This window comes from Centroberyx affinis, unplaced genomic scaffold (assembly GCF_046629955.1).
Source record: "Centroberyx affinis isolate AG114_WGS23_722 - 3 ecotype Tasmania unplaced genomic scaffold, CSIRO-AGI_Caff_v1 ptg000919l_1, whole genome shotgun sequence".
Classification (NCBI taxonomy): domain Eukaryota; kingdom Metazoa; phylum Chordata; class Actinopteri; order Beryciformes; family Berycidae; genus Centroberyx; species Centroberyx affinis.
In genome coordinates, this window is record NW_027279501.1 from 22015 (window position 1) to 89874 (window position 67860).

Below are 67860 nucleotides of genomic sequence, written 5' to 3' on the forward strand. Positions count from 1 at the left end.
GCTTATTTAAAATGTACTCCGACTAAAAGTTACTGAGTTACTTTTGTACAAAACAAAACATTGTTATTATCTTTCCTGAGCAATGCAAAATGGACGATAGAGAAAATTCAAACCAGATTCTTTTAATTTGAAAGACAACTTTATAAAATAAAGTGCACTAACAAAGTAAAGCCAAAGATTTTTTTTTACCTCATAATGGATGTGATTTAAAATGTAGGTACAATAAAGTACAGTACCTACATTTTAAATCACATTTTAAATAAGCTTCCATTTACTTAAGTACATTTTTACTTTTCATTTTCCTTTTTCTTAAGTAAAAGTTCAGCAAATTAAAAGTACTTCTACTTGTGTAGGATGTTTTAGTACTCTTTCCATCCCTGACCTTAGGATAGAAGATGCTGAGTGTGTGGGCTTTTGTTGTCAACATCATTAATTCTTTATTTCATCACAGGAAATATAATGTCAAAGAATTCAATTAAGATTCTCCCTTTCCCAAGCAGTCTCAATATGGTAACTACTTTTCACATCCTCCCTCTTCCACAGCCCTCCATACAGCCATATTAGCATCTATCTGCATATTCAGAGGGGCACCATGTATAAATAGACAACCAAGTACTTGGACTTTATTGTTTCCTCTCAATTGGCATGTTAATGGCGCAAGACAAAACAAGATGTCGGCTAAATACAGAGGGGTAAAAGTTCAACTTGTAATTTCTTTATAATCACAGCGGGTGTAAATAATTAAACAAATGGAAACACATTCACACAAAAGCATGTGTGCATAGATTTCTTTCATATGACAATTAAACAATCATCCAGTGCTTTCTTCACCATAATGTAGTTCACAAAATATTCCCCTCCCTCTTAAAATGAGCCAGTGGGTAAAATGAGCCAGAGGGTAAGTCCTTATTATCAGAGTCACACAGCCAAGGGATCACTTTTATAGAAGTTATATTTTCATTCTTCTTTCATTCCGCTGCATTCTTACCAGTTCATTTGAAAGTCAACATCATGAAATATGGGTGGAAGCATTTATTTTAGTTCTGTCTCATTTTTCCTTGCTAAGATAACATCTTGAGTAAAAACTGCCTCGTCTTACCCCGCTTTCCCCTAGTAGTAGCTTACTTCTAATAACAAGGGAAACACATGATGAACCCAGTAGTAACAGTACTTCTGGCTGTCATGTTTTTGTTGACATCAAAATGTACCCATATGCTGTATTAGTCTGAATTTGACAGATGGTGAAAACCAAAAGTGAAAGCAGTCAGATGTTTCCACAGTAACCGATTTAATATGGGAGAAGCCAGACATCTTAACCTGGTTTCTCATAATCAGAGTCCGAGCTTATACTGCTTATTCTAACCCTAATTATAACCAGAAACTTTACAGAGGACCGAGGAGGTCCAAGTTTCCACTTGTACCCAAAGGATGGTTCAAAAATCTGGGTAGGGGAGATGAATAACCAATAATCTCCCCTCCCCCCTCGAGTATATGCCCTTGAGCAAGGCATTGAACCCCCAACTGCTCCACCCCTGCTGAAGCTACTGGGTGGCCAACAGTAGAAGATTGTGATTGTACTGGGCAGCTTCCAGTGACTGACAATAGAAGACTGTAGTTTTACTGGGCAGCTTCAAATGGCCGACAGTATACAACTATCACTATTACTGGTGGCCAGTAAGGAAGCAGGTAAAGTTCATATACAACAGGTAGGCTATATTATCATTCCTTATTACATGGCTTTGTTGAATACTCGATTCTGATTGGTCAATTACGGCATTCTACGGTCTGTTATTTCTCAATAGCAGACCACTAACAGGCTGTTGCTATGGACGCAGTTCTGATCATAGACTCTGGAGGACCATATCCAATCCAATCATATCCGCAGAAAGAAGTCCGGTAAATTTAACGGATAATTTAAATTTAACAACGTCAGCTCATTGGCGACACCCTGTGGCAAAAAAACGTTAGCTAACCGTTACTCCATCAGAAAACACCATGGAAGACTTTTCTAATATTCATTTTAATATATTTGGAAAGCACAAAACTTTCGATTCATGGTTAATGGCTGAACTGTCCCCAGTAAAGAAGGGTAAGAAGGCTACAGAGTTTACGTTGCTATGGACACAGTTCCAACCGTAGTATCTAACAGTTTGTAGCTGCTACTTTTTACGCTCCGCCGTTTGTAGCGTTGTGTCGTCGGCTTCCATTGAAAACGAATGACTTCCTGTTGCTTTGTAGCCTACAGTCTGAATGCACCATCAGTCCTCCTAAATGTTTGAGAACTCCTTTATCCTATACTGTCTAAGGGCACATTCCCACCCAGCATGTTTGGAGCTGTTTACTAACATTTATGTTCTTCTTTCAACAAGAACAAACTATTATCATGAATACATATGAGAAATACAGAAACACTGTAACAGCAAAGAATAACGCTACTGCTGCTGCCACGGCTAGAAAATTGCAGATATTGTAAATGGATGCATCTGCCCATACTGCCCATCATTAAGGTACAGAAGGCATACTTTTCATTGTGTCACACTGAGGCTATGAAAAGATTTTCTTTTCACAAAGTTGGCCTCATGTTCCCCCAGGGCTGTGATGGAATATCGGTGCAATCTATTGCACAAATCACTCTCCTATTCTATCTATCCTATGAAAGAATTTCAGCGTACTTAATAATATACAACAGTACATTTCATGCCTTATTGATGACTATAGTCAACCAATGTACGCTACTCGCTATTTGATAGAAGTCCTCTTTTATAGCTATAGTGGGCAAATGATCTGGAAAACACTACAGACATTTATTATATCATGATCTAATACAGTGGTTCTCAACGTGGGGTCCGGGGACCACCAGGGGTCCTTGAGGGGGTTCCAGGGGTTCCCAAGCAAATTGATGAATTATTAAACTTCAGCATTATTTCATTCACAAGAAGAACACAATTAGAGAATGTACAAGAATGACTGGTTTGATCATAGTTTCACTGTCATCTCTCTACCTACAATACAGAAAGTCATGGAAATCTGGACAAAATCATATCTAACAATAAAAAATATTCTCAGATTTGGGTTTGAGAGACAAAATCTCATCAAATGGGGGTCTGTGGCTCTAATGTGGACTAAATTAGGGGTCCTTGATATGAAAAAGGTTGAGAATCACTGATCTAATAAATCATTGTGGAAAGCAAAGTGGCTCTGCTAGTCTCTAAACACTGTTGTCCTGTGAACAGCAGCAGCATCTGTTAATGCAATAGTTTCCCTCTGTACTAACCCTAACCCTAACCATAGCCCATAGGATCCTCTAGCAACATAACCTGCTCCGGAGCAGGTTACAGTACAGTACAGTACAGTGTACAGTCTTGGTGATCTACCCCACTTAAAAATAAGCCACCTTCTTGACATGGGAACCTTCATGTTAAACCTGACTTTATCTCACTAACCCAATAATCTAGCTTGTGGCTTTTGTTTACAAGCCGTGGTTTGCTTGTAAATCTGAACCTAAACAAACTACATATAAAAATACCACAAAGTAAACTTTTCCACTATGGTTCAGACCGAAGAAAACACGCTGTAGGTGTGATCGCACTCCTAGACCTCCTAAATTCATGTAGAGGGAAGAGAAAGGTCAGGATTGTTTGTTGATCACAATGTCATATTGTTGATGATGATTTGTCTTCTGCTGCTTGCATGAAACTCTACATCAACACCTTGCTGTTGTTTGTGGCGCCAGTCAGTTTTATGTTTTTATGTAATATTTTTAATACTTGCAAACCAATTACCCAAGGACAAATAAAGATGAAACTTGAACTTGAACTGTGTTCGTACTGGGCAGCTCCTGTGTGTGATTGCATGGAAAGTGAGAGTTGAGCAGAGCGTGGCTGGAAAAGAACACACACTCAGCAAACATACTGTAAAGAAATAAAGGTTTGAAAAATTCAGAGTTGAAAGGCATTTCACGTGGATGTCCACTCTAGATCTTGGTGTAAAGCAGTGGTTCTCAACGTGGGGTCCGGGGACCACCAGGGGTCCTTGAGGGGGTTCCAGGGGCCCTCCAGCAAATTGATGAATTGTTAAACTTCACCATTATTTCATTTAAAAGAAGTTAACACCATTAGAGAATGTAGAAGAATGACTGTTTTGGTCATAGTTTCTCTGTTATCTCTCTACCTACAGTACAGATAGTCATGGAATTCTGGACAAAATCATATCTGACAATAAAAATATTCTCAGACTGGATCCAAGAGACAAAATCTCATCAAATGGGGGTCTGTGGCTCTAATGTGAACTAAATTAGGGTCCTTGATATGAAAAAGGTTGAGAAACACTGGTGTAAAGGAAGGCAAGATTTTTTGAGTTGACCTAGAAAACTAAGAATGTCTCAAGTCTGATAGACTGCCTGAAAATGTCACTCATGCTAGAACATACTGTATAATTTATACAGTATGCTCCAAGTTCTAGTGATTTATCAAGCAAGACATCCACACCGCAGAGTCTTCCTCTGGCCCGGTTGACAGCAGGTTGGGAGCAGTGTGGCTGGTCAAGGCTTGGCCACAGCTGGCCCATCAGGCAGCGGGGCGGGGGGAGGAGGGCGACCGGCCAGCGGCCCTCTGTTCAAATGAATATCAATCATGCCTCCCAGGCTGAGCGCCCTCCCCTCCGATGCCCCGGAGCTGTGATTGGTTCATAGGAGACCAACCTGCCAGCGGCCGGTGAAAGCTGCTGTATCAATGTCCATTCACCGACAACAATGAGGTTGAATAACTAATGTGCGCTGTCCAGGGTGAGGTGTCTTCCTCCCACTATTCTTAGAGTGGCTTTGGACGTGACCAGCAGCCTTCCGCGGGCCAAACGCTGGACCAGGGAATTTAAAGAAGAATAACAATGTTGTAGAAATAAGAATACCAATTTTTTTAGCTTTATCACCAAAGAAGATAGATAAGAAGAAGATAGAGAGTAGGGTGCCTTTTCATTTGGAATACTTTTTTCATCTGTTTGATTTTTGAAGGGGGTCTACGGGAAAGAAGCTTTGACACCAAGGAGGTCGGATTAAAGAAGACCAAAATGAAACCAAGAATTTTACTCACCTTCTTGGCAGCTTTCATCTGTTTGAGTAAGTATGGTTTATAATATTTTGAAATCAGTAGCTGTTGATAAGTGTGGGATGAGAGGTGAACTAATGTTGAGGGGACCAGTGATGCTGCGTGTTGCACTGGAGTGCAGGATGGTTTGACTTTTACTGGATTCTACCTCAAACCTTTGGCACACAAGTTATGAATTGTTCAGTTTACACTTTGGATGCCATACTCATCATTGGAGAACAGATAGCTCACTAAAGGTCCAGTTATAGGTCCATACAACCACTGTTTCCTCATCTGATAGCCATGGGATCGCCATGGAAGCACCCACTCACGATTAAATAAGCAATTCCATTCTTATGATTATGATGATTGGAAACTTTTGTCAATATCTACAAGGATGTTAATTGGTTTTCATGGAGCTTCAGCCATATCAGCACAATATTCATAATCTAGCCCCTGTGTCTTGATGTCAACCTCCAGTAGAACTTTGGATCAGATAAATTTCATGTTTTACTGCTTAAAATGCATTGAACCATGTCTGATTCTCTCTGTTATGCTATGCAAACACCTACTAACTGAGTTAAAAATGATATTGTGAAACTACTGAAAGCAGCTGTCATATTAGCCTTGAGGCCACTATGCAGATTCACTGGCTAATGTGTCACCTTCCCCTCATAGAAACAGTGAAAGCAGTAAGCTATTGAATGGACATTTACTGGGGGTGGTGGGTGGGGGGGTGTCTCCTCAGCTCTATCAGCTAATAACTACTTAAAATAGTAATAAATATGGTAGATATGGTTTAATTAATGAGCCAGTTAATGTGCATAAACATAAGAAGGTTACAGTTGGAAGCCATTATACAATCTGTTTAATTTGATTGATCAGATTATTTAATGCATCAGAGTATCAGTTTTATTTTGGAGCTCATACAGGCCATACTGTGCAGTCAGTTTCATTTGGACCTACAAACACACTTCCTCTTATTCTGTAGCCAGTATTCATTTATGCTCATATTTCATATATACTCATATTTCGTCTTTTTTTTTTTAAAATCTCTGAAATGATCAGATTTGGAAACCTTGAGGTCAACATAAAGTTTTTGTCTAAGTTGTTTCCAGGCATAAACATCAGATGGAAATCTTCAAAAAGTTTGTTCTGAGTTTAAGAAATTCAAAATTCTCTTATTTAAAAAAATTATAATAATTTAAACCGCGCACACAGCTTTTTGCATGAGAAAAGGAACAATCCAGACGGTGTGGGAGAGCAGAGCGAGGGGGTTAGGGTTAGCAACCTTTAACCTTTCAGTGGAGGGGGGGGGGGCTCTGGGTCCTCCTGGTCATCAGAGCAGTCGGCGGAGGGGGGGGGCCAGAAAAAACAGGGGAGACAATAGTGTCCACCACACCCCCCCGTCTTCAGTGACCTGACCCTCACACCCTCATCTCCATAACACTACCCCCCTCGCTCCTGAGTCTGGCCTCAAATTGAGACCTTATTAAAGATGTGTGTGTGTGTGTGTGTGTGCAGGGTAATCCCCCCCTACAGCTGCCCATGACCGTGTCCTCAACAACCCCCTCCTGCCAGGTCTCCTTGCTTTCTCTCCCTCCCTCCCACACACACACACACACACAGTGTCCAGGGCGAGATAACCCAACAGGACACCCCCTTGGTTTAATCCATAGCGGGACACAAAGGGCCTGTGGCGGGACGGTGTTTCCTCCAGTGTGACAGAGCAGAGGCTAACATCTCTATCTGTGGAGGGTTTATGCTAATGCTGAGGGGATTTTGAACCATCTTAACGTGCAACCGCGGTGCTGATGGGACTTTTCCTGTCAAAGCTCAGATCCAAGTTCCCCTAATCCAACCAGCAGCCTATACAGGACATGCTGGACACTGACTGTGCAAGGCTTTTAGAAGCACTGCATAAAATAAACAGACATGGCAAAGCTGCATGTGTGAATATGCAGCTCATACTGCCAGCCCATACACTCACATGGGTCTTAATACTGGCCTTGGAAAGGTTGTTTTTTTTTATTTTATCAAAATTGAGGTATCCACACATTCATGATCTTTGAATGTTACTTAATTCTTGTATGGTGTTATTTCTTTTGGGGTAAAATATTTAAAAAAGATAGAAAGTAAACAACAGTTTTGTCAGCTGGGATGTTAAATCTTTGATGCTCAATATCTCAGAACTGCACTCCACCCAGATAGAACCATATAATTCCAAGCTCATATGTTTTGACTATGTAATAATACTAATAATAATAACTATATTTATATAGCACCTTTCAAAAACAACGTTACAAAGTGCTTTACAATAAAAACAGATAATAAAAGTAAATAAGATCCAGAAAATAAGATATAACAAGATAAATTAATTTAAAAGTTACAACAAAAAGCCATAAGATAAAAGTGAGTCTTAAGAAGAGATTTAAAAGTGGATACTGAGTTTGCCTGCCTGAGATCCCCAGGCAGGGAGCTCCACAGCTGAGGGGCCCGAACAGCAAAGGCCCGGTCACCTGTATTGACTCTACTTCCATTGACTACATTCATTTCCTACCCCTAACCTTAAACTAACCTTAACCTTATGAAGCCGGTTAGAGAAGTGGGCTAAGGTTGCTGGTCCGAATCCCAGGACCAGCTGTGAAAATGTGGATGGGGAATGAGAAACACTCTCCCTTACCTCATCAATTAATATCAAGATGCCTTTGAGCAAGGCACTGAGCCCCCCCCAACTGCTCCACTGGAGCTGCTCAGTGGTTGACAGGAGAAGACTGTGGTTGAACTGGGCAGCTCCCAGTGTGAACGTGCTTAATTGATTGATTGATTGACTTTATTCGATACAATCATGAAAATAACAAAAAACCACACAAGTTCCAAGAAACCAGTCCAAACTATACTAACTTACTCAGCTTCCATTTTTTCAGTTGTTTTTTAAAACTATTCAGAGAATGGGCAGATTTACACTTTATACGTTATATTTATACTTAACTGCATGAAAATAGCGTGGAGCTCAGATGAGTTTCCCTGGACAAATAAAGATTAAAATACAAAATAACAAAACACTATGTGGCTAACCTCAACCTAATCCCAATTCTAACCTTAACCCTAAACCCAAGTCCTAACCTTAAACCAGCCTCCTGAAGAAGACCAGGCAAAATGTCCTCACTTTGAAGGTCTAAAACTCAAACTGGTTCTCACTAGGATAGAAGTGCAAGAACACACACACACACACACACACACACACACATACAAACACAGAGCAGTTACTACATATTGACAGCTTGTCTGTTGACCATAATGGTTCTCATAGCAATATCTCAAGAGTGCTTTAGGGTATTGCTTTACTTGTAGTAGTTTTTATAACAACAGATATAGTTGATGTTGTCAATACACACCTACAGTGATGCACATGTTCCACACCATGCAGTCGATATCACATCCATCAAGCGCCAGTGTGGAGCATCAGTCTTAGTGTGGGAGTTTATCAATATACACCTGGTTACTTAATCCTTCATGGTAGGGCTGCTTGCCGATCAACCCCTGCTGTCAAACACCCTTTCTTTTTAATGAAGCAGCAAAAGCTCCCACAGCCCAAAAAATATGAGAAAAAATATGAAAAATATGAGTAATTCAAGGATTACCACTTTAAACCTTGCAGCTCTTCGTTAAGTCCAAACCTGTTGTGTGTGTAAAGAGGATGGACACTTGTGTGACAGAGGCTTTGCCATTACTGGAGCAGCACCAGAGTGGACCAAAATACTATTAGGCCTTATGACAAACTCTACCCTTCCAATATAGGTTGGCGGAATTCAATTCATTCAAGTGAGTTTCAATATGCACTGAGAAGTTCAGCAATCCCATCTAATAAGTTGCAATGCACAAGAGCCTATAGCTAATAGCTCTGCCTTAGTATCCTCTTCTATTATTATTATTTTCCCCTTTAGATCATACACTCTTTTGTTTCTCCCAATAGTGCTTCTACCATGTGCTTCAAGTGCAAACCACTTGCAGAGAGATCCATCTGAAAGCCCTCAGGTTCATAGCATTAACTGGTTAGAGACTAGAGACCCGACCTCTCTACTACTAATGTGTTACTACCTTGAGTCTCATGGGGGGCCGAGTGGGCCACAAGGCTTTTTGTTTTTAAAGAGATTTCCCTAATAAGAGTTGCTGTGCCCCTTCTGTAGGCCGACACCTCACTGATTAAAACTGCAGGACAAACAGGGAGGCCTCTCCTCTCCATCACATTGGAGATTATTACTTATTGATCTGCATGGCTAGTAGGGACCTTGTTTTTGGCCAAGCTCTTTTAACCAGTGTTGACCATCAGAAACCAGCCTATCTCCAAATGCAGATGGGACATCCTGGTCCCATGTCCCATGGGTCCAATATCAATCAATGCATGTAAGCCTGTTATTGATTTTGGTGATGATATTGGTTAAGACATTGAGGGCTGGCATAGTAAAAAAAACAGTTTTTCACAATGAGCCTACATTTAGTTGAGCCACAAACACCTAGAACTCAAATACAAATCATGTATTGGAAAGTTGCTCTGTCACCGATTTTGCAAGAGGCTGCTTTACTAGACTTAAAAAATTCCGGTTAAAAGCTATCTTGGAAGTTTGCTTATTAGCACTATTCAGAGTGTACAACGGAGCCACAATGTTGTGGCACATGCCTGTTTCCTGCCCAAATGCCCATGTTCCTCTCTCTCTGAAACACTAGCTGTTTAGACTTTGAACTTGGCATATGACTCCTAATAATGACAATCAATGGCTTAAACAAAAGACCAAGGCAGCCCCCTAGCAGCCACTACAATAGCATGTTTGCGTAGCGCAGCAGAAGGAACTTGCCGCCTCAGAGCAAGGAGGAGAGTTTAACTCCCATTAGGCAGACAAAGGAGGAAGCCCCGGGGCGATGGGTTTCACGCCTTCCCAGCTATTCCCATTTTCTAGCCCTCAACTGCGTAGTCAGTCCATTGTTTATACTGCCCTCCCTCCTTCTGTAATGGATATAATAGGGGACGAAGATGGGGATAAGGGGAAGAGAGGAATATTAGAGGTGCATGTTATTGGTCATGCTGCACAAAGGGCCAGCAAACAATTTTGAAAAGTATGTGTTTGTGTGCATTAATATGTAGGTCTAATGTTATGTTTATATGCCTTTCACCCAATTTGTGCAGTGAATCCATAAAATATCAAGCTTCATTACAAATTAACATTAGAACTTTCAAACTTGCTGGTTTTATTCTATATTCTTATTCTCTATATAATCTATATGATTCCTGTGAGAAAAAAAACAGTGTATGGCCAAAGTTTAGTAAAAAATACAGGGAAATGTAGAGGGTGGGAGATTGGAGAAAGGAAAAGACATTAGTGAAAGGATTTGTGTATGCTTGCCTTATCCCCGGAGCCCAGGACCCCCCCCCCCCCCCCCCTCTTCACTCTCCCTCTTCTCTATCTGTTCCTTTTTTGGGGGGTGGGGTGGGGGGGCTGTTGGGACAGCAATTACAATAGGCTGTGAAGTTTAGGGGCAGCAGTCCGGTAAACAATGGCAATGGAGGGCTGGGGGAGGACCATGGCTGGACACAAGCTGTCCCTCCTCCCCTCCTCCTCCTCTATCCATCCATCCATCCTCCTCTCCTCCAACTCTCTCATGACCCCAGAGAGGCTAGGGGTTACAACCGCAAGGTGCTGGTGTGGGGGTCGCTGGACGATCCCCCTCTCTAAAGGAAAAAAAAAAAAAACTCATTACGGTCCCCCCCCCCCACATTGAAAATGGTTTCATCCCTAGTGCTATGCACTTAATCACACCCCATGCAGTTTCGGCATATTGGAACGTATCATCTGCATAGAGGAGTACATTTTAGCTGCTCGAGTCTGGGTTTGCTTCAAAGCTTTTAATCTAGCATCCTTTAGCCTTGCAACTCTGTGTTCATCCTTCATCTGTGTTGATGCTGACAGCCTCCCCGGCTTGGAGGCCTCAGTCTTGATTCAATGCATTGGGGCACAAAAGAAGGGAATTCTTGATTGATCCCTTGTCAAAGCTAATATGTCAAGGTACAAATTTCAGTGGCTAATTAAGAACAGCTATTGAGGGATATATTGGTATGGCAGTGTTTGGCTCTAACTATGGCAAATTGTATGGACATGACATAGGATACTACATAGGATAATCTAACTCAGTGGCTCTCAACCATGGTCCATTGTGACCCAAGAGTATGCCGATTTTTATTCCAACCAAACACTATGGCAGCTGATTTCACTGATGAGTTCCTATAGTTGAAGGTGCGCTACTTGAGTTGCTGTAGTGTTTGGCTGGAAGGATAACCTGCAGACTCTTGGATGTCAATGGCACATGGTTGAGAACTACTGATATAACACAATTATGTCATTTGGGGTGGCCTTTGGTTATAGCTTAGAATTGAAATTTAAATGCTTCTGTAATAAGATAATCTGTTTATAAGAATGCTCTATCAAAAATATAGCCCCTAAAAAGCCTTAGATGTCATCTTCCCATTTGTAGCATTATGTTTATTATCAAGTAAAAACCTGGCACTGGCCTGGTTAAAGCTAGAAATTCACTCCTTATCAAGCACCTATGTTTCATGAACCAATAACCACAAAGTGTCCTTGTATGACATAACCTTGTTTGTGTATACTCCACTTACTATATCTGCCAGACCTGCTATACTGCCCCCCCCCCCCCCTCCATCACACTGATGCACACAGTATTGGCAGAGATCGACATTGGCCTCTAAGGCCTTGCAGGTTGCAACGCCATGTGTTCGATAACCGTGGCCGTAGCATGTGATGCAAGTCCCCCCTCGGGACCCCTGAATTTCATTACCAGCCCTGAGGGAAAGGAAGCTGAAGGGGGGTGCAGGATTCTATCAGTCCATCCAGGCACAGCTGACTGGAAGACCCACAATCCTCTCTGCTTGCTACATCTGCTGGGTGGGAGTCCACTCATTAGAAGGGGTGCAGATGCTCATTTCTTGATGTGACAGATGAGTAAAGCCAATGACAGGGATCACAGGGAGGGGGGAGGCTATGCTGTCTTTTCAGGTTGTGGGAAAGCTCCATGGCTGTATTTTATGAATGACATGTAAGAAACTGTAATCCAATGGGGCTATTACAGAACCTCAAACAGCCAAACACCTTGTCAACAATGTTTTTTCCATGTACACTCATGTCAAGAGGAATTGCAGTTCGACAACATAACGTCAAAGAGGCCATGTCTGTGGTATTTGTACATACATTGCCATAATACAATCAGAGAGGTCTCATTTCAATCCATACCATTTACCAGGCTTAACCTAGAGAGAATGCAGTTGTGCAGCATGTAACTGGAGTGAAGGATCATGTTTTATGCATGATTCCACTGATTTGCTCTGTTTTATTTAGAGGATACTGGTATGTATAGAAGTAGAAGAAGAAGTAGAATCTTGTAAAAATTGTAAAGTATTGGACCATGTAGTGCCTACACAGCAGCTGGTTTGGGTTATAGGACGAAACCATTGGCTATGGAACCTAAACATGGAGGAGAGTGTAGGGTAAAGTATACTGGCAAAGACAAGTGTGTACAAATCATTAGCAAACAGCATCAAATGGCCTTTAGAGTGAAGGGAATGCACTTAGTTAAGGACAGAAATACACATCACCTCAGACATGAATTCAAAGTCAAGTTCAGTTACAAGCTGCTGTGTGTGGGATGTGATGTTCTGACTGTTTGGGAATCAGTCGGCTGGACAACAATAGCTGCTGTCTTACGTCTCACATCTGAGTTGGAAGGAGTTAGGGAGGGGTAAAGTCGGGCTAACAGATGCAAAAGCCCACATTGAACTTGATCATCATGCAGGTTCAAGGCCACACTGCGATTGTTACTGCCTCACAGCTTCCCCATCCCTCACAACAGCTGGGAGGAGAAACTGTGGCTATTCCAAGGGGGTCAGGGTGGGGCTTTTTTGAATTGGGGGGATATTCACCCCAAATAAGGCTTAGAGAATATATGGGGAAGACTGGGAGTGTCACAGAGGTCAAGATGGAGAGGGGATGGATAGGGGACAGAGCGATCCGATGGCATGGGAAAGTCACCTCGGAGATGGGGACTGAAAGGAAGGCGAGGGATGGGAGGGGTGGAGGGGATGCATAAGAAGGGGCAGATGGCGCCCTTGGAGTTAGGGTGCACGGTGGCTGATGTGAGTTTTTACAGAGGTTACTGGGGGTTGGGTGGAAAATAAGCATAGTCACAACACTATTGTCACTATTCGCCGCTGGTTCAATAGAAGCTCCCCTAACTTGACCCCGGCAACCCTTGCCAGTGTTCTCTTCCCGGTCCGGGTATTGTTGTTGCCCTCTCTGGCTGGATGGCTCGCCGGCATTCAGCCTCCATTGTGGTTGGTTTACGTTAAAAGTGTTGTAGGCCGCAAAAAACATCCAAGCCATCAATCAAATGTGATGGTTTTTGGTGTCAAGTGAAGTTTTTCGGGTAAAAAGTACGGCCCCAGGCTTGGCCTTTGTTGGAGAGGTCTCCCCCTGCGCTGTTGTGTCTCAGCATTTAGTAACAAACAAATATGGGAGGCCATGCTCTGGGATCATGGGGTGTTTGTGGGTTTGAGATGGAAAATAGTTTGAACTTTCTATTATTCACTGTCCATTGCCTAGAAGGATATTTTGGAAACACTCCTGGTAAAAAGTTCTTAGGAAGTATAATCGCAAAGGTTGAGTTCCAGAAATACAACTGAAGTCTTTTAGAATCCTAAACGACAGTTCAGTAGGATTGCTTGAATCAGATTGGACTCTTAACAATCTTACTGGACTGTCTGATAGGATCCTAGAGGTTCAAAAATGTTAGTCCTATTGGGTCCTAAAAGACTTTCCTTTACTTTCCTTCCAAATGACTTTTAGACCAAAGAGATGAGCATTAGCTAATTATGCATTATTTTCTGCCATGTGCAAGAGATTCTATCATTACTATACTTCAGTTCATTCAGTTTGAAAGGGTAGTCCTCCGAGGAAACGCTCACATTACCGAGATAGCATCATCATAAATACAGGCCTATGTCAGAAAGAGAGATTACAGTCATAGAAATGCATTTGAATTTCTATGTATACTTTTTCCTTCACATGTATTGAACCTGGACTACACATGTTCACTAGATACACTTCAACTACTGTTCCCTGGTGTTCAGGAGTAATGGGTTACATTTTATGGCATTAAATAAATCTCACAACCAAAAAGTAATTTAGCACAATATCTTGAAATAAGAAAGGCTGTAGATGCTAACCAGTATCTTCCTTCTGTTTCCAGATGGCTGCCTAGCCTCAGAGCTGGCCTTCCTGCTGGAGCCCAGTGATGTGATCGCAGTGAGGGATCGCCCACTGATGCTGGACTGTCGGGTGCAAGGCGAGGAACCCATCATGGTCACATGGCGTAGAAATGGGGTGCCCGTGCCCACCAGCCCGCGGGTTAGAGTCCTGGCGAACGGTACACTCTTAATTCAGAGCTTCCAGAAACGCAGAGACGGGAACGACCCGGACGTGGGCGAGTACGACTGCGCCGCCCAGAACCGCTATGGCATGCTGGTCAGCCGCAAGGCCAAGGTCCAGATGGCATGTAAGTGTGTCACTGTGCAATACTGTACAGGACTGTTAGAAACCATGGCTGGTTGGAGTTTTAGTTCTACAAACATTACTCAGAGGCAGAGCTGCTCTGGAGGGAGAAATTATCTCATTAAGCCTTAATGGGCAGAGCCACAGTTTTTTAGAGCACAAGTTGGCTAACTGGCAAACTTGAATGATAAAGAAGGAACTCTGGTCAAAATATAAATTAAAATTATGAATAGTAATGACATTTGTTCAAGATCATGGCACTCATGAAGGTCAGCAGGATAGCTAACTAGCTTGCCCCGATAGCTAAAGGCTAATAAGGCTAGTTTGAATTTGGATAGCAGCTAGGCTAATCTTTTTTTTTTTCTTCAGTTAGTAGGCTTCATAATATTAGCTACTTCTCTTAATTGCCTTTTGAACTCTTCTTCAGTCCAATGTCACAGAAAAACCAATGAGATTATATCTGCCTTCAAGAGATGTTTCTGTAACTAAAACTCTAATCTGATGCTTTGTGAGCCCGTTATAGCTAAACATATTATGGATCTGTGCAATCACAGAGGACTATCTCATCATACTATTACGCTTCTTACATTTTCTAGCTCTTTTCCAGTTACCAATTGCAGAAGGTATTATCTATTTTATATCTCATGGTTTCCATAACGACTGGGTATTATTATACAGCAGAAGACATGCTCAAGATTCATAGGTTTGGCCCATTCTCCCTTGAGAACAAGGGTTTGCTCACAAAATAAGCACAGTGAATATGAAGACAAGAATTCTCATTTTAATGTCACACTCTTTTAAAGTCCCAGTATAAAGAAAAACAAAGTTGACAGACCTTAGTTATAGAGGAACAGTAAAAAAGTAATGTTGATGTGTTAATACAGAGATGTACTGTATATGCCAAAATTTGTTTTAGGGAAATGTTCAAAGGTTTTTTATATATACAGTACTGTGCAAAAGTCTTAGGCACCCTAGATTTTTTATATACATTTCTTAGAAGTCTTAGATGTTTGTTTGTTTTCTGTATTAGTGTGTCAGTAGACTGCTGTTTATTGTACATTTTTGATATTCAGAAACTTTTCATTTCATTAGTTTTGAAAACATCTTTGCTTTATGGATTTCTTTGATATATGCCTAAGACTTTTGCACAGTACTGTATATATATGTATTTTCATTCCCAAAGGATATGTCTATGAAAAAAGCGTAATCAGAAAATTATATCTATACCTTCGTCTCCAAAAATGTCACATTTCTGACCAATCTTTTTTTTTTTAATAGTAAGTAATGAAGTTCATGTAACATTGAGATTTTGAGAGAAGCTCTTTAGTGTGTGTAGTGGGCATTTGATGAAGCTGTGCACATGTCCTCCTAGACAGTTAAAAACACAGGGATCACATAATAGTGGTTCCCCATGAAGGTGATTTAGATGAGAAGGCTGCCGCATACTACAGCCTCATACTCCCACTCACTTGAAGATAACACTATAGTCATTTCCCAAGGCATTTTTATATCCATGTCCATGCATTACCTAGAGGTCATAAAAATAGCACAGGGACCAAAGAATAGCTTTTGGTCTTGCCCACAGATAGTCACTGCATGTTGCCTTATCTCTGTCAAAACATCCCATAGTTTCGGTTATTAATGATGCCTCACATGGTGAACACCTCTGTCTCATACCTGGCAACCAAAGACCCCCTCTGACTCTTTCATCTTTTGTGCGTTTTCAGAAGGAACAGGCGCCCCACATAGCGGGGCTGATGGCCTGTTCACACTCACTAAAACACACTAGTTTTCATTATGTAAAACCAATAAAACACATATACTGTAACTGTTACATACGACCACATTGGCCGAACACACACACACACACACACACACACACACACACACACACACACACACACACACGCATACACAACCTTCTACTCCCCTCCCCCCACCCCTTCCTTCAGCCCAATAAAACCAGGGGTTTATGGGTAATCCAGGAGAATTATGGCTATCTCTAGGTGGTCTTCCCTCAATGCAATGAGTTGCCATGGCGACCTTCTCTCATTTGCAGACCCCTCCCTTAGTATACACCCTTATTGATTATAGCCACCAGGTTATTAGGAATCCTATGTGTGTATGTGTGTAAGCATGCATATACATGAATGTGAGTGGATATCCTGGAAGTGGTATGCTATTTTATGCTATTCCAACATAGGAGTTACATCACTCTCAGTGTGTGTAATTTATGATGATGTAACAAGGGCTGACAAATAATACTGAAATGAAATGAATGGTTATCCAACCTAAAAAGATTTCCAAGTCTACACTACGCAAACTGTATCGTATTTTTCTTATCTTTCTTATTATCTTATCTTAGTTTTTAAGAAATGTTGTTAATAATTTGATAACTCAAAAGGGAATACTACTTTAAGGATTCATTCATGTATGCTGTTCCTGTCTTGGATAAAAATCAAAGATGTAAAACCAGGAGATAAATCAAGCACATAAGATGGGACCAGCAGAATGTGTGACTTTTTATACCTACAAAATGGACTTTACACTATTGCACTGTTTTCAGAAATACCCTTATCCCCAGAAAATCTCCTGGGTTGCCTTCTTGGGGTGTATTTTCTTTATTAAAGCCCAGTTTTGTAGGGTTTGTCACCTTTATGTCCACTTCAGGCTCAGCAAATTGATGACTTTATACACAGGAGTCATGATCCTCAGGTTTCTGGCTTGTAAATTGAGCGGTATTCCCCTTTAGTATCTAACCTTTATTTATGCGAGATGTGGTCTTAAAGGAATAGTTCACCCAAAAATGAAAATTCTGTCATCATCTACTCACCCTCATGCCAAATGAAACACAGGTGAAATTTGTTAGTCCATATAACACACAGGGAGGTTGCCAGCACAACTTGGTAGCAGCCTTCTCCAAAACAACTGAAGTCAATGGGGACCTGTTCTTTTCTGATTAAAAAGATACACAATATCACCTTTAAACAAAGAAAATAAGCTCATCTGGTGTCTTTTCTGTATTAAAACCCATTGTTGTGTTATTTGTTCCTCAGCACTTCCTAAGTTCCACACCCACCCAGAGTCCATGGCGGTGGATGAGGGAGGCGTGGCTCGTTTCCAGTGTCAGATCAACGGTGTGCCTGAGGCCAGCATCACCTGGGAGAGAGAGCGGGTGCCACTCAGCACCTCCAACAACAGGTAGCATCACACACATACACTATAAACACGTACCATATACATATATTGTCAAGGCACATATAAAAATCTGAATCAATTTTACTGGCCAAGTCAGTTTGCACATTTGACTCACATTAAAACAACACAACATTCTAAAAGAAGTAGTATAAAAAAATCTATTCTCGAATTTCTGCTCACGCACATAAAAGCAACTGTGCACACAAATACACACACACACACACACACATACAATTCATCCTAAAACTAACATGTTATGATTATGAAAATGTTTACATGTGCCTTGCATATTGCCACCTTTTCTGTACATAGGGATCCTCCACCTAGTAATACATATACTAAACTCTGCACATCTGGTGCTCATATTATCTACATCTGTAAAATGAAGTGAAATATATACGTACAGTGGTACAGTGGTTCTCAACATGGGGTTCGGGGACCACCAGGGGTCCTTGAGGGGGTTCCAGGGGGTCCCCAGCAAACTGATGAATTGTTAAACTTCAGCATTATTTCATTTACAAGAAGTTAACACAGTTAGAGAATGTAGAAGAATGACTGTTTTGATCATAGTGTCACTGTTATCTCTCTACCTACAACACAGATAGTCATGGGATCATATCTAACAACAAAAATATTCTCAGATTTGAGTCAGAGAGACAAAATCTCATCAATCGGGGGTCCGTGGCCCTTATGTGGACTAAATTAGGGGTCCTTGATATGAAAAAGGTTGAGAATCACTGCTTTAGTATACAGTATATATCGTATATTATGATGTGTTTTCCTTTTTAAAAAAACCCTGCCGCTATTGCTCAGTGTTGAACCCACACCCTGACATCCCGTCCTTGTCCAGGTACACGCTCCTGCCGATGGGGATTCTCCAGGTGACGGGCGTGAGGCAGGCCGATGCCGGGATTTACCGCTGCGTAGCCTCCAACATCGCCAACACCCGCTACAGCCATGAGGCCACGCTCAATGTGACTGGTAGGTGGACACAGTGTGGAGCTCAATAGGTAGAGCAAGGCACCCACACTGCCAGGGGTTAGTGGTTCTCTTCCCTCTGGGACCACATGCTTGTACATATAAAAATGGCAAAATGTGTGAAATGTACCCATGTACTTGTAGAGGTTGTGGGTTTCAGAGTTAGTAAAGTATATGTCAGTCTGATGTCAAAAAAGAGGGAACATATCAGCTATAGAATCCACTTCTTCTGTGTTCTTGCTGTTGGTTTATAAACAGGGCCGGCTCTAAACTGCTGGAGGCCCCGGGCAAAAAATGTCTGTGGAGGCCCCCTTTTGAGTCAAATCCTACTCACCATCAAGCAATAAAGAGTCAAAATGTAGTGTTTAAAGCATTGTATTTTTGTTACCTGTTATAAGATACAGCACATGAATATCAAAATAATGTGTGGACATGAGCTTAAAATGAGGACTTTCAAGGGGGCCTCAGCCAATAAGATCTATCCCTTGCTGGGGGAGGGGCCTCCCCAGAATCAGTGCTTTTGATTGGTTTTGAGCTTCCCTTTCAAAAACACTGATGTATCCAATAAGAGCAGTAACACATTTTTACAAAGGTTTATCATGGATGTGTCATACACCCTACAGCACTAGCAGATATATAACCTATTCGTCATCCCATTCTCTCCGCTTGTGTGTCCTCCTCTCTTTCCTCCTTCCTTCATCCTTCTAGGCGGAGCTCCCAGGACCTACAAGGAGCCGGTCATCCTGTCCGGACCCCAGAATCTGACCATCACTGTCCATCAAACGGCCATCTTGGAGTGCATCGCCACAGGAAACCCGAGGCCCATCGTCTCCTGGAGCAGGCTAGGTTTGTTTGTTTGTTTGCTTATTTAGATCCCCATTAGCTACTGTATTGTAACAGTAACTACTCTTCCTGGGGTCCCCATTAGCATTTTTAACAATGCTTCAATAACAGAAAAAACATCAATCCACATCCGTAACATTCATACTCACAATAAGACTCAATACATAACACAAGCAACTCATCCACTAAATCACAAATAAAAGTGGGATGGATAGCTCAAAAACAAAAAGTCATATAATATTCTACACTATTCCTTGTGTAAGCAAATACAAGCTTAACTTTTTGTTAAAACATGTTGTATTACTTTCTGAAATCAAAAAAGTTGGTAATGAATTCCATGCCACCATTGCTCGATAATGAACTACTCTCTGTATTAAACTAGTTCTACACAGAGGAAACAGAAAATGACCCTCTGATGACTGCCGAGTAGAATGACGATGTCTATCTGAAAAAAATGATAGGTTACTATAAATTATTTCTGGGGTTTTAGTTCTGATAATATTTTTAATAAAGCACACTAGAGAATAATGCAGCCTGCTTTTTACACTTAACCAAGCCAAATGATTATCCATTGTACTTACTCTTGTTCGATGTGGGCAGTGAAGAGCAATGCGAGCTGCTTTGTTCTGAGCGACCTGTAACCTGTTCAAATGACTCTCTGTTGTGTTGGACCAAATCACTGAACACTAATCTAACTGTGATAACACTAAAGCTTGCACTAATTGTTTGGTCAGATAGCTAGGCATGAATTTATATCAGCCATGCCTCTGCTCATTTTTACCACCATTTGATCAATTCGGCTGTTCCAAGACATTTTACTATCAACAGTGATCCCTAATAACTTTGCATCTGTTACTTGTTCAATATCTATATCTCCTATAGTTAAGTGTAAAATTGGTGTGACTTTTAATGAATATTTTGAACCATACATTTTGTCTTTTCTATATTAAGAACCAATTTATTTAATTATTATTAGCACGTACTATCCGAACAATTGATCTTGGTCTAACACAGTAGATACAATTGGATGATCATTAAGTACTAATTTGTGATTTAAATTACTTTAACACCTGGTTGACATCTGGATGATTCGATTTATCTTTCATGATGAGGACCAGCAGCCGGATATCACTTTTATTTCACAAGCCAGCAAAGAGCCCATTCTTATCTGCATCATCCACCCTGTCGCGAGTGTATGAGTGTGTTCATCTCTCTCTCTCTCTCTCTCTCTCTCTCTCTCTCTCTGTCTCTCTGCTACCAGACGGGCGTTCCATCGGCGTGGAGGGTATCCAGGTTCTCGGAACGGGGAACCTGATGATCTCTGATGTTTCCCTGCAGCACTCCGGTGTGTACGTGTGCGCCGCCAACAGGCCCGGCACCAGGATGAGAAGAACCGCGCTCGGCAGGCTGGTGGTACAAGGTGAGGCCATGCAGAAAGTGCTGCCAAGGTGCCCATGAGCAAGGGCTGAGCTTAACCCCCCCCCAACTGCTCCAGTGGTACTGCTCAGTGGATAAAAGTGAGGAGACTGTGGTTGTACTAGGTAGCTCTAAAGGCAAGACAATGTTCTTTGTCTTATTTAAATTTGGAAGCAAATCTACCTTATGAGACTATTCACTTTTACATTACTGAATGGACCTACAACCACACCACAGTCTTTTTCAGGTATCTCTCTTTTTCTAGCCTGGTTGTTCTAGATATTATTAAATAACAGCCAGCTCTCCAATGGACCTCCATGATGGAGCCAGACGTGGTTGCTTGTGTGTATCTGTGTGTGTGTGTGTGTGTGTGTGTGCACTTGACCATATTAACCTGCAGTGGATGTGACTTATGGTGGGGAAGGGAAGGAAAGAGTCAATAGTCAAGCTCCACCCCTTTCTCCTCACCTTTGGCCCCTGGCTGCATGGGGGTGGGGGCCCCAGCCTGGTCTTTGGTGACACTATTGGTGTGACTGAGGCCCCCCCACCTACCACTCACCACACACACACACACATACCTCCTTCGCCTCCTTTTTTATAATTAAGCATTGACACCAGTGTCCAGCTGTGTATGTGTGTGTGTGTGTGTGTGTGTGTGTGTGCGCTTTCTGTGACAAGGGCTCATCCATCACCCTGTAGATGTCCATACGCGCTGCCTGCTCATATTTCTCACTGTCATTAGCTCAGTTTTAATTGGCCGTCCTGAGGCTAGCTCATTACTACCACACCTCCCATAATGTTAGAGGGCAACACAAGGGGAAAAGACAAGCTATAAACAACCATGGGAAGTGTTACATTAAAATTTAATTACTATCTATCTGGTTTCTCTGCGGAGGCTAGTCAGTAGTGAATATGTAACTGATACTGCAATGAATTCAATTCAAATCTTCAAATTTCAATATCATGTATCATGAGCAAACCTGAGGAAGCAGATGTGAAAACCCATTGTTTGCTCCTTAATGCCTCAGCTCAGGATTGAGTTAAATATATCTGCATTTTTTTATTTATTGGTTCCTTTTAATGGGACAAGCAAAGATAACATTGATACCACAATTACAGTATCCAATGAATGTATGTATGAATGGACAGAACTCATTTACAACACTACTAATGTGTGGTTGATGTTAAGTATTGCAAACACTATAAATTGGAATGTAGAATGTGTAGCTGCCAAATATAAATTAACAAGAAAATCTGATATAAATATTTGTTCATATAATCTTTTCCTTCAACTGATTTGAACTTAATTGTTGAACTCAGCTGTTGAACTCAGGGCTTTTCCTTTATCAGTCCATCCATCCATCCATCCATCCATCTATCTATCCAAGCCTTCATCCCTGTTGTGTGCGACTCTTTGACCGGATCAATCAATACTTCCTCCTATCAGTCTTTCACAAGTGGATTGGCGATGCTTATGGCAGGGAGGGGGGGGGGGGGGAACAGGGGCTGATCTTTAATATATTCATTAATTTATTGATCTATTTCTAGCTTTTTGGGTTGGGATAGAGAAGAACAAAGAGCTTTAGGCTTTGGTTGTTCAGCAACATGGCCACCCACAATGTTGCTTAGAGAGCCTAAGTGTTTTGGCCGTTGAATGACCTAATGTTACTCACTGAGCTCAATGCCACAGTACTGCTTTAATTGCATTAATTATTGGCTACCAGCAACTTTTATTGCCCAGAATTGCAGTAGTTATAACATGCTTGTCAGTGACAATGTCCAAAAAGTAAGGTTATCAGGAGAACTGAGATTTGTTCAGATTATAATAAGATAAACTTTACTGATCCCAGTGAGGAAATGGGGTAGTTCCAGCAGCAAATAGTAATAGGATACCGCAAGAAAAGATTTATGAATGGGAAATATGGGGTAAGGGGAGTACAGAATATTAACAATATGAGAAATATACCAAAGTATGAAATATATATATACATGTAATATAATAAATATGCAGCAAAAGAATATGCATACAGTGTGAAATAGGTAAAACCATTATAAAAGTAGCAGTACTGAGGGCTTTCAGGTGATGTAACACACCCTCTGGCAGCCATATTGGAGGTCTTTAGCTCTTGGACAAAACAGTGGTTGTGAACAGCTGAATATGTTTCTAAATGTACAACTGATCATTTCATCACTGACACATCTGACTGATTTTCTATTTAGATACTGTCGGCTTGTTAGCTAGATAACCATAGTATCACTGTTTTGTTGTAAACACATCTGATTTACAAAAGCTAACGTACTAGTATAAACTAGCGTTAGCAGTGGCTAGTAGTTGCATGTTAACATTAACATTAGTTGCTTTGCTAAATGAGCCTGCTGGCTTGTTAGCTAGCTAACAGTTTGTTCAGGTTGATTAGCTGACTCTTCTCAAGCTACAACTAGTAGAGACTAGGGCTAAAGACAAGACAGACATTTGGACATAAATCATAAATCAGACCATTTACTTCCACTAATAACTTAAATGGATCTGGAGCCACAACACAACAATATTTTTTAGTTAGTGCTCTTTTTCTTGCCTGATTGTTATTTAGACATTAATAATAATTATAATAATAATAATAACCTTTATTTGTATAGCACCTTTCATGCACAACATGCAGCTCAAAGTGCTTTACATCAATAGAAGGCAGATAAAAGACAGATAAAAAGATACAATTCATATAAAAGAACAAGCAAAATGCATTGCATTAAAATAATCAAATCAAGTAAAATAGAAAGATAAAAGAACACAACAAATACTCCCACTTTTAGATGCACATTGTGAGTGAACCCATATGTTTTTCTTGAATTTTCTTTTCCCCTGTCCTTCCTGATTTTACTCTTGATCTGATATTTACGTCAGATCTCACTGCCTAAGGCAGACGAGAATCATAGATTCTCCTCTTGGTCAAAAAGATGATCTAAAAGCCAATTCTGCATTCTCTGAAATGTGTGGCAAAAATGGAAATATATACATATCTGTTTCTTTTCCCTTTCATTTTAGCTTTCCATTTTTGCCACAAATTTCAGAGTATGCAGAATGGGCTAAGTGAAAAGGAAAAGAAACAGATAGGTGAATTTACAGCAAACACACAGCATGTGCAAATGTGAAAAACTTTGAAAGTAAGAGTGCGGGTCAAGGTGAAAGTCTCACCATCCCGGTCAAGTTTACTCGGGTGGGTGTACGAAAACAAATGAAGGTCAGTGTCACTGGCTGCTGGTTGTGTTTCTATCAGGAGGGTTAGCGGAGGCCAGCAAGGTCTGAACTTTCACACAGTCTGTCTGGCTGTTTCTCTGTCTGTCTCTCTGCCTGCCTGCCAGTCTGTTGGTCCATGGTCATGGTCAGGATAAAGGGACAAAGAGGACAAGGGGGGGGAGGCCGGGGCCAGATGCGAGGAGCAGAGAGAAAGGGAAGGGAGGAGGACTAGACGGTCAATGTAGGGTGCGGGGCGGTGGAGGGTGGAAGGAGAGGATGGGGGGGGGGGGTTGAGGGACGACCTGCAACCTCTGACCTCCGACCCCTGACCTTGACCCGATGGGGCGTATCTCTCTGAAAACGGTCGAAGTCAGGGTTACAGAGGAAGGGAGGGAGGGAGGGAGGCAGCATGGGGAATGGACGGACAGATAGGGAAGTTGAGGGGAGAAAGGAGGCGTGGTTTCAGGGTTTCATTAGGAAGGGGAGGGGGGTGGGGGGGGGGTGAAGATGGATGGTGTCCCTGCGGAGGGGCGAGGGTGACCAGGGTGTCACCGCACAGAGGGAGACACAAAGGACGACCGGCCATTTGGAGATGGCTGCCTTCTCTGAATGGTGCGTTAAATATATTCACCCCCCCACCCTCCACCCCCTCTGACCCTCAGTGTTTTTTTTGTCAGGAGAATATTTTTTCCTATGAAAAACGCTGAGATGGGTCGCAAAGCTTTTATAATGCAGATCCCACCGGGGGGGGGGGGTCCTTTCTCACATTTTTATATGAACATCAGCATAAACGGCTTACATCCTGAAAAATATTTCCCACACTAGGCCACAGAACGGTATTTATGAATTGTTAAATGTATAAACTCAAAAATGTAGTTGGCAAATTATAGGATGTCAGAGTGGAGAAAACAAACTTTGTGTTCTATTTCATAACCACAGAATATGATTAAATTCACCAGGATACTTATATATTCATTCAAAACAAATGTATCCTGAATATTATGTATCATATAGTGACCCAGATAAGTTTGTACCCAAATGGGACAGCTTAAATATGCAAATATTAGCTGATACTGAGCCATATATACATTTTGTCCCATTTACTGTTGGCTTTTAGTTCAATCTGTCATTGTAATATGCTGAATCTTTTCTTAATTAATGTGTTACAACTGTAAATGTAATAACTTCCCATTAAGGTAATAAACCATTAACATAACAGTTTGCAGCTAAAAGTGTAACAATGCTGTAAACGTACAGAAAAAAACTTTATTACATTAATGCGAGGTAACTTATTCAATTCTAACAGGATTATTATACTATTTGCTGCAAATTGTTCTTATATTAACAGGAACTTATTACATTAACTGTTGCAGGGGCGGACTTAGTGTTTTGGGGGCTCTAGGCAAAGGCAAGTATGGGCCCCCCCGACTCCCAACTCTCTCCATCCTTTCTATATATAATCATGGGTAGCTTTGATACAAAAAAAATGTTTTTAACTGATGATATGAAGATTCGCATTGGGGAAAGTAACTTTTAAAAGTAATTAGTTACTTTACTTAAGACATTACTGAGTCATTTTACAAAGTTACTCTTTATTAAAAGTAACGTAGAATACTTTTATGTTCCCCGGTTCTTAAACATGCCACAGCAGTATGACTTATGCTGCTGTCATCATTGCTTTAAAATCCAATGCAAAACTACTAGTCCATTTTTAAAACAGGAAGCCAATCTCATTTATATCTAACAATAATCCAATTAAGTTGCAAAGTACCGCATTTCCCCCAACACTAATGAAGATGCACATAAACAGCAAATCCCAAGTAAAGCCAGAATACGAGCTCTTATCTGGACACACAGCAGTACATATCATACATGACTCAGAATGGGCTGGATTTAGACATAAAATAAAAATAAAAAAATATGATTTTCAACCCCATGTGGAAACCCACTCAGTCTGGATCACACAGATTGAATTGCTCTTGTGTAAATCAAGTTGTTAAATCCATAGGTGAAAATCTAAGCAGTGGACAGATGTATGTAATCCTACTTCACCCCCCCAAAAAAAGGCTTGAAAACAAAGGGACTAAACCTAATGAGGAATGACCCATGGTAAAACTCAAGGTCAAGCCTGGGACTAAAAGAATAGCTGATCAATACCCAGTATGGATCGGCTGATGAACGGTCAACTGAAGACGCCTGACACGTTAGATCTAACATGTTGGTGGGACAGTTGAACAGATGAAGGGGTGGACAGCTATTCCCCCTTGTGAGAGGTAATGACCACACACACACACACACACACACACACACACACAGCGTAACTTGATCTACTATCTGGCATGGACAAAGAAGGAGACAGGAGCCTTGAACTTGTGCTGAGACACATTGAAAAGATTTTTATTGTTCTTGAATAGTTAGTTTTAGTGTATGAATATTGGTTCAAAGGCTTTTCCACCCTGACAAGAATACAAGTCTGGAGGAAACACTAAATACTAGTAATTTGACATGAAAAACTACAATACTAAATATTGGCACAAAATATAAATATTTATGTTTATGTTTATTTTATTTGACATGGACATCACAGTAGCATTAGAATTGTAACATACATTTATCCACAAGGACCAGATGCACTGTGTTTAGTGTTTGTAGGGAAACACTAATTTACAACACCTGTCCACAGGAGGGGTTTTTTAAGAAGTTAAAATAGAAAAAAGAAAAGAAAGGAAAGAAGATAAGAAGAAAGAAAAAAGATAAGAGAAAGAAAAAAGATAAGATAAGATAAGAAGATATTACCAAAAATATTGCTACTTAGTTGGGTTTACCCTCCAAGTGAATGACTCACAAGCATCTGACTTATGAAAAAATTTGAATCATCATACTCCTGCCACAAATCCTCAAGACAGGCCTGACTCATTTTTGCAGTTTTTAAAGTCTCTCTCTCTTTTCATTTGAATTAGCAAGAAGAAGCGTTAGAAATGTTAAAGTCAATCAAGCTGGTTTAAAAGCACTGTAGAAGGAGCTGAGCACTATTTGAAGCTACTTTAGGCTGGTTTTATAAGACCCATGTTTACTTGTGGACAGACAAACAGTTAAATACATGAATTTCAGATCATAACAGCAGCAAATCTCAAAATTGGAAAGAGTCAAAGGAGTAAAGTCAGAGGGCAATTGGCTTTTTTTTCCATTCTTAAAAGTGGATAAATACAAATAAAGCTTATAAAAATTAGACACTCTTTCCACTTCTCCATCATATTGTGCTGATCTAAAAGTGACTGCATTGGCATAACCAAGTGATATAATATGTATTCTCATAAAAGAGCAATTACAGCCTGTATTTTTACAGCCTAAATCAGTTTCAGAACCCCCCAAATTTGAAGTTACCACTCCTACACCCACTCACATCCCACTCACATCTACATTTCCCCCCCCTCTGATGATACAACACACATCTACCGGTTTCTCATCCCTCCTTCTTTTCCTATATCGGTTGGTGCGAGTGAGGCTTTAGAGGAACTGAGGCCCAATTTCTAATGAAAGTAGTTTGGGGAATACAAAAAAAAAAAAAAAAAAAAAATCCATGGCTCCATTGATTTATGTCGCCGTATTGAAATGGGCGTCTCTTTGACACTTCACCCCTCCGGATTCCCTCCATCCTTCCCTTCAGCTCAGAGGTGGGAGGGGGTGGGGTGGGGTAGGGGGTGTAGGGGTTACAGCGGGTGTCGGTGTCAATAGATCAATGAGATGCTGAGGGTAGGCGGAGGGGTGGGGGGGGTGGGGGGTTGGTTGGTGGGCTTTAGGGCTTTGCAAGCTCTGCCTATATCCCTACATATATATATGCATGTCTATTGTGTGTCTAATATTGAGCCGGGTGTCAGGCGGAACGGTCAGCGCCGCATCTGTCCCGGGACGGCGGAGGGGTGGTGGGGTCAGCACGGGGTGTTTGTGTGTGTGTGTGTGTGTGTGTGTGTGTGTGTGTGTGTGTGGGTCTGGACAGTGACCTATGAAGTTCAAGATCTGAGAAGAGAGGGGAGAATGACCACAGTAATTAGTTCTCACAGAGTTGTATTGATAAATCCAGTTATTATTATGCATCCAGTTGTTGTTGTTGTTGTTGTTGTTGCTCTGTTCTGGCTGTATGGATAGATATTATTCCAATTTATACTGTTTGTACCATTCCAACTCATAATACAGTGCAATATTCTTTATATATATATATGTTGTTACTGACTGATAGAAATGATGATGATGATAGAAGTGACTAATTGTTTTTATGTACTCCATATACTTTTTATATACTACATATACTTGTATACGTTTTATATACTGTTTCTAAAAGTGGCCTAGTCCCTAAATTACTTCTTTTATTTTTTTCATAAATTGGTAACACTTTACAATAAGGGTACATTAATTAAGGGTTAGTTAATACTTAATAAGCATTAACTAACCCTTAATTAACAGTTACCTAATGTGCCTGGTAATAATAGTCATCTTTATAAACTATTAAATAATGTATAAATTAATACCTTAGTTAACATGAACACCATTAGTAAATTACACATTAGTACACATAAATCTGTGTTTACTTACTAAAACTGATTCTGATCTCCTTTCATGTTTATTCTCTGCTCCCGCGCTTTTATTACTTTATATGCACATTCATATTCTGATGCTCTTTGTTGTTTCTGTATCTTCTCTCACCTCACCTCACTCTCTTCTTCCTCAGCTCCTCCCGAGTTCCTGCAGTGGCCGCAGTCTGTCTCCAAGCCAGCAGGGGGCAGCGCCGTGTTCACCTGTGTGGCTCAGGGCGTCCCGGAGCCTCACCTGATCTGGCTGAAGAACGGCAAGGTCCTGACCCCCGGGGACAACGTCAAGCTGACCAATAACAACAGGTAGACCACAGCACTGAAAACAGCTGACAACAATAATTCAGTTTGGCTGTTATTTATCTAATAGAAATTGAGTATAAGAATGGGTGATTTGATCATAGGTGTTAATCTCTCCACTAACAATGCACAAGCTTCTTTTAAATCTCTTCTTAAAACTTTTCTTTTTGTGAAAGCCTCTGGAAATGTTTGATATATGTTTTTATTTATACTGTTTCTACTGCTCCTATTTATTTGATCTTATTCATTTTATTGTCCCTACTTCCTCAGTGCTCAAGCCCTTTGGCCTTGTCTGGTTTTATTTTCTTTTGTAAAGCACTTTGTAACATTGTTAATAAAAGTGCTATATAAATAAAGTTTATTATTATTATCATTATTATAAATGAGTAGGCTATCAAAATTCAAAAGTTTTTTTTTTTTTTTTTTACAAAATCACATTGTTGCATATGAGCAATGTTGCAGTACTAGTCATAGTAGTTGCAGTAGTAGTATTATTGTTGCTGTATAGCTGCTAAAATCCTCCATTTGTTTCAGTACCTACTGTTAATACTGTTCATACTGTATGTCTTAGCACATTCACACTACCCTTACTGCTTATTCTATTTATATATTATACATATGCACATTACATTGCACTGCACTTTTACCACTTCTTTTGCACTTCTGGTTAGATGCTAAACTACATTTTGTTGTTTTAGTACTTGTACTCTGTGCAATGGCAATAAAGTTGAATCCAATCTAATCTAATTTAATCTAAGTAGTGCCAGGTAGAGTGTGAGCAGCAGTGTTCTGATCAGACTGTGTGTTGCCCTGCAGCACCCTGGCCGTGACCCGCATCACCTCCGAGGACGAGGCCATCTACCAGTGCATCGCCGAGAACAGCGCCGGCACCAACCAGGCCAGCGCCCGCCTGGCCATGGCCCAGGCCAAAGACCTGCCGGCCTCCCCCCAGGGCCTGGCAGCCAGCGCCCTGTCCAGCAGCACCCTGCAGGTGGCGTGGACCCAGCCGCCCGCCGAGGTCACAGACGGTATCATCGGCTACGTCCTGCACATCCGCAAGATCGGCGGTGAGTCCCAGGACAGTGTTAGTCAGAAGAACGCATCTTAAAGCTCAAACATAAATGCACATTTTGTAAATAAAACTATACAATTTCAAATAATCATGAAATATATTATAGTATCTGGTGTTTACTATGCTGATGTTGAGTTGAAGGTGTATTTGTGAAGACTGGATCCAAGCACTGTATTTTCCCAAGCCCATGTTTTTTTCTGTTTAGAAAAGACCATAGGCAAGAGAAGAGAGAATTCCCGCACACTGTCCTTTTACTGGCAATAAACTTTATTACTGATGCAATGTTTCGGTCCTGAGACCTTCATCAGGTAAAACTGAGGAACAAAGAACATTCCAGACAGATATAGCCAACACCTCCTCAGTTTGAAAATCTCAGGGTAACATTATCATAATTTCACTGTTTAGGCTACCCCATAAATATACCTCTAAATAGGCAGTAGATTACCACAATACAAAATTTACATAGCCACATTCAATCATATAATAGTAGAAATAGAAAATAGGAAAAAAAAATGTAAGAAGAAATATGAATATAGAAAAATACATTGAATCTCACAATTTAAATACATTGAATCTCACAATTTAAATACACTGAATCTCACAATTTAAATACATAAACATAGGAATGATGAAGACAGTGTGCAAAAATCATCCACACAGGGCTTCAGAGCCTCTACAGTCACTGTTTAGAAAAGAACAACAAGGAGTGCTTCAGCATTTACAGTTTTTGTGAAATGCAGTATGCTTATTATCACAGAAAGTGATTATATAGTTGACTCTTTCTTAATGGGGGGTAGTTAAAAATGTTAATTTCCTTCCAACTGACTTTCCTTAACTTTCCCTAACCGATTCCTGCAATTTCACTGCAAAAACACCTAAAACACCTGCCACAAAATCAAGCATTTTTGGTCACAATAATCACAATAAGCTCTATGAAATCACTAGTATACTGGTAGCAAAGCTGTCCTAATGATATCTGTCTGTCTGTCTGTGTGTGTGTTTCAGAGCCCGACAGCCGGGAGCTGCAGGAAGCCGTCAGTAAAACCACCTTTCAACACGACCTCGCCAACCTGGATCCAGCCACCACCTACTCCATCTACCTGAAGGCCTACTCCCCTCTGGGAGCCAGCCAGCAGTCCAGCACTGTGGTGGCCACAACACTAGGGGGCGGTAAGAGCATGACACATTGCTAACCCCAACCTTAACACCAACCACAGGGGATTCATTTTCTAGAACTTATGCTCTTCCTCACTCCATCCCTATGGGTCTCTATGGTGTTTTTATGGTAATATTCAGAATAGTCTGTTTATTCACATATACTGTACAAAGATGATTCATTTGTAATATGAAGATGCATATAAACAGCTTATCCTGAGTAAGACTTTAAGAACTTTTATGCAGAATACTTTAGTTTTAAGACCTTCCGGATGGCATTGATAATACCAAATGATGATTGTATTTTTCCCTGAATACTTCCACAATTTTTTTCCAGAACAGTTAGTGATTTTCCAAACTACTTTTCTAGCCCAAATTTCCTTTTTTTTCCCTTTCAATCCAAAGCACCACCTCAGTAATATGAACCACATTATTGTGATTACTAGCAGTTTAGAATTTAAGGAATTGTTATTTTTGAGGTTTTGCAGAAACGTAATATTGGGTTTATTCAAACACACAGTACAAATATTTAATATGTATATCTATCGCAACATACTACATGTATTGTGTGTGTGGTGTGCTTGTAATCTATTTTCTTTTTTCCAGCTGAATCCTATGACTATTTGTTGCTTATCCTTGGAGCACTTTTAGCTCTGTTTTTCCTCTCAGTCTATCAGGCGCCCTTACCCCTGTTTCCATTCTGTGTCCATTTTCCATCCAGTGCCAACCCCCCCCACCTTCTTCACCAAGGTGGTGAACTCCAGTGCGGTGCAGGTCCTCTGGGAGCTTCCCAGTAAGGCTGGTAAGGCTGAAGGCTTCAGGTTGTCCTACCGCCGGGTCCCCCACGCCGACTTCCAGGGGCCAATCCAGCTGCCCTGTCACATCAACGCCCATACCATCTCTCATCTTGGTGAGTGTGTGTGTGTGTGTGTGTGTTCTTGTATTTCTGAAGATGAGAAAAAGTCTTCACTTCTTCAACAGGCTAGATAAGGTTAGGATTTGGGTTTAGGGTTAAGATTAGAATTAGGATTAATTTTAGGTTAGGGTTAGAGAATGAATGTAATCAGTGAAGATCCTCACAAGAATAGTAATACAAATGTATGTACTGTATGTATCTATGTATGTATGTATGTATGTATGTATGTATGTGTGTGTGTGTGTGTGAGAGAGAGAGAGAGTGTGTGATTATTTTTGTGTGCACACATGCATATGAAAAAGTATAGAATGCAACCCTCTATTTCTATGATACCTCTCAGTATAGTTTGTACCAGCCAATATGGGTAAACAAGCTGAAAACCTGCTGCATCCTCTGTTCCTTCCCATTCTAATCAATATGAACTGTTTGGCTGGTCAGCATTAATGCAGCACGATAAAGAAGAAGTCACAGAGGATTACTGATAGAATGAAAAGCAAATAGTCATAGCTGGCTATGAGAAAATAATGGGCTCCCTACTAAGCTAAATAAAGTCTGAATAGAACAGTAATTTAATGAGAAGTGGAGCCTAGATCTACCTGATTCATTATAGGGCTGTCTATTATCTGACATCCTTTGTTGTATAGGAGATTGAACAGATATTGATTCAAAAGAGCTGTAAGTGCTAGTCGTATTTGACGCAGCAGTGTGTCGAATGACAATTAGAGCATCAGTTCATAATCTAGTGGCGTTGGCTATATTTGCCATTGCATGTGGGTGGTCGATTGAAGCATAGCCAAACATGCAAAACTTCACTTTAGTGGTGTTTTCTTACTGACAGATATGTTCATTTTGCCATTTGTCTGTAAGAAAAGCATGCTAAGGAAGATTTCTGGAAAATTACCGGATGGGTTGATGTCAGTGACCGACTGAGTCAATTAAATTCACAGCATGAAACACCAGCACATGTATCTTCTTGTAATGGGGTTAGCAGTGATACAGAAAGCCAACAAGACAGATGGGGGGACAGGGGAGAGGAGGAGAGACAACAGAGAGGGAACATAAACTCTGGTCCAGGGAACAGCGACATCATTTGTTATAAACATAAGCCAAAGTCATGTTATATGATATAAGGCATGTTATACAGTAAGTTCCTCTGATGGCTCATGCAATATTACAACACATTATAATGCATTAAGTATTACCCCACTCTCAAATAATTTGATCAGAGGAAGGCTAGAGAAGGGTTGTTGTTGGTTTGAATCCACAAACCAGTTCAAAACTTGAGTGAGGAAAGTGAAGGAGTAACATATGTATGGGGACCTCTCTTTTAGAACCGGGGGCAGTGTACGAAGTGAAACTGGTGGCCTACAATGGAAACGGTGAGAGCGACTGCTCCAAGAGACTGGTGTCACTGGCAGAAGAAGGCACAAGTGCCCAAACCACTGGTAAGTACAATGAAAGACCACCTCTTTGAATAGTTTTTAGCAGGTTCCAGTGTTGCCTTTAGTACAGTGGTTCTCAACGTGGCGTCCGGGGACCACCAGGGGTCCGTGAGGGGGTTCCAGGGGGTCCCCAGCAAATTGGTGAATTGTTAAACTTCAGCATTATTTCATTTACAAGAAGTTACCACAATTAGAGAATGTAGAAGAATGACTGTTTTGATCATAGTTTCACTGTTATCTCTCTACCTACAATACAGACAGTCATGGAATTCTGGACAAAATCATATCTAACAATAAAAATATTCTCAGATTTGGGTCCGAGAGACAAAATCTCATCAAATGGGGGTCCGTGGCCCTAATGTGGACTAAAATAGGGGTCCTTGATATGAAAAAGGTTGAGAATTACTGCTTTAGTACGCCTGTGAAGGGTGTGGAGAGAGGAAAAGGTTCACCAAAAGGGCAAAATATGTATTTCCATATGCATATATTACATAGCCATATTTACTATTCCATGACCAATGTGCACTTTTTTATGCTTGGTAGCAGTGCCGGCAAGCATCTACCTGTTCTGATGTTGGGAAAGTGACTGCAGGCTTTTGATAAAGGTCAATGGTGAACTGTGCATGACTGAATTTACTGCTGTAGTAAGCTTTAGAGGCCAGCTGATGGCACTGTTGATCACCTTGACTCTTATGTGCTTGAACCTGTGGTGGTAACCCCTACTGGCCAGCAGATGGCGCCAATCGACTCATGAGCATTAAATACTATCAGTGAGGCAGCGCCCCACAGTGTTGCATACTTAAGGATGAACAAACGTTATGTACCTCTCTTTCTGTAGAGGAATGTCATGGTGTGTTAAGATGGTAATGCATATCTAGTTGAAATAGTGCAAACGTGTTTTATATTTTGTATACTTTACTATACTTGTAAGCACATTTGATCGACTACCTGATGGGTTAAGCACTTAAAAGCACAAAAAAGGTATAACATTTAAGGTGAGCTTGAGGGGTTGCTTCACTATTATTGCTCTATTACTATTACTTATTATTGGTTTCACTAGAGAGTTTTAGTGTCACAAGACCTTTCCATCTCTGGGAAAACATCTGGCAGGTGCTGATCATATATATTATGTGCTATGCAGATGTAATTACCTCTCTTTGATCAACAGGAGGGAAAAGCCCGTGCCAGTGCAGGGATGGAGAGGGCTCTCTGGGTGGCATCGTAGTTGGCATTCATATTGGCATGGCCTGCATCATCTTCTGTGTTCTCTTCCTCATGTTTGGATACCGTCGCAGGTAAGGGCCTACGATACACACAATACATCCCTTATACTTGTATATTATGCACTATTACATGATAAGATAATATGTGTCATGTTTACTGATATAGATGCCTGGAAGGTTCAGTATTTTTAAACGCCTATCTTATTGATGACTAACCAAGTCCAAACAGTTCTATTAATTATTTTTCCAATTAAGACTGCCGTGGAAGTACAGTATATGGAATGGCTTGTGATTCTGAGATTACTAGTTTCATATGCCATTTACTTGCAGTAGCATTTATCAACACATGCTAAGAGGATGGTGGTGCCAGTTTCTCAGCCACAAAATATAACAGTCTAAAACCTTGTTGAATGTCTTAAAAGTTGGCTTGCTTATTGACCAATATGATTACCTCCTGAAAATCCAGTGCTCTTGAACAGCTGCTGTCCTAAATGTCAGTATTTGGAGTATTGACCAATTGAACAGATATTGATTCATTCCTGAAAATGCTGAACCTTCAAGATTTTCTGCAATGCTAATGTTATTACAAGGTTCTGTAGAATGTGTACTCAAAGATGGAGCCTATTTCCAGTCTGTTTTGCAGCAAAGGGACTCAGGACAGCTGGTCTGTACCGAGGGACGACGCAGGGCATCTTGGTCACAATGGCATCCCCAAAGATGGAGCAATTCGGCCAAGAGTCGAAGCAGTGCCTCAGGTAGTACTTCAGACTATGCTCGCAACAGATTGTTGTACTTACAACAATTTAAAACATCTTATTCCGGGTTCAAGTGAATATAATGAATTGTAGCAGCTAATAATGTAATAACTGCTGGATAATGGAGTAATATCTAGCACACACATAGGCTCGCCCACACACAATAGCTATGTTTCAAAGAAAAAAGAAACATATCATCTTTGTGTTAATAATAAGTGACACAAATTTAGGTTGATTTTACCATAGGCATTTTAATCAAATATGTACACCTTAAACATGTTTTATGATAGCTATAGATTCTTCTTCACTACACCGGCCCCTAATACTGAGACACCACTAATGTAATAACTTGTCAAAATGTAGCTAATGAAATATCCCTCTAAATGGGTTAGGGTTACAGTAATAAACATTGCATTGTTACATTAACTGGCAATTGGCAAACCTCATATGGGTGGAGCATAGTTTTAACTGATGATATAATAATAATACTGACTATTTATGAATAAGAAGAATGTAATAACTCAAATTATTACTTTATTTGTCCATTTATTATTATAGCAACTGTTAAAAATATGTTACACCCTTTATATGTAATTTTTTTTTGTCAAGTTATTGACAAAATCTGACAGTTATTACATTATCAGTTGCTAGAAGGGACATTGAATAGGTTGGCAGCTCCTGCAAAGAAGCTGTTAAGGGGACAGTCTTAATGGCAGTAGCTTTTCCCAGGGGAAGGTTTTAGAAAAGATGATTGCTTTGTTGTACCGGATCAATCCAAGTTGCAGTCCAGCTTTTCTTTGCCCTGCTGTGATGCAGTTCTTGTATGGATTGCAGCTAACTGCCAATCACCCGCTCAATAGGGCATAGGTCTATAGGGCTTTGGAACAGGATAGATTGAGTTTTCAACGCCGCTGTACAAAAATAACCTTTTCTGGGCTGCAGGTCATGTTGTCATCCCATTTGAGGTGTTAATGATGATCAACTTGAATGACTCAGCTGAGTTCACCATTGAGCTATTGCTGCTGCTGTCTCCAGTAGTTCTACAGTGGCACTAAAGTTTAGTTCTACAGTCATTTCTCGGAGGCAGAGCTGCTGTGGTTGCAGAAATAATCCTCTTCAGTTAAACCTCAATTGGCAGAACCAAAGCACCACAGTTTTTTGTGGCTTCATAATATTGTCTACCTCCTCTCTTACCCCATGCCTTTTTCATTGAGCTTCAGTATAACTTAGCTGGAAAAACTGTTTGTTGGCCCATTAAGGTTTAACTCAACAAATGAGATTATTTCTGCCTCCAGAGCAGCTCTGCCTCTGAGATGTTTGTAAAACCAATCTGCTGATCTTCAGAGTTAGATGATTCTTGAATCTTGAATCTTGAATCTTGTTAATCAATTAACAAAGATAATATAATATAATATAATATAATATAAGATAAGATAAGATAAGATAAGATAAGATAAGATAAGATAAGATAAGATAAGATAAGATAAGATAAGATAAGATAGCACTTTATTAATCCCCTTGGGGAAATTCAGGAGTTCAGGAAGAATGTGTAAGCAAAACCTAAATTATAAGGCAAATATGTTTGTGGGTTTATGTTACATTTGTACATTTGATCAAAACAATCAATCTCGTACTACTATCAACAATGTTTACAGTTTTCAGTGTACACTGACGTCACAGCTTCTGACCATACGCTGTCAGATATAAGACAAAGTTGACCATGTAGAGTCAGTTGCCAATATTTGAGGTTACATTCATCCATCATTTTCTTTGTCTGAGTGCATCAAAACCATTCAAGTATTGGATAAAGGTTGATGCTGTTATTCATCCATCTGACATGTGACAAAATGATATATATGACCTAAGGGGTACCACACTGTTAGATCAATACCTAGATAAGAACGTTAAGAGTCTCAACTTCAAGGGAATTCAGGTCAGAAAAACAACACCAAAAGACCTGGAGTAGTCTGATGAGACCATGATTTGTTATTTCCATGAGATGTATCGTTCTTTGCATCCAAACATCCAAACTGGCCATTGCATTAATGGGGTTGCCTCTGGCTTGGTAGGCTATTATTATCAGGAAGTCAGTAAAGACAGATATTTGGTGACAAGAAACCTTGAGATCGTTGGTTGAGTAAGTCAGAAATAAATGATATACCTGAATTATTAACTAATTTCTTCTCTCTCTTCTTTCTTGTCTCTCCATCTCGTCATGACTTTCAGGAAGTGGCGTGTCCAGCCCAATGCCAGGTCGTCATTGAGCAGCACTCGTCGGGTTTGCCTGGCACGGGCACTGGCTAACACTGGTCAATAACTTTCCCAACCCCAACCCTAACCCTAACCCTCCCCACCAACAGTCTGCAAGGTTCCTCCACCTCACCTGGCCAACCAACTGCCCCCCCCTCCTCTCCACCCCCTTCTTTCATGCCCTTTGATAGGGGTCAGCCATAGTTTTAGTCTCCCCCCAAAACTGCTGCTAATAAACAGAATAAACAGCTGTAACTGCTAACCTGATAGAATAACCTAAGGAATATCCTGATCGCTCTGCGTTCAACATGATCCGTGAAACATTTTCCTTCATTTCACGTCCCACCCCACCCCCCCCCCACCTCAAACCAAAGCTTATTGCCTTTATTGCCTGTGCACATGTGGCATGTGTATGTAGAATGAAAGCCTTGAGAAAATATTCTCACTCCAGACTAAGTCTTGTCACAATATTTTTGTTGTGCACACCGCAAAAACTCATGTCACGTTTCCAGCGGGAGTTCCTTCCATAACCAAAATGTTCTCTTTCACGGATCTCCCCTGGTAAACTGACATGCTAAATTGTGCACTATGGTCTTAAAGCCCCAAATGATGCCAAATATACTGACCTAATGGGGCATTTTTGAATTCCAACTCGTTCATTGTGACAGAGAATTCTTGACTTCGCCTTCAAGTAGCATTTGCTCTGCAATAAAAAAGGGAAGAAACATAGCGGCCTTTGTGATAGCCTTATGGAGGTGTGAGTGTGATTAGAAAATGATTGTCTTACCACCGTACTAGCCTCGAGACAGGTTGATTTGGAGGAACCGTCAGCAACTGTCCCTTTACTCCCCTGTTCCTAACCCACTGCAACCAAAAGCTGCATACCTCCAAAGATAGCTACCTCAGTCTGACGAGAATGTCCGAGCCATAGTTGAGGCAAACGTTAGCCTGTTGATGCTGCTTGTGCTAGCCTACCTCAGCCAAAAATTATTAAAACCCTTACCCTTCAGCAACTACTTCCCCCCACTCGTGCCAATGCCAGTGTACCGTGCCAGCCGCCAACAACGCCCGTCCAGAGAGTGCCCACCAGGATGACTGCCATGGAGAGCATAACCATGGCAGGGCCTGAATGTCACTGTACCCACTTCCTGTCTACCCTCGCCTGAGCTTGATCCTGTTTCATTCTTTCTGCCAAGCCCTATCCTGCCAGAGACCAACCTGAGCTGGAACTCGTCCAATTCAATCCAGGTCTCCAGTGTTTGGCCTCGTGTTTCCATCAATGTCCCATCCATTTTTGAGGGAGGCCTTCAACTCTTCCTTTTTGATGCAGAATAAAGCATTGGCCTGGATCTGACATCAGGTTTTCCTTTTTGGAAGGTATGAAGCAAGCAGAGATTGGCCATGTAGTGTTGCCTCTTTGATTATTGTTGCTCCATCGTTTGGTAATCCATGGCTTTCAAAACCCCTGATTCACAAGTGTCCATCTCCAAAGACATATTTGTGCAGCGGATGTACCTCATGGAAAATACGAACCTCACAGAATGCCTCTCGAACTCTTTAACCCCTCCCATGGGATAAGAGATGTATTCGAATGTTTTTCTATGAAGTCCATCAAAGAAAACAAGAAGATGTTATCCTTAACGGGATGCTTGTTTTGTCTGCACAAACTTGATGGCATTTCAAAGGTAAGCCAAATAAGTGATTGTTTCAGGCCATGCTGCCAAGTTAACTCTCCAGATGCCAAATCGGTCACCATGGGAACTTGATGTTCGCTGAGTTGGCGGCTGAAAATGTTTATTGAGAGTTTGAAGGTGATACTTGCCTGAATGCACGGACAGGGCACATGTTTCACCTTGTCAGCCTATCCAAAAAAAAAAAAAGTTTTTATATGAAAACCAAGCTGAATGATACCCAAAGATGTAAACATTTTGATGGTTTTCTTTCTTTTCCTTCATAATATTATTTTAAGAGAAACTACAATTGCTTTGAATTTTAGATTGTTCCTGTTTTTAAGGGGTAGCCAGTATGAAAAGTGCTTTAACTGAACCCAAGCCAAAAATGTTGTCATGATTTCTTTACCATTTTTTTAAAGATGAATTTCCAGTGTTTTTGTTTGGAACTTGTTCCAGGTCTACCCCTTCAACATGGAACTCTCTTATTTTGTTGATTATAACATTTAACTTTTAAAGAGTGACCAAATGAAAATGTCATATATTTTCAAGGAGATTTTCTATGTTAATACAAAAAGGAATACTTGCTTTCTCTTTAAAAGTAGTTGAATTATTTGCCAAATACTTAGCTATTGTGGAGAAATATGTAACCAAATACCTCTACATGTTTTAACATTCATAGTCTTTACCTTTGATGACACCTCCTCATAACCAAAGCACATACACTTAACATGCGTGTAAGTGTGATAATATACATGTGTGTGAATGGCTGACAGTATGTGAACCTTGAGGGCAGTAGCTTTGAGGAGGAACCTGAAATTTAGCTTTAAGGCCCTTTTTCTGAAATGTTTTCTGATATTAGTTGGTTATCCAATTGACCAAAGAACACAACTAATTTTAAATAAGAGGATTATCTAATTGTATGTAAGGAAAAAGTTAAATTAAAGCTTTGAACCATGGCTTTTCCTCCTATCCCAGAACAGGAACAATTCAGATATAAAAAAGAGACCAAAAGAGTGGGTTGCCTCAAAGTTTTATTGTCCTCAAGGTTGACCTTAACCCTTAATGAGTGTTAAAGGTTTACTCAAAAGCACTGCAATATTTTCCTCTCATCCTTGTTTCTTACAGTATTGAAAGAAATGTGATACCAAAAAAGTGTATTTGATATGGAAGATCTTAAAAATAATTGCTTTTTTGTAGTGTGAAGTGTGTAGTGGTTAAAATAGATTTCTCATTTTTTTAAATGGAAAACATTTGTCCGTTCTGTTTGGAGAATTTCATTTCTCTTTTTTGTTCGAGTCTTTGACTTTAATTCCTCTTCCTGTGTACAGGAAAAGTTGCCAAAACAAATGATATGTTCTTTTTTTATGTTTATTATTATTATTATTGTCATTATTATTAGAACTGATAACAGTAAATGTAATAATAATTTTCAGTCAGACCATTTTTCCCATAAAGTTTTTTTTTTTTTTTTTTGGCAGATGTGTAAGGATGATGAGAAAATGTTTGTTAGAATTATTTTGTGGTGGCCTTTGAGCAAATGCAGTGGGTTTTCTATAAAGGATCATTTCATGATAAGTGGAGACAGTACACATTTTGTTTCAAGGCATTATTAGATCTTTTGAAGTAAAACTCACCTGCTGCCCTAAAGACCCACTGACTAGAAGAAAAAAAACTACAAAAAAATTGTAGGGAAGTAGAAACTGGCTGCTAGTACCAATGAGATGAAACAATGCTTTAATAATTATGAATGATTTTCTGTTTTCTGTAAGCATTCCACTGGTGTATTATAGCCAACTGAAAACCTAAAGCTTTAAAATGTTTAGAGACTAAGGATCCTGTCCTTGTCTTTGGCCAAAATGAAAAGGTTTGGAAGTGATGTATTGACAGTACTACAGTAGAGAAGCTGCAGCCAGAATCAGAGACCAAGTTGTGATTCACAAAGTGTCCACAGTACTTTTCATGTCGCTTATGGAAACACTGTTGTTAATGCCACTTATTTATTTATTTATTTAAGAGCCAATGCTGCGAGTATTAAAGTTGCGATGGTTACTACAAGACAACACTAGCACTTCACCGCCACGTAGAAACTGTGGAGCTCATACGACAAGACATGAAATGTCTCAAATTATTATTCTTATTTGATAATAGCTGTAATATTGATAATTATTTACGACTCTCTCACAAAGAAACAGATCAGGATGAATGATCACACAGTAATATGGATATGCAACTTTGTATCCCAATTGCAAATATCTATACACAAATATTGGCTTATTCATTTAGAATGTTACAATGGAAATTAAGCTTAGGCTGACTATAAAAATCAATAGTAGACAGGACAACGACACCCAGCTATCACATTAGAGTTTTTCATAATTGCCATGAGATTATCCATACTATTTAAAAAATTAGGTAAATTAGGTTTTAAATGCACTTATTAAGAGAATACTTGAGTATCCCAAATATTAATAGCATATTGGTATACAAGTAAGCATGGCGGTTAGTATTCTGGTGATGCTCTCCAGACACAGAGAAGACAAAATTACTTCTTAAAAAATTATGACAGTGGACACAGAAAAAACGTCACTGTCCGAAATTGATATTGTTTGTACAGGTTCAAAGAATTAATTTATGGAGATGTGCATAAAAAAAAAGTGAAAGAAAAGTGAAGATGTTGAAACAAAATTAATGTTGCTTTCATGCTGGCTTCATGCTTTGTACTGATTGGGATACCAAACATTTTCAATGGTCTAATTCAAACTAAACAACTTGGTCTCTTTGCATGGCTGCAGACTGCTATATCTGAATGTGTCTGTGTTATACTCTGCTTTCTCTCCTTCCTTGATCACATTCCACTGCGCCCAAAACCAAATAAAGATTTTTTACTAGAGCAGTGTTTCTCTTACAATCAATCTGCATTTATTTTGCTTGCATCTGATGGATAATTCTTTTTGTTACAGTGTAAGGCCTCTCTGTGGGAGGAACATATTCTTTCAGATACTAGCTATAATTGCATGTTTGACCAATGGTATCTGGTTCTGCTTACTAGCCCAAGTACTGCACAGGAGCCGGGATGGATGGAGCATTCACAGTGGTTTATTCTGTAATAGTGGGACACACACACAACCACAATCGGTTGGCATCAATGGAAAGTCGGTCTGCTATTCGCTCCAGCTTGAGCCACAGCATGAGAATTCTACTCTCCTGTCTTTTACTTTTACATTGTGACCGTATAGTGGTACATTGATTATATATAAAAAAAGATAACTTAAAAAAATAAAAATGTTTCAACTGTACAGATATTTTATAATATCTATCGACGTAATGGTGGCAGGCACGTAATATGTGCAAGTCTTGGAAGTCTTCACAAAAGGATTCTCACCCAATTAGCTGGCGATCTACATAACATATAATACAGCACTTCACATTTTAACATATGAACATACCTGTAATAGTGGGACACACACACAACCACAATCGGTTGGCATTAATGGAAAGTTGGTCTGCTATTTGCTCCAGCTTGAGCTAAAAGACGAGCTAATAGACTATCACATGTGCGCTTCAGAGCTAGTTAGCGGCTAGCCAAAATGCGACATGTTACCATACTTTCAATCAGCAAATGTGCACATAGCGCCAGAACTGCAAAACCACTTGCATTGTATATAAAATAGAACACAAACGGTAAATGCTGACAGCTTCCACACATCGTATAACAATGCAAATCACTTTTATAGATAAATTTAGATCTGAGCGGACGGGAGACCAACTTATAATACAAAACACAAGCCTTGGATTTCCGCTATGCACTTTAATTAGAAAATAAAAATGAAGGGAGAAATTATGGTTGGTGTTCCCAAATTAAACAGGAATTGAAATAAATACATAAATTATTTATTCATATTGTTACACATGCAATCAGTAGGTGTTTCACATGTCAGCACCCTGATGACACCATTCCGTTTCCCCTGCCTATGTAACAACATAGCATGCACCATGCAACATTAACAGTTTGTTGGATGCTTAGGGAAAGTAAAAATATCAGTCATATTTGCACTATTTACACAAATCTGCCCCTTTTCTGAATCAGAGGATGGCCTACTAGCTCAGGTTAGCCGCTTAGCTCAAGCTGAGCTGTAGCCAGAGTGGAAATACAAGCAGGGATTCTGACAGTGTTTCTGTATTTATAAGCTCATATATCTGTCAAGCGTCTGGTACAAGACACTATGAGCCCACCTGACATTTGAAACAAACCATAGATGTCTATTTTTTAAATGTCAAATAAGTCATTTTTGTCAACAATAGAAGTAGCAGTTGCTTCACAAATGTCAAACTTTTGCAGTCATTTTAAGGGTTTAGGCTAAAACTGTTTTCTGGGTGGGGGGGGGACTCTGCTGAAAAAGGAATTTACATTAGCATATCTATGAAACTATGAAATTGTCCCTTTATTGTCTGATAATGGAGGAGTTGGCATTAGAGAAGCTTTTGCTCACATTAACAAGCCAAGTCTTTGAAGGTGATCGGTGGCTTTCCAAAGAAAGGCTGGCAGCCACTGTGACTTGGCAGAGAGCTTGAGGCATAAGGCAACTGGACATGGATGCTGCTGCAGACTGGGCAGGCAGCCAGACAGATTGGGTGGGTTGGGATCAAGGTGAGGCAATATAGAAGCCAGTGATGGAACGCATCAATACATGTCAGAGACAACTTGCAAGTCAGCAGGAGCATCCGGTGCCAGTGATACCTGTTTGAAACTTCTAAACATTTATTACAGATATATACATTTATATATCGAGGGTTTGGAGCCAAAGGGGCGTAAGTGCGATTTTGGGCGAATATGAGTATTATATATCAATTGAAAGGTCTCAGTGAGATCTTTTCAGTGCCAAAAGGACACAACTGAAATCATGACCCATAAGTTTTAATTAAACAAAAACTGAAAGCCGTAACAGGAAAAGTAGGGTTTTGTTTGCTGCCAAAAGAGCGTAACTGCACTTACGCCCTTTTGACACCAAGCAAACCCCCACTTTTGACACTGTACAAGCATTGTGGGTAGAGGATTCTAACAGCACATAGGTCAACTCAAAATGCATGCTGACGTAAGGTTTTTAACAGAAAAAATGTATCAATCAATTTGATATGTTCCATGTAGCCTTCAATTTTAAAGGCCTTGGTGAAAGTTGCTGAGCATTACTTCAAGATAAAGATATTCATTCTGATCTTGTTTTATATTTCAGTGTTGATTGAAGTGTAATTGCTAGATTTGTATTAAAATGAATGTGTTTTACAATTGTTTAGTTACATACGCCTATATTCTGCATGGCTGTATTGGGACAATGTTTGTGCCAAAAAGGCATATTTCACTCTTTTAAAAAAGTTAACAAATATAATACAACTTAAACTGTAGCAGTATTGCTTTTATAGTAATGCTCAATCTGATAACACAAAAAGTTTAAATATTGTGCTTAGTATGTGGTAACGGCAGCTGATCCAAGTTTGATCAAAATCTGTTTTGGCTCTCCTGTAAAATCTACTATAACACACTTACGCCCCTTTGGCTCCAAGCCCTCGATATATACTGGCCATCAAAAGTTTGGAGACACCACATTTTTCTTTATTTTTACTATTTTCCACATTTTAGGATAATAGTAAAGACATCAAAACTTTGAACACAAATGGAATTATGCAGTAACCAAAAAAGTGTTCAATCAAAACTAGTATCTTATATTTTAGATTCTTTGCCTTGATGGAAAGGCAAAGGCTTTGGAAAGAAATTCATACACAGGATCAACTTCACTATTTATATTTGTCTAAGAAACTAATTTCAAGCATTTAAGCATAAGCCTTTAGATCAAAATGGCTTTAAGAGAATGAAAAACATGCAGGCAGTGTACATCTGAAGCAAGGCTCCCAATGGACATCTGACATCTCAAATGGCCCATACCTCTCGCTAATGTCTCAATTTCAGCAAGAGTTTCTCTGTTCATCCAACTATGCAACTCCAATGGTCCATGAAAACAATTATATACTGTACATTTAGACCTCCGTGTTAAAATAATCTCTATAATGTGCATCGGGTCTGTATGAATATCATTGGTTCCTAGAGCTTTACGTAACTCCAGTACACACCCAGAAGGCGAACACAATCACCAACAGTTGAACCCAAAAAGTGATTACGTGTCCTTTTAACACAATAACACCTTCGACACCTTTAAGTGGAATCTATGACAAAAGGAAAGATTCATATTCCAACTCCCTGAAGCGGTGCACACGTTTAAAGCTCTCTGAACCTGTTAAACTCCTGGTGGGAAAATTGGTCACATCCAAGATCAGGACCAACCAATCATCGCGCTCCCTTGGTAAATCACCAACTATGCACATCAGTTCACTCGCTTTTTGCTTTCCACCATCTTCCCATTCTCCTCCCAAGTCAAATTACTGTCAGCTTCCCTAATTTATCAAATACAGTCCAGTGGGAGTGCCTCAGCACAGCCTTGATCCATCATACAGGATTGAACTCACTGTACTGTATTAGAGCCCAATGGCATTTCACAAGTATTCTTTCTCTCTGTACCATTACCTTATCACTCTTATTCCAGTCTTATTCCCCCCCCCCCCCCAACCAATCTCTGCCTCTCATTAGGGCAGACAATTCCAGAGTAATCGCTATTGCGATTTAATGGATAGATTGTGGAATAATGTGCCCAAGAAACTCACGCTAGCTCAACCCATATCTTTTAAATTCAATTAAATTCAATGTAATGGAGAAGGAACCAAAAAAGCATGTCTACGGTAGCTGTGCGACAGCCCAAAAAGAATCGCTTTTCCATTTAGTTCACTATTTTACAACTGGATGAAAAATGCAAAGTGATGAATTGAAGGGAAATTTATGTAACGCTTTATTTTTCTTTCACTCTTTGAAGTGGCTGGCAGGTTATTCTTAGAAGCATCACAGTTATTGACACAGCAGCTAGGCCATAGACAGACCGTCTGCACTCTGCATCCATCAGTATAGATTATGGTATTCCATATTTTAAATTGTGTCCAATTTAAATTGTGAAACTGTAAGCAACTGTCAGATAATCTATATCTACTATAGCAAATCCAAAGCTCTCACTATTGTGTTGAATCTTCTGTCAAAACAAATTAGTGTCAAAATAGGGCAATGACTTGGCCCCAGTGGCTGCACAGGGAGATGAAGACACATGGTGAGAAACCTGGTGGCATCTATAGCAACCAGCTTAGGCAGACCCTATGAGGCAGTGGTTCTCAACGTGGGGTCCGGGGACCACCAGGGGTCCTTTAAGGGGTTCCAAGGGGTCCCCAGTAAATTGATGAATTGTTAAATTTCACCATTATTTCATTTACAAGAAATTAACACAATTAGAGAATGCAGAAGAATGACTGTTTTGATCATAGTTTCACTGTTATCTCTCTACCTACAATACAGATAGTCATGGAATTCTGGACAAAATCATATCGAACAATCAAAATATTCTCAGATTTGTGTCCGAGAGACAAAATTGTCAGGATTGTAGTTTGGACCCAAAAGCGGAAACACCAGGCGGCGGCAAGGGTAAAAGTTCAATGGTCTTTACTGATCCAAAACCCAAAGTCCAAGTCCATACTATCCAGGCAACCGTACAAAGCAGAGAGCAACGAGAGAATCCAGCAGGCAGATAACAAGTCAGGCTACAAAAACCAGGAAACAGGCTGAAATGACACAGGGAAAAAATCACTGGGACGAACTGGCAAAGACTAACAATACCACAAGGTATATATACACATCAAGCTAAATGATAAGTGGAGACAGGTGTGCATAGATGGGCTGGCAGAAGATTGGCTGGCAGAGGAGGCGGAGAGAGGGTGGAACAGGTAAACCAATCAATGGAGCTGAAGCAGGAGGGGCTGGAAGTAAGGGAACTGAACAGAGACACACAGAGCAGAAAACAAGACAGGCAAAAGGCAACACAAAATAAACTGAATATGGGTCTGAATATGGAATAAATGAGAAAAATCAATGGACCTTGGCTGGATTCCTGACACAAAATATCATCAAATGGGGGTCTGTGGCTCTAATGTGGACTGAATTAGGGGTCCTTGATATGAAAAAGTTAGAGAAACACTGCTCTGAGGGGTATCCCACAAAGGAGGCTAAGAAAATCAGGACTTACTATGAAAATCCTGATCTGAGTGAACCTAGCGCACCGACTGGGATTAAGGCTAATTCAAGTCTGATTTGAACAATCAAGATAACTGCGCATTCACAACTTTAAAACACAGACCAGAGATGTCAAGCATGGATCACATCAATTCATAATGGAGAAGAAAGAGACTTAAAAAGAGAGCTGCGATGTTCATAGCCACAGAACAGTAGCTATTGACCTTATTCACACGGCGGCCATTTTGAATGTCGGGGTGGGAAACTCTATCTGAAAGACTGGCATATGCTGTATAAAACTAGCATTACTTAAACAAATAAGTGAGGACAGAGCGAACAGATATCAAATTAGCCAGCAATCTCAGGAACAACAACCACAAGGACTTCTTGAATTTAGGGAAGTTAGCTAGCTTTCTTAGCTAAGACACTAGCTAGCTGCCTAGGCTAGACTGTGGTAGCTAGCGATAATGGGACAAATATATTAAAAAGTTACCCTATCCCTATATCCATCCTGATTCTTGAGAGCCATTTGTTTCTAACAGAAAAATGTCTAATATATAAAAGATTTTCAGTGGGGAATCTGTAAAATATTAATTGTTTATATGATGCATCTTGGTTCACAACAGTAGCACAGAGCTGAGCTGAATTCGCTCTTCCAGGTAGAGTTTCCCACCCCGAGTGTTCAAAATGGCTGTGTGAATAAGGTCAATTGATCAAATAGTATGATGAGTTTAAATATTATAGCGAAAAAATGGCAAGACCATCGCCATAAACAAAGCCAAAGAGAAAATCTAATAGGATATTGCAGATCAGTGGTGTGCACAGACTCTGACAAGAGCAGGGAGGAAATCCCTTTGTGGTTCAGTTGGTTAAGTTATGATATAATGGATAAACACACCCACACCACAACACTTTTTTTTTTCCAGATATCTCTATTTTTCTAGCCTGGTATATATGTATTTAGATGTTATTTGCACACAGCCAATTCTCTACTGGACCTGCATGATGGAGCCAGGCGTGGTTGCTGGGAGAATTGTGACACAAATGCAAAGCCTCTTTAGCATTCACTTTGAGACTAAACAAAAATACAAATAATGACGCCTTTTAATGGCTTCGCAAGTCCCAACATACAGTTGGGACTTGCGAAGCCACAACAACAATCTCAAGTAGGCTTTGGAAGATGAAAGAAAACACAAAAGCTCCATGGCCAAATCAAAGGAAATGGCTTTAATTGGCTTTTCCATTGACTGGAAGGTCATACAATAAAGTACACCTCAATGATTTCTTTTCTTCACTCTTTTATTTCCCTTGGTCCCCAGCCAGGGCGCCGAGTTCTCCCTCCTCAGCAGATACTGAGTGGGAGAAAATGTGAAGAGGAGAGAAGAGGCGGGTGTGTCACAGTGCTGCAGTCTGTTGGTAACACAGCAACCTATATGTGACCTCACTGCAGCTGGTGGTGTATAGGAGCTAGCTGACTGCCATATGGCTCGTATAGCAAAGGAGAGCAGTGTATGACAGTGTATGACTCATACACTGCTCTCCTTTGCCTCTAGCGTTGTATGCTAATTTCCACTCTCACAAATACAGATCGAGAGTAAGTTCTTCAACCAAGCTTGTCTGATGGCATTTTGTCTTCAATAAAATTGGTCTGGCAAATTTTATATATTTTTTTATTTTTAAAAAATCTTCAACCTATTTCATTCTTCACTTACAGTATATCAGTAACACTTTACAATAATGGTACATTAATAAAGGGTTAGTTACTGCTTAACAAGAATTAACTAACCCTTAATTAGGGTTAGTTAATGCTTAATAAGCATTAACTAACCCTTAATTAGCAGTTAAGTCTGGTTAGCAGTCTGGTAATAATTTACTAATGGTGTTCATGTTAACTAAGGTATTAATTTATACATTATTTAATAGTTTATAAAGAAATGTATAAATTAATATCTTAGTTAACATGAACACAATTAGTAAATGATTACCAGACACATTTAACCCTTAATAGAAGATATGAATGTTATACTGTTTTGAAAACATGGGGTCTTCAGCTTTCAGAATCTGTAAACCAACTGTATGTTGACCAAACTATGTCTTATTACTAAGTATTTTAACAATTAAGTCTTACAAATATAAACTTCGAAAATATAAGAGCAAGTTGTGATCAAAAGATCGGGGTTAATTTTCTCTTCAGTCTACAATAACATGCTTGGTATCGCTGGAAACTAGAAATTCCGAGCTTTCCAATGACAGTAAACGCACCACGAAAATGGAACGACACAGTCCGCCATTTCCGGGGAAAAGTAGCAGTCAAACTTCACATTTTACAGTCATACTGACAAAAATCTATGTTCTTGCCAAAATATTTCACTAAGGCTTATGTTATTTTCGCCAAAAACGGCACATTTTAGTTACTTACGTTTCTGCCGTAACTTGGGACCAAACGGGAGTTAAAGCGATCGTCAGGGGGGATTCCCCAGCCATTTTAGTCCAGCCAGACTGAATCCCTATGGAGGGTGCAGTGGCTCTTCGTCGCCCTCTGGTGGCCGCATCGAAGCACTGACACCAATGAGCCATATATCATTCTCTTTGTCTGGTTTAGACGAAACTGGGGATACCTCATACAGCACTGAGGACCCTTGCATTCTCTATTAATCTGCCTGAATAGCATGGATCTCTTCAGACATATATGAATATTGATTCCTAATCATTGTGTTTATTACTATTTCAATGTTTTTGGGAGATGTATGTTATTTGTAACATGACTATATGGAAATGAGTAGTGTTTTGAAGTAAAACTCCCAGTAAACAGGCATAATGTAAATTGTAAACTTGACCAAAACCTGGAGACCGCCTGAGTATATTTTTAGGAATTGTACATAAATGTTGTATTTTGGTGTATTTCCATCAAATTTACAGTTACAGTTGTAGTCAAAGACTATGAGAAGACATTCAGTTGCATTATTATCCATGGGATCTTGGTTATAATGGTGATATTGCCTTAAAATTTAGAATTATATACTAGGCGAGGATGAAAATCTTACTTTTTCCTTTATTGCATCTCCATTTACTCTGGAATGGTAACAGATATAGGTTTACTTACACTGAATTAATATTCCTTAGCTTCTTACCTATCAAAGGAGACCAGAAATATGCATATAGACCTTATGGTTGAGGAGCTATTCCTGATTCATTTGGGGTATATTATTTTAGGCGTTTTTTCCTAGGGATAGGGCTAGGGCTTAACAGGTTAATGATTAAATAATGGGCTTGTGTATCAGAAAGATAAGGTTTGACCATAGAACAGTAGATGCTGGGAGCTTAATAATCACACAACACAGGGTATTTAGAAAAATATTTGACAGCTGTACTGAATATTTGAAACATAAAACAAAAACACTTAAAAACAAAAGTCTTACAATACTGATCTCAGACAATGTCAGGTGTGCACAAAAGGGTACTTCAGAATGAATACCATACTCAGTCATATAATGGTTCAGTTAGGCCTAAACCTGCAATTCTAACTGGGTGCACCCTTAATCTGACCTGTGGTTAGGTATAGCTTGTTCACAGGTATCAATAGGAAATATCCAAGATCAAGTATCAAAGCCACATAACTAGTCAAATACTTATATTGATACAGCATAAACATCAAATGGCATTAACACCAAATTGAACTGTATATGTATAGGAGGAAAGTCCAGTGACATACGCAATGCACCGATGATTTGTATATATGTATGTTTTGTATGTTTAGGGGGAGAGTCCCATTGGCACAGTTCATGCACCAGTAATTTAGATTCAGATTCAGATTCAGATTCAGATACAGATTCAGATTCAGATTCAGATTCAGACAACTTTATTGATCCCAAGAAGGGCAATTCATTTGCAGCTTACCCAGTCCATACACACAGTTTCCAAACTCACAGACAAGGGAGTTATATGTCAAAGGCAACAGATCAACATACATGGATCAATAAAAAAAAAACAATGAACAGCAATAAATACATTTTGTTATAATTTATATAAATAACCAAGTTTAAAAAAAAACTGTAACAGTCATTTAAAATGACTACTGTCAGTGTTTAGTAGTAGAAGGAATGAAAGACTTAGAGTAACGGTTTGTTCTGTGAGCGTTATAACGCCGGCCTGAGGGCATCAAAGTTAATTCACTGGACAGAACATGGTCAGGTTGGCTGATAATTCCTTTTGCTTTCTGGGCCACCTGTTTCTCCCAGAGGACTGCTGGACTCCAATTATCTTGGAGCAGACTTTCACGATACCATTTAGGCTATTCTTGTCCTTCACAGACACCCCATTAAACCAGCAAATGAATGAGAAGGTTAGAAGACTTTCAATGAATGATTGATAAAAAATTACATAAAATGGTATCACAGACACAAGAGTCAAGCTTCCGCATTAAGTAAATTCTTTGTTGTCCATGCTTAACAACAGACTCTATGTTTACGTTGAACTTAACTTGAGAGTCAAACACTGTTCCTAGATACTTATATGTGTCGACAATTTGAACATCCTCGCCATGTATAATGCTAGCTTTTGGTTCGTCACTATTTTGCCTGAAATCAATGATTAATTCCTTAGTTTTTGATACGTTAAGGTCAAGGAAGTTATCATCACACCAATTAACAAAGGCAGGTAGGGCACGACCATGATCTGACTCCGAGCCCTGAAGAAGAGACAATAGGGCGATGTCATCAGAGAATTTAACAAGATAGCTGCCCTCTTGAGAACTCCTGCAACTGTCTGTATACACAATAAAAAGCAGGGGGGGCATGACACATCCCTGGGGTGAGCCTGTATTTTAGACCTTGGTGTCGGACATGTCCATTCACTAAAACCTGCTGGATTCTGTCCGTTAGAAAATCTAAAAGCAACAACAAAAGTTGATCAGGTAATTTAAAATAAGAAGCAAGCCTTTCAATCAAGATATGAGGCTGCATCATGTTAAAAGCTGAAGAGAAACCAGCGAATAAAAGTCTCACATGAGATTTGGGTTTCTCAAGGTGCCTATACACAGTATCGAGGATGAAGAGTCCAGTGGCACAGGTAGTGCACCAAATGTTGGGGTAGGTGTGAAGAAGAGAGTGTCATACCACTTCGGAGTGAACTGAGAGGAAATAAAATCAACTCAGTCAAAGGGTTATCATTTTGAGCTCATCATCTATGAATAAAAAAAACACATGACCAAGTTGTGCAAATTGATGCGTATGTGTGCCTCTCAGCAGCAGCATAAGGGAGCTGAGTTTTGTAGGTTTGATTTTTCAGGAATTAAGTTGTTTTATGGACTTCATATGAATATCTGAGAAAATTGTTACAAATCAACTTTTGGCTTTTATGAATGATATTTAAGAATGTGTCAGATTTTAGAGCACATCACGATACTGAACCTGCCCATCTTAAATTGATGAATGATCTTCTTTTAGCGTCCGACCGCACCCCTCCATTTTAGTACTTTTAGATCTCTGTGCAGCTTTTGACACAGTGGACCACTCTATCCTCCTTACCCGTCTAGAGCAATGGGTAGGTGTCAGTGGCGTGGCTCTCAAGTGCTTTAAGTCACCAGTGACCCTCTGCAGCAACCTCACGGCCAGGGCCAAAACAATCACAGGAGGACTCGTGACGTCATCGTTCAGACGCCACCCTCAGGCTGCTACCGTTGGGAAACCTACCCGGCCTGTGGCACATCCATCCAAGTCCTCTCCTCCTGGATCCACCACTGCTCCGACAGCCGCTGCCCCTCTCACTTCCCCCACCGCCCACTGACTCCATTACCACCCTGATTGGCAGTGACTGTGGTTAGGGATGTTTCCTTGCCCGGGTTGTCAGCCACCTCAAAAATCCTATGTTGTCCGGGTGGCCAAATTCATGACCTGTAGCGAAGACTCCCCTCTATCCTGGTCAAGTACCCGAACCTGGAAACTGTCATCTGGCATGTAGGCACAAATGACAATCTGAAGTGTTAAAATCAGACTTCTCATATTTCCTCTAATTTCTCCTTGACACCTGTCATCTCGGGACCCCTCCCCACCCACCAGAGAGGAATAGAGCGGTGGTCAAAACTTTTCTCCCTTCACAAATGGCTCCAACATCATTGCTCTGCCTTGTGTGTCCCGTTCATAAATAACTTTGATCTGTTTGGGGCCAGGCCGTCCTTCCTCAAACAGGATGGCCTTCATCCCAACAGATTTGGGACCCCGATGCTGGGTGAAAACATTAGCTCCCACTTGAGTCTGTGATGTTTTGGTAAGGTAGGAATTGTCCCCCCACTACTATCCCCTCTGTCTGTTTGTCTCACGGATATTTGGATTTCCTACCACATCCCAGTACTTATTACTGCCAGACCTCATTTACAAAATTAATTTGCAAATAATGTTAACTTAATCCCTATCCCCCTTAAGCCTCTGAAGTGGCCTTTACAACCCGTCAAACTGGCTCTGTTCAACACCTGATCCCTTACTAACAAGACTCATATGTTAAATGATACCCCGGATGAGTCTAGAGTCCCCGGATGAGTGCCTCTGAGTTGAAAGTGAATTTGAAAACTGAATTTGAAAACTGAATTACGAACTGAAAGATCCACAGATGGGCAAATACTGCAAACTGCATCTTCATCTCGGTGTGTAGAACGCAGGATTATTCAACTACCAGTGTGTCGAAGGAGTACACTGACAGCGAACGGACGTAGTGTGTGTGTACCGCTAGCGATATCTGCTGCTAGCTAGCACCAGCTTGTTTTTAGCCAAAGTAGCTAGCTGCTCCAAGACTTTCGTCGGGTCGTATCTCTCTAAGACTCCGGACTTATCTTGCCTGTGTCAGTCGTGGTTTACCACTTGAGAGACTGACATCCTTCTCCCTCACAATAATCCGATTGTATCTGGATCAGACACAATGCCCTGTGATGACTGCCAGCTGCTAAAGAAGGCGAACAGAAGCATAACCAACCTCAAGGAGGACATCCGTAGACTCTTGGATGAGCTGAAAAAGAAAGATGGTCTCTTGTCCAGCTTCATTAACACCGCCTCTTTTCAAGCTAAAAAGATATCAGCGATGAACTCGGCTATATCCGACACCATTGTGTAGGATCCACTAACCCGTCCACGACCCTCCTCCTGCTCGACTCCCAATCACCCGGCTACCTGGACAGAGGTAGTGGTCAGGGGCCGCAAGAAGAAGAATGGTCACCAGGCAGTCTCACCACCTCCCCTCAATCTTTCAAACCCCTTCGCGATTTTACAGAGCGAAGCACCGATGCATCCAGCGGATCTCTCCGTGGATGCAGCCATCGACCCACGCTCCGCTGCTGGCCCGAAGTCTGGAAGAGCTGCGCCCGCAGCTGCTTGCGCCTTACCCGTCTCGCCTCCCCAGGCAAAACAATTGGAGCACCGAGGTGCATCCCCGGTCAGATCTGCCACCACCACTACCACTCTCCCCTTCTCTGCCTCGGCTCTCGACACTGATTATTGGAAGCTCCATGGTAAGGAACATCAGAGCCAAAGGTGCCCACACCTTCTGCTTTCCTGGGGCCCGCGTTCTGGACATCCGTGATAAACTACCTTCGGTCCTGGAACGCCATTCGGACTGCTCCAGCCTGGTCATTCACGTGGGATCAAATGACGTCAACAATCAACAGTCGGAAATCCTCCGTGCGGACTTTCAACAACTCATTTCTGCCCTAAAGAACACTGGGAAACGCATTCTTATATCTGGTCCAATCCCGACCCTTGGGCGGGGCTGTGGCCGTTTTTCCCGTTTACTATCACTGCACACCTGGCTGAAAGGAGAATGCAGTACAGCACGAATGAACCTGGACTTTATTGACAATTTCGACCTGTTCTGGAACCGTAGTCAACTGTACAGACCCGACGGACTTCATCCAAACCGGCATGGAGCAAAGCTGCTCTCTGCAAACGTTGACTATGCATTGGTTAACCTGCAAAATGCCCGTCAGACTGTCTGAGACAGTCCATGCCACCATGAAGTAACCCACACTCCAAATAATGTTCACTGCTACTGTAAATTTACTGGTAGGGTTCCTGTTACAAGTGAAATTGATCCAACATCTGGCCAAATTCATCCCCTACCAATCATGGGGCATGGACTGTCAAACTCACCTTCACCTGCTCTACCTGTAAATCACATCCCAATCTGTCTAACACTCAGACACCGTACTCCTGTCTCCAAAATATCCCGTTCAGTAAATTATGACAATCTTATTACCATTACACACACTATAACTCCATCCTCGCCTCACCCCCCCTCCAAATTCGGTCTCCTAAATGTGAGATCACTGTCAAACAAATCATTTATCTGTCAAGATTTTATTGTGTCCCAAAATCTAAACTGTTTCTTCATCACTGAGTCATGGCTCACCCCTAATGACCTCTCCCCTCTCATTGAAGCCACTCCTTCAGGCTACTCTCACTTTCATCAACCCAGGTCACATGCACGAGGTGGTGGGGTTGCCGTAATTCACGAAAATGCCCTCAAGTGCTCCATCATCTCTATAGGCCCCTTTCCATCTTTTGAATTTCTGGCTTTTGTGATAGATAGCACCCCGCCGTTTTCTGCCTACTAGTATACAGATCCCCTAAGCCCAATTTTGATTTTATCAGTGAATTCTCTGATCTCCTCTCCCACATTGCTCCGAAATACGACAATATTCTCATTCTCAGAGATTTCAACATCCACATTTGCTGTCCCTCTGAAGCCATGACTCGTGATTTTATAAATCTACTTGAATCCTTTGGTCTCCAACAATCTGTGAATGGCCCAACCCATGTTAAAGGCCATACCCTAGATTTAGTTCTGTCCTCAGGTCTCTCTATCTCCAACCCTGTGATAGAAGCTTTTCACCTATCTGATCACAGGGCAATCCTTTTTGACTTCGACCTGCCACACGCTTCTCCTGTCCGCCCTGCTCTTCTCCGCTCCCGCGTCCTAAACTCTTCCACTGCCACTAGGTTTGCAGAAGCCTATAGAGAGGCTTCCACCACTACCAGAATCGAGGCTGCACCATCTCATGTGAGCACAGAGAAACTTGTCTCACTATTCAACAATACTGTTTCGGCCACCCTTGATTCTGTTGCTCCTGTCAAAACTAAAAAACGTAAGCCTTTGGGCTCACCATGGCTTAATAACAGTAATATTAGAGAAATAAGGAGAGCATGCAGAAGGGCAGAGCGGAGGTGGAAGCGAGATAAATTGCAGATCTCATTTCAAATTCTGAAGGATCTCTTGAATGAATACCAGCTGGCTGTCAAAAATGCCAGGGCTCAATACTTTTCCAATCTTATTGACAAAAACTGCCATAACCCCAGGGTACTTTTTAGTGTCTTAAACTCTGTCTCCTCCTCCACTCCCACCGCCTGCTTAGAAGTGTCTGTCTCTAAATGTGAGGATTTTCTAAACTTCTTTAGAGACAAAGTACTAGATATCAGAGCTAGTATTAGTCCATCAGTAAATAGCCTAACCATCCCCTCTGAGAACACTGCAGTCCTAAATTCCCTGAATTCCATCACTTTACCAGAACTTCATCATATTATCTCCTCTATGAAGACCTCCACCTGTTCTCTCGACATTATTCCAACGAAACTCTTCAAAGAAGTTATTGACACCATCGGCCCCAGCATTCTCCCAATTATCAATAGCTCTCTGGAAACCAGCCATGTTCCCCAATCTTTCAAACATGCAGTGGTCCAGCCACTTTTAAAAAAACAGAATCTAGATCCTTTAGTCCTCAATAATTACAGACCAATCTCCAAACTCCCCTTTCTTTCTAAAATCCTTGAGAAAGTAGTATTTAACCAACTGTTGTCCCACCTGGCTCAAAACAAAAAAAAAATTCCAATCTGGTTTCAGACCTCTTCACAGTACTGAATCTGCATTACTGAAAATAACGAATGACCTGCTTCTAGCTGCTGACTCAGGTAACTGCTCTGTCCTCTTGCTCCTAGATCTAACTGCAGCCTTTGATACAGTAGATCATTCCATTCTCATTCACAGATTAAGCCATTGGATGGGGGTCTCCGGTTCTGCCTTAAACTGGTTTTATTCATACTTATCTAACAGATCTTTCAGTGTCTCTATTAGCGACTCATCTTCTTCCTCTGCCCCCATGTCCTGTGGTGTCCCCCAAGTAAAGGTTCCATACTTGGTCCAATCCTGTTCTCCATCTACTTGCTACCGCTAGGCCACATTATTCAGAAACACAACGTTTCCTTTCACTGTTATGCAGATGATACACAGATCTACCTCCCCCTAGAGCCTAATAACTACAACAAATTAACTGACCTCAATAACTGTCTTCATGACATCAAAACCTGGATGGCTGCAAACTTTCTTCAGCTCAATGAGAATAAAACTGAAGTTATCTTATTTGGACCACAGCATTTGACCAGCAGTATTTCTCCTCATCTTGGCCCATTGGCCCCCTCTGTTAAACCGCATGCAAAAAATCTTGGAGTCGTATTTGACTCTGGTTTAAAGTTTGACAAACAAATCAATCAGGTAGTAAAAACAAGCTTCATGCAGCTCCGCATCATCTCCAAACTCAGATCAATTCTCTCTACTTCTGACCTGGAGAAAGTCATCCATGCTTTCATATCATCCCGCCTTGATTATTGCAACTCGTTATATTTTGGTATCACTCAGTCTTGTTTATCCCGTCTTCAATTAGTCCAAAATGCAGCAGCAAGAGTCTTGACAAGGTCAAAAAAGAGGGAGCACATTACTCCTATTCTTGCCTCCCTACACTGGCTGCCTGTTAGCTACAGAATTAATTTTAAAATCCTGTTGTTTGTTTACAAGGTGTTAAATGGTCTCGCCCCCTCTTACATTACAGAACTCCTGTCCCCATATCACACTGTCAGAGTACTGAGATCGTCTGACCAAAGACTTCTGTCTGTCCCGAGATCCAGGACTAAGTGTTATGGGGACAGGGCCTTCTCTATTGCTGCCCCTAAACTTTGGAATTCTCTTCCTCCCACCATCCGATTCTCCCCCACTATTGAGATCTTCAAGAGTCATCTTAAAACACACTTCTACTCACTAGCTTTTAACTGTGCCTAACTTGGCTTAACTACCTCGGGTATTCCCCCTTAAGTCTCTATTGCCACTTTGGCCTCTGTGTGTGACCATGTGCCTTTACTGTTATTATTATTATTATTATTATTTATCATCACTCTGATTTTTCTCCTCTATTATTGTGTTTGTTCTTCTTTTGTTTTTTTTTCCTCTGTGTGTGTTGTAAAGCACTTTGGATCAACTGTGTTGTGTGTAAAGTGCTATATAAATAAAGTTGAATTGAATTGAATTGAATTATTGCTTCTTATAATGTGGATTTATTATTTATTACTGAAACCTGGTTAAAACCAGGTTAGCACAGCCTAAATGAACTGTGTCCCCCTGACTTTGACGATTTTAATTGTCCTTGGCATAGCGGTCGTAGGGGTGGGCTTGCAGTGGTTTTTAATAATCATTTTGTGCTCCCACATTAAATTGGATTAATTTAAAAGCTTTGATGTACTTGCCTTCAAGGTTGCTTGCACTAAATCTGTTTGCTGCATTGTTTTATATCGCCCTCCTAAACCAGATGGTAACTTTCTCTCTGAGTTCTCTGATTTTACGTCTTCTCAACATCCATGTGGACGATCCTGCTAATAGCTTTGCGTCTGATTTTTATTTAATATTACTGAATCATTTAGCTTAGTTCAACATAACTAAGCATAACTTTTGCCATTGTTTACTCAATGAGCAATGAGCAGGTTTCTCTTTTCCACCATTAACCGTTTGCTCAACGGTACACCCCTTGCTATTTCTGCCTCCTCTTCCGCCCTCTGTAAGAAATTGCTATGCTTCTTTGTTAATAAGATTGATACTCTTAAGGGAGTCGCAGACAGGACGAGAAGCGCCACATCACGGCACGTAGCAGATAGGACAAGGTGCAGATAAACCACATAGGAAGCGTCACACAGAGAGCGCCAGTAGACGTTAATATGTATAATAGATTATCATTATAACGTTACAATTTACCGGTACATCCCATTACTCCCGCAATCTTCCTCCAAACTGCAGACTTTCATTGGTTATCCTGCAATAATCTGTGATTGATGGCGTAATTCCGGATATTTACCTCCACCAAGGAGGTTATGTTTCCGGTGCCGTTTGTTTGTTTGTTTGTCTGTTTGTCTGTTTGTCTGTTAGCAGAATTATGTAAAAACTACTGGCCTGATTTTCATGAAACTTCGTGGAAGGGTGTAGCATGGGCTAAGGAAGAGCCCATTAAGTTTTGGAGCAGATCTGGATCCGACTCACGAACAAGCAGTAATAGCACGAACCTTGGTGGAGGTCTGCACTCTCCGAGTGCCCTTCTAGTTACCTACATAATTTATTAACCGTTCATCATCCAATTTTTTTATTTTTTTTTTAATTCATAAAGAAAATGAATGAATATTGTCAGGGGTCAGGGTGGACCCAAATGCAGAATGAGGCAGCAGACAAGGCTTGAGAAACAAACAAAGGTTTTTCTTGGTAGTCACAGCAGGCAAGGAATACAGAACATCTCAGGAGGCACGAACACCGAACATAGGTCAAGACTACACTAGAGTAATAAAGGCTAGGCTAACAAAGACAAACAAACCAGCCAACAAAGGCGGGTGGCTGAGACTTAAATACAGAACTAATAATCCAACTAAACAAAGGACAGCTGGTGATTGGCTGGAAACAGGGAGAGCTGATTGGCTGGGGAAAACACAGAGAGCAGGGCAGGGCTAACAAGGGTTGATGCAGGGCAGGTGTGGTGGGAAGGAACACATAAGGGAGGTAAGTCCGAGGGCATCTGGTGGACAGGTGGAGAATGGCATCTGAGGGACACAAATGACTGCGACAGATATACTGGATAGCCTACATTTATTTGATTTACTAGGCAATGTTTTTTAGATGGAAAAACAAATGTCAGCTGACAAAATAAAAACGAGTCATTGCTTTTAAAATATTAGATGGCTTGCTACTTCTGTTCACAATGATACATTTCAAGCCGCATTTCTTATATTGATTGTTGGGTCTTATGCTGGGTTTAGTAGCAATAGTGGTGGCGCTGAGTGGCGCTCCAAGACTCTGAGCAGTGCTGGAAGTCGTGGCTGGGCCCCGGCGTCTAGCGTCGCCAGGTTAGTGTGCACCTTCATTGTAAACACTGGTTTCGAATTTTTGGGCGCTCGTCCGCCAGACACATCCAGAGGGAGACCCCCTTTAGAGATAATATTTCAGCCCCTACCTCTCCACTTGTAGTACCTTATGTCTCTCCTGTTCTACTTACTCAGTTCACTCCTATCTCATTACAAGATCTCAATTTTTATTTTATGAGCCCATCTTCCAGTCCCCTAAACATCATCCCCTCTAAATTCCTCAAAGACATCTTTGTAACTATTTCTCGTAGTTTACTCATCATTGTGAATTCCTCTCTCACCTCTGGCTGTGTTCAGGAATACTTGGCTACTGTCCAGCCCCTGTTAAAAAAAAACCTGGGCTCGATCCGTCTTTACCACAGAACTTCCAGCCAATTTCTAAATTACCATTCCTGTCCAAAGTCTTGGAGAGAGTTGTAGCTAAGAAATTTTTGGAGCTAGTTGAAGGCAATGACATATTTGATATATTCCAATCCGGTTTTCACCAGCAGCACAGCACTTAAACGGCTCTTCTTAAAGTTTTGCTCTTCTTAAAGTTTTAAATGTATGCTCACATGCCCCCTGCCATCCAGAGTGAATTAGCCCGGGACCACTTCCTCCAGGCGCTGATACCGGCCGACCTGCGTATCCAGACGCTGCTGGCTCACCCCAGGTCTCTCCTGGAGGCTTTGGAGTTAGCTTCGGAGAGAGAGATGCTGTGTGCTGGTCCCCTGGGGGCCGCGTTGGACAATTCACTGAAGGTGAGGGCTGCAAGTGAGAGTGAGTTGAACGAGGCAGCACCCGCCTGGGTGGAGGAACTAACGCAGCTAGTGCGGGCTGCCTCGCTGCGAGAGGAGCAGCGGCCCAGGCCAGGCTCGAGGACCTGTTGGGGGTGTGGATAGCCTGTCCACCTGGTCCGGCAGTGCACCCTGCACAAGCTGGGATGTAGCGCAGCACGATCAAGTCAGAATCAGAATCAGCTTTATTGCTTGGTTTTTTCGTTGCTCTCAATGTACTTACACAGAATAAATATACAGCTAAAAACAAGGACAACAACATGAACAGAGGTAAATCTAAACATTTAACTACTACGTACAAATATGCATATATATAAAAAAGTATATATATATATATATATACATACATATATACATATTTATGTTTACATATATACATACATATGTAAACAACCCTAGGACAATAGTGCAATGGTGCAGAGCACAAAGATGCTGGAATAAATATGGAGTTGATAAATATGGAGTTGGGTGTAAAAGGTTACATTATATACATGAGTTACTGCACATTACATACATTATACACACATTATATACACAATCAGATATTGTACAGATGATGATGATGGGGGAGGGTCTGCTGTGGCAGCTCCTACTGGACTCCTCAAGGACTGTTTTTCGCTGTCAGAGGACAATGTGGGCTGGACAGATCTCATCCAGCACAACATTGAAACTGGAGACGCACCACCCATTGGGATGAGACCTCGACGCCTTCCCCTGGCCAGGCAGACAGCGGCAGACAAAGCCCTGTGGGAGATAGAAACGGGCTGGATTCATTGAGCCCTCCACCAGCTCTTGGGCCTCCCCGGTCGTCATGGTCCCCAAAAAGACAAAGGGTGACTGGCGGTTCTGCGTGGACTTCAGACCCCTCAACAAGGTGACCAAAAAGGACCCCTACCCCCTCCTGTGCATCGACGAGGCCCTGGACACAGTGGCAGGGTCTTCCTGGTTCTCTTCTCTAGATCTACGCAGCGGATACTGGCAGGTCCTCCTCGCCCCGGATGCCAGACCCAAAACTGCCTTCATCACCAGCGGGGGCATGTGGCAATTCAAGGTCCTCCCATTTGACCTCTGCAATGCCCTCACCACGTTTGAGAGGCTGATGGACAAGGTGCTCGTTGACATCCCCCGCCAAGAGTGTGTTGTATAGCTGGATGACATCCTTGTCCATGGTGAGTCCTTCGATTCAGCTCTCAGGGCCCTCAGGCGGGTGCTAGAGAGGGTGGCGGCAGCAGGGTTGAAACTCCACCCCCAGAAATGCTGCTTTATGAGATGGGAGGTCACATTCCTGGGTCACAGGCTTGGGGGTAGCAGTGTCAGCACCATGGATGACAAGGTGCAGGCTGTGAAGGACTGGCCCACCCCCAGCTCTGTGCAGGATCTGAAGAGCTTTCTGGGACTGTCCTTCTACTACAGGAGGTTTGTGAGGGGGTTCTCTTGCATAGCTGCACCCCTATTCCAGCTGCTGCAGAAAACGGAGACATTCGTCTGGACAGAGGAGTGCCATGCGGCATTCACTTCGCTGCAGAGAGCCCTCGTGGTGGCTCTGCCTTTCATCCTCGACACTGACGCCAGCAGTGTCGGCTTGGGGGCTGTGCTGGCTCAGGTGACACCTGGAGGGGAGAGAGTGGTGGCATATCAGAGCAGGACATACAACAAGGCTGAACGCCACTACTGTGTCACCAGGTGGGAGCCACTTGCCATAGTCAGCGCCGTCCGGCACTTCAGATATTACCTCTGGGGTCTCCACTTCACGGTCAGGACTGACCATTCAGCCTTGCAGTGGCTCATGTCCTTCAGAGAGCCGGAGGGCCAGCTGGCACGCTGGATCGAAAAGCTGCAGGCGTACGACTTCAGCATGGTCCGCAGACACTACATGGAAACATGGACGCACTTTCCCGCCGGCCCTGCATCGCCGATTGCTGCCACTACTGTGAGAAAAAGGAAGCCCAGGAGGGTGAGCAGCTGCAACCTGAGGTGAAATGCGCAGCAGCGGGACCCGAGGGGCCGTCAGTGGGCCATGGACTAACAGCTGTGGATGCGGCAGAGTGGGGGCACAAACAGGAAGAGGACACTGACATCAGACCGGTGCTCACATGGGTGGCAACGCAGCACTGACCCCCATGGGAGGAGGTTGGCATGTGTTCTCGAGCCACAAAGGGACTCTGGTCGATGCTTGAAGCCTTGCGGCTATGTGACGGGAACCAGCTACGGGAGAGACAGAGACCATAGTGGACGCACTGGTGGAAGGAATGTTCAGCAGATTCGGGGCGCCCGAAGTCATTCACACTGACCAGGGCAGGAACTTTGAGTCCTATGTGTTTGCGGCCATGTGTGAAAAACTGGGCTCCCACAAGACCCGCACCACACCCCTCCACCCTCAGAGCGATGGACTGGTCGAGAGATTTAACCGCACACTGGTACAACAGCTGGCCATAGTGACGGCTAAACACCAACAGGACTGGGATACCCATGTCCCCCTTGTGCTAATGGCTTACCAGTCTGCTGCACAGGACTCCACCTCCTGCTCCCCGGGCCTCCCTGGGACCCAAATATTCCAGGAAGTTGCAGGACCGCTTAAAGTCTGCTCACGAGTTCACCAGAGACCAGCTACGGAGTGTGGGGGAAAAACAGAAGAGGAACTACGACGTGTATGCCAGAGGACGGCATTTCGTGGCCGAGGAGTTGGTCTGGGTGTACAGCCCGCAGAGGAAAAAAGGCACGTGCCCGAAGCTAGACAACGAATGGGTGGGACCTTGCAGGATCCTGGAGAGACTGGGTGAGGTCGTGTATAGGGTTGAGCTGCCACGGAAAGTCGCCCTGCATCAAGATAGGCTGGCCCTCTAGGCCACCCCACCAGGACCGGGATGTGGGACACAAGGAACCCCGGACACTGCTCTGACCCCCCCCCCCCCCCCCCCCCCCCCCCCATATGACTCGAACAGGGCTGGGCCCCTGCCCCGGCCCTTTCCCCCCCTTCCCCAGGTTGGACACGACCTCAGAGAAATGTCAGGCCCCCTGGCCACCTGAGAGACTTTGTTTGTCCCCTCGGGGGCGAGGGACTTTGAGAAGGGGGGGGGGGGGGGGGGTGTAACGGACTGAGTTCATGTTCAGATAGAGTGACTGTTGAGTTGAAGTACTGATATTTCCAAGTGTCAGTGAACATGTTGTCAGCTTAGACGCTGTGAAGCCTGTCTGTCATGTCAGCTATATGACAGTGAACCGCGGGAGATAGCGCACCTGTGAGTGGCTGAGAGTAGGGGGGAGGGTTTGTTTTTGTCTGCTAGTAGGAAGCAGTTGTTAGCCTTTTTGCGGGAGACTAAGCGGAGGCAAGTTCAGAGCTTACGGCAGGTTTCTTTATTGTTTTGGCGTTGGCTACAGCCCACAGTAGCCTGTGTTATTGTCCACAATAAAGTTGCAGCGAAGCCAGCTAACATCTCCTCGTCTGCTTATTGAGGGACGTTACAATATTTTAATGCATGCAGATGATGGTGAATGCTAAATATTAGTGTTGCTGGATTTAAGTGCAGCATTTGATATTGACCATGCCATTAGGCTCAAGCATTGGGTGGGTATCTCTGGCTCAGCTCTTGACTGGTTTATGTCATACCCTGTTGAACAGAAAATTGACTGGAGTGCCCTAGGGGTCACTTTTGGGACCTATTTTATTCTCTTTATATATGCATCGATCATACCCTGTTGAACAGAAAATTGACTGGAGTGCCCCAGGGGTCACTTTTGGGACCTATTTTATCCTCTTTATATATGCATCGATCGAAATGCAAGATGGCAGCCTGCCGGCTTCCCAACTGAGACAATCTGGGCTATTTCAATGTTTTTCTTTGCTTTATGCCTTTGTTTCAACTCCAATCTCGTCTGGTTTCATTATTTTAAGTTAATCTAACAAAAACCCTCAAGATCAAGTCAAATCGTGAGCAAATCGAAGAGGTTTTTGCTGAACTGCCCTGGCCGCCCTTAACAACACTACGAAGACCTCACTCGCCGAGGGAAAAATACTGAAGGGCAACAGACTACCGGTGCCTGATCCTTGCAGTGGGCCCAGTAATTTGGGCCCTGGCTGGTAGGTTTCACTCCCTGTAAACTCCCCGAGAGCTACAATCATCTCACCTCTGCAGTGGGCTCCGTTTCTGGAGCCCATGCCTGTATGTAGCTGTCCTTAGCCTATTTGTTAGCATCCGCTAGCCATATGCTATTAGCCTGCCATACTAAACAGATAACAGTTACACCCTGTACTGGCCATAGTTGTCCTTTTCTTTCCCCCAGTTTCTACTCCTGCATAGACAATGGCTCCACTTACCTCACCACCCGAGTGCGTGAGCTGCTCCCTCGGTGCCTAGCTGGTCCTGGACAATCTTCTCGCCCCACTACTCGTCGCTCCAAGCCACTGTTTACTCCTGCACCTCGAGCCTCTTCTCTGCCACCTGTCCCCAACGCTGCCTGCTCGTCCGACCCCGCCCCCACCGCCGTCCACTCATCCTCAACCCCATCACCTCAAATCTCGGCATCAACACCCAGTCTGACCACGCTTGTCATAGGAGATTCCATCATAAGAAAAGTCCAAAGAAAATCCGCCAAGTGCTTTTGTTTTCCAGGCGCTAAGGTGGCTGATATTATGGAAAAATACACCAGCCTCCTTGCCAAATATCCCAGTGCACACAACATTATAATCCATGCTGGCTACAACAACGTCTCTGAGCAGAGGTCTGAAATCTTAAAACAAGATTTTACCAAGCTCCTTGACTCTCTTAAAGACTGTGGCAGAAGGATTTTTATCTCCGGCCCCATTCCTCCTTTTAAACGAGGCTTCGGTCGCTTCAGCAGGACTCTTGCCCTTCACACCTGTCTTCAGTCTATCTGTGCAATGCACAATGCGTTTTTTATCGACAATTTTAATCTTTTTTGGAATTGCCCCTCTTTCTACAGAAATGATGGCATCCACCCCAGCGCCTTGGGCGAGCGTATTTTAACCAACAACCTGTTTTATATAGTTTTTAACACTCCCGGGTCCTGACGTACAACTACCGTATGCCCACAGGCCCCACTAGCCACTTCCGGTCTCCAGCTGAGTGACTACTCCACTGCACCACCACTGCCACGACCCCCACTGTTACGCTCATCAGCGCCACCCAATCGCTTACAGCTCCTCACAATCAACTCGCTCAATGCAACAAATGGACTTCTCTGAGAACAAGGTTGGGACCCAGTATGCCTCTGATGTGCTCTATTCCGGTGTTGATTAGAAATAGAAAGGATCGAGCGTATTCAATTTATGAGGTAAACCAGTCTAATCTGTTACCTGTACCGCGGCAACCTCAGACTGCTCCAAGGGCTCCTATTATCCCTACAAAGCTAGCTCTACTTAATACTAGATCTCTAGTCAACAAATCATTTTTAGTTAATGACATTATAATATCCAACAATTTCGATTTTCTGTTTCTTACTGAGACGTGGTTAGCAGAAGGCAGCAGTGCCACTGTTCTCAACGAGACTGCACCAGTAAATTTTAGTTTTATGAATACCTGCCGAACTGGCAAGAAAGGAGGAGGAGTAGCTGCTTTATTTAAAGATGCATTCCAGTGCAAAGAGATTACACTTGGTAATTTTACTTCCCTCGAATACCTCAGTTTCACATTGAAGGGTGCTCCCAAAATTGTATTTTTAACCATCTACAGGCCTCCAAGATACGCTGCAAATTTTGTTGATGACTTTGCTGAACTACTGTCAGTTATCACCATTGATTACAACTTTTTTATCATAACAGGGGATTTTAACATCCACATAGATAATGACATGGACAAAAATGCCAAAGAACTTCTTGCACTACTTGACACTTTTGGTCTCTCACAACATGTGAAAGAGCCTACGCATGCTCAAGGCCACATTTTGGATTTGGTTATATCTAAAGGTCTCGACATTTCTTCTGTTATGGTTAAGGACTTGGCCCTTTCAGATCATTTCTGTGTCTTTTT

The 67860-nt window shown here is 41.6% G+C and overlaps 1 protein-coding gene across 1 annotated transcript; it reads left to right on the plus strand.

The window, feature by feature from the left end:
- Positions 1–5064: 5064 nt before the first annotated feature.
- LOC139645901 (immunoglobulin superfamily DCC subclass member 3) lies at positions 5065–38121 on the plus strand. Its single transcript, XM_071521773.1, has 14 exons — positions 5065–5113; positions 14397–14702; positions 17755–17899; positions 18747–18877; positions 19583–19720; positions 20979–21137; positions 29095–29260; positions 30071–30321; positions 31332–31496; positions 32203–32391; positions 33729–33842; positions 35008–35134; positions 35694–35817; positions 38044–38121. Exons 1-14 carry the CDS (start codon positions 5065–5067, stop codon positions 38119–38121), a joined length of 2142 nt encoding a protein of 713 aa, XP_071377874.1.
- Positions 38122–67860: the final 29739 nt, after the last annotated feature.

Coding starts and splice junctions, on each gene's coding strand:
- LOC139645901 (XM_071521773.1), top strand. CDS start 5,065: ATGAAACCAAGAATTTTACTCACCTTCTTGGCAGCTTTCATCTGTTTG. Junction 19,721..20,978: donor CGTCTCCTGGAGCAGGCTAG/GTTTGTTTGTTT, acceptor CTCTGCTACCAG/ACGGGCGTTCCATCGGCGTG. Junction 29,261..30,070: donor AAGCTGACCAATAACAACAG/GTAGACCACAGC, acceptor GTTGCCCTGCAG/CACCCTGGCCGTGACCCGCA.